The following is a 72,089-nucleotide window of genomic DNA, read 5'->3' on the forward strand; positions in this document are numbered from 1 at the left end:
GTTGGCAAAAACATAAGTCTCTTATGGGCATTTTGCCCAAAAGATGATTTCTCCAAAACAAAACATCCACTATTCATCATGGAACCATTAATTCTATTCTTGTTATAAAAATTACATGACTTGCAAAACCAAATTGAAAACTAAAGGCCTAAATAATATCACAAAGCAAAAGCACATAATAATGAGAGGACAGCACAAAAATATATTTTGAAGTAATATTTTACATTTTTGAAAAGTCTACTCAATATTTTAAATATGATTTCACACTTAGTTTCTAAAGTACTCAAGGGCTAGAAAACAAAGAATAAAGGGCTTTGCAGGAGGATTAACAGGATTTGAGGGAAGTCAATGGCAAATATTGAAAATATTGATTAAATTGTATGGTTTACTGGGCAATAAATTATTTTTCACCTTATTTCCTCTTAATGAAGATAAATTAGGGAGGTAGGTGATTGTAGGCTGAAGGAAGACATCCAAACAACTACCCAAATGGTGTCTTATTTGTTGCTACTTCTCTTTCAGTTGGGAGAAGCTTGGTCCACCTCAGCCTTGGGCCCATGCTTTTATATCTAGTGTTAACATTCATTCTGGATGGGTAGAAGGTTCTGCCCTCTTTCAGACAACAGTTACTGCTATGGTTTGAATGTATGTGTCCCTCCAAGATCCGCATGTTGGAATTTAAACCCCAAAGTGATGCTATTAAGAGGTGGAGCCTTTTGGAAAGTGATTACATCACGATGGCTCTGCCCTCAAGACTACATTAGTGCTCTTATAACAGAAGTTGAAGGAACCCTCCTAGTGCCTTTTGCCTTCTCCATTCCACCATGTGTGGACATAACATTCTGCCATGTGAGAATTTAGCAAAAAGACACCATCTTGAAGAAAAGAGACAGCCTTCACCAGACACTAAATCTGCTGGTACTGTGCTCTTGGACTTCCTTATCAATTAATGATTCTATGGTATTTTGTTATAGCAGTGGGAACAGACTAAGACAGTTACAGAGACACACACTTGCATTGAGTGTAAAAGGAGTGAAACTCACAGTCCTTTTAAGCAGAAACCAAGCAAGTTGCTAGACAGCTGGCTGGTACACCTGGAAGATGAGGGGGTTGGTGTACGTGACAGTTGCAAAGGAAAAACCAGCAACAGCGGGACTTCTAAAGTCCATTATGCCAACCTTTGATCCATTTGAAGATGGCAGTGAACCACCTCAGAACTTTGTTTTGTTTTCTTTACAACTGGTCATACCTGCTTTCAAAAAGCTTTGGCCCTCTCAGGGAGATTTCCCTGAGACAATTTCCCATGGGAAACCAAAAATGGGCCTTGACTAACATTCAGGGTCTTATTGTTTAGACTGAGTTTACAAAGCTGAAGAAGTTGATGCCCTGAAGTGTGAGAAACTGACCCCTCAAAATCAAAATAAATTCTTGCAAGCAGCTGCCACATTGCTCAAAATTGAAATGTGGTTTGCTTACCGCATAGTGCCACTGTCCTTCTCCATGGAGAGCCCTTTGATCCATCCCTCCTCCTCTCACTGCCTTAAGTGGCATGAGGATAATTTGAGATAGGACAACATCTCCCTGCTCCCAAGTGGGATTAAAAGCCATACATCTATTGAATATTTTGAAGAATATAGGGTAGGGAAAGGATTCCAACTTTTGTGGCTCTGTTGGATTCCAGCATGTGAGTTATCATCCTACTGGGTCCCTTAGGGTGGGGATATGTCCAAATGTGAGTTGGGGTAGAGATCATGGTGGGGAAGGGAAGTTACCATAACCTGAGGGTTGAGTCCTCTGTTGTTTTAACATATTGTTGTTTTGGCTTCCACTGCTGAAAGTATAAGTGGTGTTGATGTTTTACATGCCTATACTGTGAATGCTTGCAAGTACCAAAAGGGATTTTAGTGACTGGAAACAGCCAGATGTAGAGAGGTGCTAATACTTCTGCAGTCCCACATCTTCAATGATTCCTTTGAATTACACATTTCCGTGACTCTAATGTTGCCAATGGGAGCCTCTGGCAAAATAAGGTGGCCTCCACTTGGAGGTGCCCCTTAGAATTTGGGCTTTGCCTCCTTACCACAGCTACCAGCAGATAGGCCTCTTTTGAAAAGCAGCTATTAGTTTACTATTGGGTGGGTTCTTGTTGAAACTGAGCACCTGACCCCCGGGGGAACTGCAACTCTTTGGTTGATATTTCAGTTTTGGCAAGATCAACTCAGACTCCATGACTAATAAAGTGAAAAGGCTCCAAAAGCTCACTTGTCAAATAGAAATGATAAATCAAGAACACAGCCAGCCTGGCCTTGGTGACATCTAGGTGCTACATGAAAAGATGCAGCTTTTCTATTCCATCACCTATAGCAAGATGCTGGCTCAATGGAGCCCCTGATTCATAGAGGTTCCCCATAATCACTTCGCCTGCTTCACCAATGGTTCAGCTAAGCTGAAATCTGCTGGTGTCCACTGGGTGGCTTCAACTGCTCAGTCTCAGGCAGGGCCAACTATTCAGAACTGAAAATAGGTACAGTCATCATTGCACTTAGTGGGCAGAACTCAAGGCTGTTCTCATAGCTCTGGCAAATAATACCCTTGATGAACCTTATTATATTTTTACTGACTCTTGAGTTGTTGCCATGGCCTGATATATTTTGGACTGTCACTAGGAAAACTACAGATTGGCAGATTTTAAAACAGTCCTCTTTGGCTCTACAAACTAATAAAACAAATAGTGGCTGCTGATTGAATCATCTGGGTCACTCATGGACATGGATGGACCCCATTCTGTGTTGAAACTGTCTGTAGTCAAGTTATCAATTGGGCCTGAACTGCCTAGATTGCTACCTTTGCTTACCTAAACCACCATCATAGCAGATACGGCAATATATCAACCATCACATTGGGCAAAAAGTAAAAAGTCCTGTGTTTTTGATGCATAGGCTACAATTGCATGCCAGAATTTTGATTCCTGCTAAAAGTTGACCTGGTTGTCTTACAGTGAGGGCAGCCACACAGCATGGGTCACTGACATTGACCATATCTGTTTCTGACACATTAATCACATCTGCTCTGTGACCTCTCCTAGGGGTTGTAAATGCTGCCTTACTGCAATTAACACTTTTTCAGGTTGTGTGTTGGTGTTCCAGTCTCGTAAGTTTACTCCGAGCACAACATTGTGGCCCATGAAACGAATCTGTTGTATTTCTGACTTTATGGGCCACTTGGTATCTGACAACAGTGTGCCTTTTATTGCAAAACAATTCAACAATCGGCTAGTAGTCAGATTTGATGGACCTTTTATACTTACTATAATTCTCAAGGACTAGAATTGTTGAACATTGGGGCGTTCTCCTCAAAAATTGACTCAAGAAATGTCACGTCTGGCTGTACCTCCCACTTTCTTCTGATTCACATGTCTTAGTAAGGCAGTTTGGTCAGTACATGCAGGTGTTCCCAGAAAGAGATCATCTCCTTTCAATGATATCCCAGATAAGGGTCAGAAGGAAAGTGCTGGGAGCTACTCTGAAAATCTGAGATTCCACCTGATCATTACTGGGCATGATGATGCTTTTTTACCTAATGGGTAGCCCTAGGGAAAAGTCCTTCTTTTCCCTAATAGTAGCTGGTACTAGTAGATGGGGCTGGCCTGGTTGATGTACCTTCTGGGAGGCTGCTTAGTAAAAAAGAGGCAGTATATTTAAACTTAATTCTGGTTAACAGATACGGATTTACTTGTTGCACTGACAAGATCTTAGATAAAAAAGCTAATGGCTAATTGGTTGAGTACATTACTCGTCAAGTGCCCCTACGTGGTCCATGTGGGCCAAAGTAGGGTGGCATAATGGGTCTCTTGTATATTTTTTAAATGCTTTAGTCCCTTTTGTATCTAGTCCTTCTGGAGGAAAGTTTTGAATTAGCAATGATTGGAAAAAAGATGAAGTTATAGCTTCTGAAATGGGACACAAAATTACAATTGTAGGGAAAGCAACAATTCTAGGACCTGAGAACACTCTAGTAGCTACACAGAAGGGAGGAACTTTAATGATGGCTATCTTCCAAAACAACCCCTGGAGCTTTCCTTGCAAAGGAAAACAACATGATGTTGTTCTCCCAAACTGTTGCCAGCACCTTAAATTTAAATTAAAGTTGAAATTAAATTTGACTGCTAGGCCTGCCATACCTCAACAGAGGAATCACTAGTTAATCACTATTCTTCTTTACCTTACTGAGAAGTTTATGGAAACAGCAAGAGAGCCCCAGCTCCTATACCACAGCTGGGTGTGTGTGTTTGTGTGAGTGTACACAGACACAGACATGCACACACACAAACATGAACCCACCTACCAATACCCCCAGGTATCTTCCCCATTTCTCATAGAATGAATAGTTGTCACTGCTCATTCTGTAGTATGGACAGATGGCACCCAGCTGGTGGTACAAACAGCACAGGAGTGCCCCTGGACTTCCCCTGCATAAACCAAGAACTAGACTTAATTGTTTTAACTGAACTGGGAACTCAGGCTTCCCAGATGGCCAGAAGACCACACTGAGGACAAGGTCACCTGTTCCTGTGACTGATGTTGGTCCTGTTTGAGGTGTCCTAATAAGTGTTAACTTGTCTCTAGAAAACATGGTGACTTTGACCTTTTGTAAGAGACTTTGGCATTTAAGGAAATACCACAAATCACTCTTGTAGACTTCAGGTGACTGCAGGGATCTCTCCAAAATGAGGCTTACCTTGGTTATTCAGGAAAACTTTCTGGAGAGAAAACTGATTTTTTATTTAAATACAGTCTGAGGGCCCATGATCCCTACATTGGGAATAACTATGAGAATAATTAGAAAAGTTGATACGAAGTTTGTGCTAGTCTTTAGCTAAAATGATTAATGATACCATCTTGGCCCTGGAAGCATTCGGGTCCACCTCAATTCACTGGCTATGGATGCTGTGAATGGCAACATTGTCCTAGACTTCCTCCTTGCAGGCCAAAGTGGAATCTGTGTACTTGCTCATACATCCTACAATGCTGGGACTAATGCTTTGGACAAAGCAGGAGGGTCAATACAGAGACTTAAGGAGGAGGACAGCTGGTCTCCTAATGCACACCTTTAATCATGGGATTTGTTTGGCTGGATGGGGCCAGGACCCTGGGAGGCACAGTTGAGGTTAGGACTTCAGCTTGGCCTCATTTTAGTACTTGCATTCTTATTCATGGTTGTCTTAATTCAATGCTACATGAAACAAATTGATTTCATTACAGCTAAATGGCAGAATTGAACAAATGTGAAAAAGAACACATGCATGAGTCTGTATCCTACCTTCAGTATAGGAATATGCTTAGTCTTCCCTTTCCAGAAACTTCTTAAGGGAAACAGAATTATAATATACCAAACGGCCTATTTGTTCTAAGTACAGTTCTAGCTCTTCATGTGTTAAAATTACTCAAAGGCTGGTGAATCGTCTGTCTTGAGTGATCATGGAATCTGAATTTTCTTGAAATGTTTACATCAAATGTGTCCAATTTTGTGGTTTCCCTGGGCCACATTGGAAGAAGAATTGGCTTGAGTCACACAAAAAATACTAACACTAACAATAGCTGATGACCTAAAAAAAAAAAAAAAAAAAGGCAAAAACAGTCTCGATGTTTTAAGAAAGTTTATGAATCTGTGTTCATTCAAAGCTGTCATGGCCCACATGTGACCTGTGGGCTGCAGGGTGGACAATCTTGGTTTACATGCTTTTGGTATTTTCTTGAAATATTTGGTAATTTGTAATTACATGGCTTTGCTAATTCTGTGCTCTTGTCATATGTCAAGAAATTTTTTTCATCTAATCAACACAGTGTTTAAATATGTTCTTGGTAATAATATCTGAACATTTTATTTTACATACCAAAGTACCACACATGCTCAATTATAACCAGTCTGCCTCCTATTTTGTTCTCAGTTCATTTCATTATACTTCAATTGAACTATCCAATTTCCTATAAACAATGTATTTAATTTCCTTACTACTGATGGTCGTTGCCTGTTCAGTTTTCAGCTGAGAAAAAATCCTATCAATAAACATTTTACTTCTCTTTAAGGATTATAAAGTAATAAAGCCTGTTATAAAACTTCAAGCAGAAGAACTATATAATAAGAAATCAAAGCCCCCTTCACTCACATCCGAATCTTTCTCCTCCTTTGCAAAATTCTACTTCCCCCAACACATAAATGTAATTTATTGTGATACCGATTTATGCTTTCTTCTTGCTGCAATTTCTCCTCATTTATGTAAGAAAGTATCAAGGCTACTTCAACTTCCTGGCCTTAGGAAATGTTTATATGTGCAAAGCAACAGAAAATTCTGGGGTGGGGGGCATGCAGAGAATGGTCGAGTGGTTTCTTAGGAGAATAAAATCTTAAACTCCAGGGTCCCCAGCCTTAGCAATGATTTGTCAGGCTCAAATACTTGGCTTTAAGAGACCACACATGTGGGCAATCACCATCTCACGGTGAATGAGGAGTAGATAATTGAAGGTCTTCTCTGAATATATTGCTCCTGTGCAAGGGGCCCAAACCTTGCATGATTTAGAATGGAGAGTTCATAACTAAGACTAAATATCCTATCAGCTGATTAGATGGAGAACCAGGATTGAAGATGATAGAAAATATTTTGATATAACTTCCACATAACTCAGTCTGTGAAGATTTACAACCATCAGACACACACACACACACCCCAACCCTGGCAAAACATTACTAACAATACTTGTATCTAAGTTTTCATTTTGTTAAAGACTTACAGAACAAGCATTCATTAAAAAATCTGGATTTATTTCCTTTAAATTAGACTATATTTGGTATATACACTGAATATATGTCACAGGCATGGTATTCATGACACGTGCATAAAACATGTATGCTACTCTTAAGGCAAAATGCATCCGTGAGGATTTTAAACATGAGTGGCATAGAATATGGTCAACATAAAACATTCAATATTTCAAGGTGAAGGTCATTAAAAGTTTTAGAAAATTAAAGCGCTGCATGAGTTGAGTCTTCTCTGAAGGGATTTTATTAAATTCTCAGTCTCAGAGGAATGAAGAGACTTCTACTTTTGACCGGTATGATCAAGACGGAATAATGGGTTCCAAATTAATTCTACCTCAAACAACTAGAAAGCTGTACTACACATATGTTTTTACATATTGTACTCTGGCAGCACAGGACAGTCATTCCTTAAGATGGGAAGACGAATGAGGTGAGCTTTAAGGAATGCCCCAGCTTACTGTCTGAATCAGAGTTTCCAGATTGCAGCCTGGGGAGGGAGATCTAGCTGGGGCCATGAGGATACTGAGCTGGGAGTCCACTGAGGTCAAGAGCTTAGCGTTCACAGAGTACAGTACTGCACCCAGAGTGCCAGGTATCCGCAGAGGCACCCCCGCAATTCTTCAGTAGAGTACTAGTCATCAGATATGTGTGAGGAAACCATGAACCTCCTGAAAGAGGAGCAATAGGTGGGGCTCACATGAGGATGAGAAGTTTGTGTTCCCACTAGCTGTAGTGTAAAAACCTCACAATCCAGACAGTGTCATATAGAGTATGTCAAAATGTATTGCTTGAGTAGTGTGGCAACATTAGTCCTGGATAAACACTGCTCTGCTACCACTAGGAAGTGACAAAAGAAAACCTGAAAGGATAAAACTGTTTTTAATACTTTTCAATAATTGTATTCCATGACAAAACTTGTGAATATTTACAGAAATGCAAAAATACCAAGTACTTAACAAGACAGAGCTCACATGTCTAGAATCCAATCAAAAGGGACCATTATTATAAAGAGACCAACAAAATACTACCCTTAATGAGAATAAAAATATACAAACTCAAAAATGACACTCAGAAAATATTAAAAATTGCTACAATTATATGCCATATATTAAAAAAAGGCAGAGATTAAGCCTATTATATAGAAAAATGTAAGAAATAAAAAAACTAGAGATGAACACTATCTGATATGAAAAATAAAGTGCATTTTAGGATAAAAGATCAATGAACTTCATGAAGTATTTCAGGCAGAAGGAAAATGACACCATATGGAAATTTAAAGCTGTATCACAGAATGAAGAGCATTAGAAAAGGAAAATGTAAGGGTAATATAAACAATTTTTAAATCTTTTTAAAGGATCATTTAGCTTCCAGCTGTGATGTAGTAACAGGGACTCTTCTTCTTTCACCTGGAACAAATAAACAAACACACACATAGCAAAATAATGGAAAAAAATGTCTTTTCAAAAGCAGTGGACATCGAGTAGTAAAGGACAGTGAACCCTCAGAGATGGGAAACAAACAGAGTGAGCTTTATGACTACTCTGGCTTACTGACTTAAGTGAGTTCCCAGTCCACAGTACAGGGAGGGAAAAGTCATGCAAAGCTTGCAACCCCCTGAGGTGAGGTGCAGTTATGAATCTGAGTAGATCAAGCTGGCTACAGTTGATACGGCACGGTATCAGAGACAAGTGAACTGCACAGAGAGAGAAGTCCTGAGATCCAGAGACATCTATCTTGAGTATTAAGCAGACTACTGATCACCATGGGTGTGAGTACACACCCTCAGGCCGGGGAAAGAACCACTCACAAAAATCAGAGGGCACTCCAAGCAAACGACATGTGAAAAATTATACCAAGACACGCAATAATCAAGTTGGTCAAAATCAGTGATCAACAGAGACTACTAAAAACAGCAAGACTAAAAAGATACAACAGATACAGAAGAACATTCTACATTCAGTGAAAACACCTTTCAAAAACAAATGTAAAATACAGACTTCATCAGACACAAAAGCTGAAATTTATCACCAGATTTGCACTCCAAGAAATATTAAAGAATGTACTTCAGTCACAATGAAAATACCAGAAAAAAGGCTGGGCGCGGTGGCTCAAGCCTGTAACCCCAGCACTTTGGGAGGCCGAGACGGGTGGATCACGAGGTCAGGAGATCGAGACCATCCTGGCTAACCCGGTGAAACCCCGCCTCTACTAAAAAAAATACAAAAAACTAGCCTGGCGAGGTGGCGGGCGCCTGTAGTCCCAGCTACTCGGGAGGCTGAGGCAGGAGAATGGCGTAAACCTGGGAGGCGGAGCTTGCAGTGAGCTGACCACTGCACTCCAGTCTGGGTGATAGAGCGAGATTCCGTCTCAAAGAAAAAAAAAACAGAAAAAAATACAGGTCTATACAAAAAATTGAGGAGCACCAGAAATGGTATCTCCCTGGGTAGATAGGTAAGATTTTCTCTCATTATGTAATTCACTTTAAAGAAAAATTGCCTGGGCGACATGCAGTGGCTTAGGCCTGTAATCCAAGCACTTTGGGAGGCCAAGGTGGGCAGATCACTTGAGGTCAGGAGTTTGAGACCAGCCTGGCCAACATGGTGAAAACCTGTCTCTATTAAAAATACAAAAACTAGCTGGGTGTATTGGCAGGTGCATGTAATCCCAGATACTCGGGAGGCTGAGGTATGAAAAAAATCTCTTGAACCCAGGAGGTGGAGTTGTAGTGAGCAGAGATCGCGCCACTGTACTCCAGCAGCCTAGGTAACAAAGCAAGACTCCATCTCAAAAAAAAAGAAAAGAAAGAAAAATTACTGGTTTAAATAAAGTAATATGAGGTTGATGGTACATGCAACTTATATTTATAAGCAAAATAAAAATAGCATACAGGCTGGGAAGGGAAATATGAAAAGTTATTATAATAAACGTGAAGTGGTATAATATTGCTGTAAGAAGATAAAAAGTTATAGTATATACAAATCTCTGGGCCCAGATGATTTCACGAAAGAAATCTACTACACAGTTAAGGAAAAGTTAATAGCAATACTATATAATTTCTCTCAGAAAACAGAAGAGGAGAAAATACTACCCAATTTATTTTATGAAGCTAATATTGTCCTGATATCAAAATCAGACAAAGATAGTACAAAACAAGCAAAAACTACAGACCAAAATCTTTCATGAACATAGACACAAACATCCTTAACAAAGTATTAGTGAATACAATTCAGCAATATATAAAAAGAATTATACAATATAACCAAGGGAGTTTATTTCAGGAATGCAAAGCTGACTCAATATACCAAAATTAAGCACGACAGTAACAGACTGAAGAAGAAAAATCACAAATACATTAATTGTTAAAAAAAAATCATTTGACAAAATTCAACAGCCATTCATCGTAACAACTCTCAGAAAAGCAGGAACAGAGAGGAACATCATCAATTTGATAATGGACATCTATTAAAACACTACAGCTAACATATTTAATGATGTAAGACTGAATTCTTTCTCTTAAGGCTGGGAACAAGACGAGGATGTCTGCTTTCAACACTCTTGTTCAGCATAGTACTAGAAGTTCTAGCCAGTGTAATAAGCAAATGAAAGAAAAGAAAAGGCATATATTTGGAAAGACAGAAATAACAGTTTCAGTTTGTAGATGACATAACACTCTTTGCAGACACTCCTAAAAATCTACAGAAAAACTCCTAAATTTAACAAATGAGCTCTATAAGATCAAGACCAACATATAAAAATTGTGATTCAACATGCTAGCAAAGGGCACTTGGAAACTGAAAATAACACAAACCACTTATAATCAATCAAAAAATAAAACATGCGTATAAATCTAACAAAATAGGTATAGAACTTGTATGGAGAAAGCCTCAAAAACGCTGATAAAAGATATCAAGTATCTAAATAAGTGGAGTAACATATCATGTTTGTGGATTGGAAGATTCAACATAGTAAGGATGCAAATTCTCCCCAAATTGATATACAAGTTTAAAATAATTCCTATCAAAACCTCAGCAAGAATTTTTTTTTTTTTTTTTTTTTTTTTTTTTGCAGATACAGACAAGGTTGTTTTAAAATTTATGTGGAAAGGAAAGGAAAATAGTCAAAAGCAATCTTGGAAAAAAAAAAAAAAACTGAGAGGACTTACTCTACCTGATTTCAAGACATATAGTAATTAAGACTATGTGATGCTGGTTGAAGGATGGATACATAAATTAATGGAATGGAAGACAGAACCCAGAAACAGATCCACAAAGGCAAGATCTAGCTGAATTTTGACAAAGGTGCAAAAATATTTCCATGGATGATAGCTGTTTCACCAAACAGTGCTGAGACACTGTTAATCAGTATATAAAAATTAACATATTCATTTAGAAAATGTAAATTAAGCCACAATATATTACTACCATATACTTACTGAATGGATAAAATTAAAGGAGTCATAATGAGTGTTGGCAAGGATCTGGGGCAATAATACTCTCATACACTGCTGCTAGAATGTAAAATGGCACAACTATTTTCTCAAAGAGTTAGCTATTTCTTGGAAGGTTATATGTATGCCTGAAATATAACCCAGCCATTCTACTCCTACTTATTTACCAAAGAAAAATAACATAGGTCAATGCAGAGACTTTTACACAAATATTCATAGCAGCTTTATTTATAACAGCCTCACACTGGAAGCAATTTAAGTATCTGTCAGTGGTGAATGTACAAACAAATAGTGATACATCCACACAATGGAATATTACTGGGCAATAAAATAGATGAACTATTGATGTACACAACATGGAAAAATCTCAGGATAATTTTGTTGAATGAAAACAGGCAGGTATTGTATGATTCTATTTATAAAATAGGGATAATGTATATTTTATTAAACTTACAGTTGTGAGGCTCAAATAAGATTATGTATGCATGAGAACCAACTAACATATGAAAATGTTATTATTTATAGTATTTTCATTGAAGTAATACAATTTCATTTTTCAGTCATCTAACAATGTATTCCTGGAACCAGATCATGACTCTCCTTATGGTTAATTTTTATTGTGTTTATTATGTATTTGCTATTTATTTAAATCTCAACAAAAATCCAATGGGATAAGTACTATTAGTATCATTTTACAGACGAAATTGAGAGCTAAAGCAGAGCAGCAATTTGGGTTAACAGAAATAGAGCTCCACTGAGAATTAGGAGACCTGAATTTCTTGTCTTGACCCGAAGGCTGTGGGAAAGTCTTTAACCCCTCTATTGCTATTACTAAACACCAGTAACAAGTTCTCAGCTTACTTCACAAAGCTCTTGTGATGATCAAATAAGATAATGTGAAACCGGTTTATAAACATAGAGTATTAATGTTATTCTGTGGAAAATTACATAAACACAAATATCTTTGGAAAGGTAATTTAAATAAAGTTGGAGAAAAGAAAAAATAACACTATGCTAAGCCCTTTCATGTTTTTTCATTGTCCTTATTTATATTAGTTTAGAATACTTTATTTCAAAAATTTAAAGGTTTAAATACTTAAAAGGTTTCCAAATATTTACAGAATTGTGTCTGAAAAATTATGCACAGATGTTTGTCTACTGTTTTTCATTAGTAAGATTAGCTACTCTCTACAGTGATAAGCATTTTAATAATAATAAGTCAGGAAATTGTTATTCTTAATATTTTAATTATCATTATAATTTGGCAGTAAAAATCACTTTTCACAAAGACATTACATGTATATTAACAAAACACTCTTGATTCATTCATTGTTGTTTTTCCATTTCTCTTGGCAGTTTTGTAAGAATCCATAATTTCAATTTGTCTAACTCAGGTTTGCTTAGCTCATGGTAAACATCTGGAAAACTATAAAACTTCGTGGTCACTCCTAGAGATTTTAACACTGCGTTTGTCTCTTCTGCCCAAGAATGAAGAACTAACTCATCTGCAGTACCATGACACTGAAATAATTCAGGAAGTACACCATTACTCTTCTGAAGAGCCTAGAGAAGAAGATATAAAGACAGAAAAGTTTAAGAAATTCCATTTAAGATCATTCTTAGAAATCAGAGAGAGCAGGAAAATTCCACTTTTACCAAGGCTTCAATAACTAATGGAAAAAAAAAAGACAGAGGGAGTGCTGTCTGAGGTATACATTGGTGGGCAAGGCCTGGGGACTCAGCTGGTTCCTGACACCATTCAATTTGTAACTGTGTGTCACTTACATTTACTCTATAGAGGACATCTCAAAAATGGCCAAAGCATTTCCTGAAGAAACTGAGTGACTTGGGCAGACAGACTTCTTCACAGTGTGGAAGGAGGGAGGAGTACAGAGCTAAGGTACAACTAAGGGGACAATTACATTTCAGTTCTCTATTCTGTATCTGCTTTATCATTTCCACTTCTGGTACTGAAGCTGTAATATTATAATTGAAGCTACATCAAATTCACAGATGAGGATATTGCTGCATAATAAGTATGAGCTATGTAATTGATTTTTGTTTTGATTATGTTCATGATGCAATAAGCAAACCCAGCTATAACCATCATGCAGTTTTAATATGTATAAAATTTACATATATGCTCCCCCACAACCACAGCCATAATTATCCTTTCCTCCTTGACACTTTGCTTAACAATATTTCTTGTACAGGGGATTTCCAAAACATTAATGATCAGCTGGAATTTAATCACTATGACTCATTTGGCCACGAATTCCAGGAATGCTCAATTTATATCAACTGTGTGTGTGTTTTACAGTTTTATTACCGATTTTGATTTAGTTTCAACATGTATATATTTCATTTTTTTAAAAAAAATCTAGAACTTACCTGGTAAACAGCAGATGCTTTATTCAGAAAACTAGAAAGAGCAAATACTCCTGCAACATCTTGATGATTTCTATATGCTAAATGCATTGCCATGCATCCTCCCATAGAGAATCCTCCTAAAAGCAAAAACACACTTACAGAAAAAGGAGAATACATAAAATAATGATTTAGGATATGATATATAACAATTTTTCATATTTTTAAAATATTTGGAGACCTTGAAAGAGAATGCTAAAAACAAACTTTGCCTACTGTAAGTTTCATAGACAAAAGCCTGAGATGCGTAAATAACCCTGTTCCCTCTATGTCACCACCGGTATCACTACCGGTAAAGAGAGCTGTGCTCTACAAGGAGCTAGGATTACACAAAAATATATCATGTTCACCAAGTAAAATATCTATCGTAATTCAAAATGAGTCATATTACAAGCATTACTTAAATTCTCAATATCTACTTATATCTTGTTTATACCTACAGAAACCCTCACACTGAAACTACAATTAATAATTTGCACCTTTCTGTCTTACTTGCTAAGCTATGAGCTCCATGAGGTGTTATATTTCTGGTGTCTGCTATATAACAGATGCTTAGAGAATTCTGAATTAAGAAGAATGATAAAAAAAAATTTGAGGAGCTAGTTAACACATTTTTGGATTACAATATTATTTTGGAAACTAACTTACGGTGGTATAATAAAAATGAAACATGTATGCCTATATGTAGTTTTTAAAACCAAAGTTTGAAAAAAAACATTAGTCAAACTGTTATTGTCTCTTTAATGTACCAACTCTATGCCAGTCACTGGACATATGTAGATTAAAATACACAGACCTTCCTGTTCAGGGGAACTTTGATGAGGAAACACATCCAACACAGAATATGGAGATAGGTGTATGAGGTGACGGCAGCAGAGAGAATGGTGATTCCAGGCCTGACAAGTCAGTGACTCAGTGTAACATTCCTAGGCTTGAGAGAAAGCTAAATGACATCTCATTATGTTCCATGAGAAAATATAGAATGTTAATCATGTAGCCACACACTCATAGAAACACAAAAATATACTTTGATGTAGAATTCAAATCTCCTAATTTCGAGTCTGCTGCTTTATTTCACTTAACAAACTGTAAAGCTGAGCTCTTAAGAGATCATAAATTTGACTTTACTATAATAACCTTTTATTTATGGAGGGAACTGAGGCCCAAGATTAGGTACACATTATTTTGGATATAAAGCTATTAATAGTAATTTCAGAATTCAGATCTTTTGCAACAGAGTTTAATATACTTTCTACCATCCCTTGATATTTGTTAAAATAGGACTACTTTATCTGGAATAGGCAGGTAATATTATTTTGGACTCGGAACACAAATACCGGAGAGAGGATTACCAGTCTGGCAAAGTTTAGATTTTTTAAAAAGGCACACTAAGTAAATAATGAATAAAAGTTATCTGCGGTTTTCAACATACCAGCAAGAAATAATAAGGTCTCATTGTAGCAGTAGCTCACCATGGACAAGAGCCACCTGAATGGCTCTTTCAAAATACCCCCAATAACTCCAGATGCAGATACATCTAATTAGAAGTTCATAAATGAGCTTGGTGGGGGAGAAAAAAGCGTAAGCATCTTAACACTATATGTGAAATTTGCAAATGTACATTAGATTCTCCAAAAGGTTAAAAGCCACTGGGCATTATCCATGAATTTGTGCATTAAATCTTTGACATGTCCCATTTAGATATGAACAGCTTATGTAAATACACAAAATTAGCATTTCTGGTAAACATTTATTCTAAGTACACAGAAAGAATTCTCAACTCTTACTGGTTTTTGCCACAATTCTAGTTATAGATTTCTCTCTGCTTATGAAGTTTTCTCTGTAATAACATCATGAGGGTTGTAAAGCCAAGACATTTTGAAATAGAATTCTTATCGATCTAATTTATTGGGTATAAATTATTTAGATTTTGAAACCCTTAAGAGTAACAAACAGCTTTTCTTCAATAATCAAATTTTCATTGAGTGCTTATGATTAGTTGAACAAAGTGTCTCTGTGGTGCACACATACTAATGAGTCAGTTTCAACTTTACATGCCCAGTGGTGAGTATAGTGCTTTGCACATAGCAGTAACTCAATAAAAATTTAACTGAATTTTTAGAAACCATGTTATGGGTTTCTAATGAAAGCAGTAAAAAACTTACAAATATCTCTTAAGCTTATCAGAGAGACAACATTAAGGAAACTTTAGTTCTAGTCCTGCCTGTGATACTCCCTAGCTGAATATCTTTGTGTAAATTATTTAAAATGCTGGATTTCATTTATAATAAAACAAGACAGATGGACTAATCTTTAGAGTTTCCATCAACCTTTTAAATACAAATACTTAATCAGTTATAAAAACTAAAATTGTGAGCTTTAAAAATGTACAGTTACTGTAAATACAGGAATCTACATTCAGCTTAAGAATCCCTATCTGTCAAAACACAATTATAGCTTTCCTAAAAGTTCACAGAATAAATCTTAGCAAACACTCACTTCCTTCATCTCTTCCAATCTCCCCTTCTGTTCTTTATAGCCCATTTACTTACAAAGGAATTTCGGGTTGCTTAAAATCAAATACACTGTTAACAATAAAACTACATCTCTAAAATAGAAGAGAATGTGAGAGAGGAAGAGATGGGATTTGAGCAAAGAGTGAGACACAGAGAACAAAAAAAGAGACTTATAGACCATGATGTTAGGGTGGGGGCAGTAATTACCTGTGCAACTGGGCATTTAACAGTTTCTCTGTAGCAAGGCAATATTCTTTAACAGAAGGAATCATAACAAGTCACACTAGAAATTTTTCTTAGCATTGAATTCCTCAATGGAATTTATTAAATGGATCTTTATTAAACATAAAAATTCAAACTCAGACATTCTACATACAGCCGCTTCTGTTGCTGATTCTTTTCATAAAATTCTGGGACATAAAGACTTAACTTTCACTAGAATTTAAAGATTATGGGAGCCGGGATTTTTGTGTTTTATTCACTAATGTATCCCTCTATGCTTACAACAGTGTCTGGCACACAGAAAGTGCTTATACTTATTAAACAAATGAACTTAATGTAACTGTAAGTCAATAACAATATCTCTGCAAGGAGACAAATTTATCATCAGAAAATGTAAGTTTTTGGTAATTTAATTTGATATAAAAGTAAAGCTTAAGAAATCCTAGGAAATCTAGGAATGAATGATTAGTGTGCTCCAGGCCCATCATTCCTAATCTGACCTCTTAAAAATAAAGATTTTAGACCCAATCCCAGACCCACTAACAAAATCTCACTGCATATGTCTAATTTTTAAAATCTCTTATGCCATAAATCAGATGTCTGATAATCACAGCTGTGTGGCAAATAATTCAAAATTAAATATAATGGGTAAAAACAAAAAGTTAAAATACGGTCACTACTTACAGAAAAATCTACACGCAATAGATACCAAGGCTGCAAGAGCAAATTTATCATTTTTTCTGAGAAATTCAAGAGCTTGAATTATGTGTCTGCCAAATATAACTAATATTTGAAATATGCTAGTGTGACCAAGGAACCAAATTCTATATTTTATTTAATTTTTACTAAAGAGCCACATGTAGCTAGTGGCTACCATAGTTCTAGATCATCTAAGCTGTACAAATGATTGAAAAAAGCTTCAAAATTTACAAATGAAGCAAAAATAAAATTAGTATTTCACAGATAATTTTGAGGCTAAGATAAAAAGATAAAATGTAAATAAAAGATTAGTAGGCAAAAACTTACATTAAAAAGAGATTTTAAAAGCATACCTATCAAGAAAATTTTACATATGAAGTGACAAACACTTCATTTTTGTTGACTAGGGAATGTAATCACTTTATGTAGTTTCAGAGCCCTTTGAGGGTAACAACTTAAACAAAACAAAACAAAACAAAAAAAAAAAAAGAGAAAGAAAACATTTACCCACACATAAAATGTCATTATGAATACACATAAATGCATCCTGATTTAACTTCATGTTCAATTCTCATAAGTTACAATGAAGAAAAATATACTCATTGAAATATTAGTATTTTAAAATTTAATCTAAGTCCCTTTCCCATTTATGATTTTGTGAGGTAATCTGTAACTCCTCACTAGTCATCTTTGACAATACAATGACCTTTAGCATAGGACACTACTGTGAAAAGGGACTTTGTGTATTTTTTCCTAATAGAAAAAAATTTAACACAAAGAACTAGTTATTTGAATTCAATTTTCTACCTAAGAGTCTAAAAAATGATATAAAATCTACTGTTCAATAAGTAAATACCAAAATAGTAAATCCATTGTAGGTAATGGTTATAACGGGTATTTACGGTTGCTGGCAAAGTATTTAAAATGTCAAGAGTTAACATTTCAACATACACTTAAGATTAACAAGCTGAATAAAACATGTTAAAAAATAATAAACCTGGCTTTATGAACTCTTTATATAAAATAAAACAGAAACAATCTATAAAAAGACTATATTGGGAACATTAAGATAATCAATCTGAAAGTAAAATCCTTTAAAAAATCCACTTACAATTAAAGTGTGCTATCAACTAAAAAGAGCTTTAAACATGCAATAAAGTCCATTACCATTCTAAATTTCAACAGTTCTTCCATTTAATTGGTGTACTATTATAATTATTCTTCAGATTTAGGAATACAGATATTATGACTAATATATTTATTTGTATATCTCCTCTCATACAAAATTTGTGGGATAAACAAAGTATTTTCCTTTACGGAAAACTGTTAGAACAACAGTCCAGAGCCTTTAAAGTCCTACTAGTTGTTGAAGAAACATAAAATGTTTAATTAAAATACATATATGCTCAAAGAAAATAGAAGAATGCTATCATTCTGAAGTTTTAGCTCCCAGCTGGGCTATAGAGAAAACGTGTACAAGTTCAGAAAAAGGCAGGCTGGAAATTTTGATGCTAGACCTCATCTTGGGAATTCTAACTATTGCTTCATTTATTTTTATTTTTAATCTTACTGCAAAATTAATGTACATCCATTGTACAAAATGTTTCTTGTAAAAAATAATTTTGACATGTTCTCTTAAATTTCATTTTAACAGTTTACATGTTCAATTTTATCTTATTTTTTCATGTAATACTAATTTGAAATTCTACAGAATTACAAAATTTTATAATTTTTAATTGAACACATACTTACTGAGTGCCTTTTATGTGTATATACATATAGTACTTAATGGTTACATAATACTCAATTCTATTAATGGGCCATCATTCCCTTAACCATTCCCATCATGATGGATATTTAGATCATCCACGTAAATTACTCAAGTGTAGTTCCAGAAGCACTTGATTCTCTCTGCTTCAAAATTCTGATAATATGCTCATATTATCACATTTTGGATAAATCTGTTCATATCATTTGTCAGGTTCTATACTTCCTAGATCTAAGTTAAGCTTAAATTATATCAGTATTTTCTCTTAACAACAAATTATCACCACCTAGTGGCCAATAAAGGAAGGTATTATGGGGACCTGGGTTCTAGTCCCAACTCTATATTAGCCAGGAATCACTTTGAATTTTAGTTTCTTCACCTCTGAAACGAAAATAATTATATCCTATTTTACCTACTGCAAGGTCCAAGAGATCTAATGTATATAAAAACAACTTCAGAACTTAAAACATTACCTAAATATAAAACACTGACATACAATGGCAATTTTAAAACTATCTAGTGCAATATAGATGCCAATTAATTTAAGGTTATCTCTACCATATGTACTTTCTAAGGACAACAGTACACAAGGGAAAAATGATATATCTTTCTCCAGTTTCCTGTCTTATACAGAAACAAACTAGAAGGAAATGAAGCATTCAAGACAGGCTTTAATAGTGATGGAGAATGTACTGACAATAAAATGCTTATATTCTGCACACTGGACACTTTTAATATGTTAATAAAGCCAGAAGAAGGCAGGATAATCTATTATTAATTATTTTCTCAGAATACAGAATTTGAATCCTGGTTCTGTCAATGACTATATTGCCAACTTTCAAAAAGTAATTTAAAAGTCAATATTTTATTGCCTGTTTTCCCATGTTTGATCTTAATGTCTGGTAGAATCATATGAAGCATAAATACACAAAAATAAATTTAAAGAAAATCAACATTTTTCTTATATTCCTAATGTACAGAGTGAAGATCCATGAATGTCTCCAAGGAACCCCCTTTAATTGAACATCCCCTGTAATGAACCTTTTGCTGAGTTCTTCCTATCTTAACAAAGTTTATTATTTTTTTCTATTAAGAAAGCAGTGCATATCCAATGCAGAAAACTTAGAAAACAAAAACTTTTTATAGCTAAACCCCACAGATGATTAAAATTTTAAATGCAGTTTTACTCATTAAAATAGTGTGTTGGTTTAGCATTTCATCATTCTACTAGATCTACTGAATTTCCTTTCTTGCTGTTTTTCTGACCTTCACACTGACTAGTCAGCCCTCCAGAGTTGTCAGCATAATCTTTCTAAAATGCCCATTTGATCACATCATTCACTCCATGTATATAATTTAATGATACTAGGATTTGGGATGTACACCAAACCATTTCCCGGAAGGATTTAACGTGTCCTTTGCTTTCTTTCCTGAACGTGTCTGTCTCTTTGTTTACCAGTCACATTCTCAATTATTCTTTAAGACTCAGTTGCCACTTCAACAAAGCAGTTCCCAACTCCCAGAAAGATTTACTTTTCTCCTTGCTGCTTACACTATACCTTCGACATTGTTCTTCAATAATACCTGTACGGTATTAGAATACTTTCAGTTCCATATCTGCATATCTGTCTTACTAGACTGTAAATTTCTGTTTCTTTTATACTCCAGCACTTAAAATGTTACTGACAATTTGAAAATATAATGTGAGAAGTATCATTTTTGACCAGTCCAAGCTAGACACAATACCTAGAAAAGGTGGAAGATCATATACTGTTTAAAAAAAAAAAAAAAAAAATTGTTTCTAAAACTGAGTTCAACATAACAAAATACCACTAATCAAATAAAACCACAAAGAAAGAATGGGCTGCTATCGACATCAGATACGGAGAGTAGTTCTGTTTATAAAGTTACACAAATACAACTACACTCTCAGAGATTGGGTCCCATTAGGACGTACTGTCTTATATTAAATCAGAAATCTGAACAGATTATTAAACAAAATGAATAAGGGTAACAACTTTTGAACCTATTACCTTCATATTTCTTTTCCAATCTAACATTTTGCTAGTTCTTCCCATTATAATTATTTTTTAAAAGAAACCTAGCCTGGGCCAGGCATGGTAGCTCACAGGTGTAATACCAACACTCTGGGAGACTGAAGCAGATCATCACTTGAGATCAGGAGTTTGAAACCAGCCTGGGCAACATGGAGAGACCCCATCTCTACAAAAAACAAACAAATAAAAAAAACAGCCAGATATGGTGGCATGTGCCTATTGTCCCAGCAACTCGAGAAGCTGATGCAGGAGGATTGCTGAGTCCAGGAGTTTAGGTTTCAATGAGCTATGACCACACCATTGCACTTCAGCCTGGGCAACACAGCAAGACCTTGTTTCAAAAAAAAAATTACCTAACTTTATTCCTGTGGGTTGTGTGTGCTTAATAAAAATTGTTTGGAATCTCAAATGCATTTTTTATTTTATTTCCCATGGAATCCCTCCTTCATTAAAATGTTATGAATAGCACTTAAATCTGATTTAACAACTTAAATGCATCCTAATAGACACTGCACAAAAGTATAAACGCTAGTAGAAAAATACCAAACAGTAACTCTTGTTTAAATAATCTAGGAGCAATGAAAAAGAAAGAGGGAAGCACAGCTCATATACCACTGAGGAAAAAGCAAGCAGCTGGTAGGGAAGAAACAACTGAGCTATCTGTAAGTCTCCAAGTAGTATCACTGTTCCAGTGTGGCCTTTTGCTATCTAGGTGCCCATAGGATGGGTGGTATGAAGTATATAATAATGGCAAGAAAACTTTTTCAACATCACATGTCAGACACACTTGTATTTCACACGAACTGACTAGTTCAACTTTCACAACTCTAAAAGGTAGGTATTATTACTACCATCCAAGACGCAGAGAATAACGAGACTGGACACCTACAAACTGGGGAATATAGGACTAGAACTCAGCACTCTGAGTCTAGAGCCCAAGTTCTTAACTACGTTATATGTTGTCACCTTAAGGGCATTTGTAATTATGATGTTTCTAACTCAGGGAATACATATATGAGAAGTTCAGCTGGATCACTAAGATAAACAACAACCGCAACAAAAAACTGCAACAAAAGACTTGAATACTATTTGCTCTATGAATCAATAACTCATGTATATGAAGAATCCCGCATATGAAAAGTGGGGTAACAGGACTAATGTTTTGTCACAGTATAAGAGTTCAAGAAACGTGTGTTTTGTGGCATGTGTATAATTCCATAAAACTTAGTGAAGATTTATTTTCACTGGCTGGTTAAAGAATTATACAGTTAACAAAAGCAAACATGACTGCATTTGCACTTCTGTGGTCTCTTTCTGTATCTCAATGTAGAAAAAAGACGCTTTATAGACATTAATTAGCTTATCTCACAAAATATGTTTTTACCCCCACTTTAATTTGGTATATTATATATTACAATATGAAATTAATAAATCTTAGATTTTATAATTTCATAATAGTCAACATATCTTCCAAAAAGAAATTTTATTCTCATAAATTCAAAAAAGGCTTAACAAAATACTGACCATATAACTGCTGCTTTAGAATTATAAGTAAGACTGTATTTTAACAAGGTTCTCTTGGTACTTCAGAAAACAGTCTTTCATTATATGCTAGAAACAAAAATAAACTCCAGATGAGTCAAATAATTCAGTAAAAAAAAAAAAAAAAGCAACACTAGAAAAACCAGTAGAAAATTTATTTTATATTCACTCACATTCTAATGAGAAAACTTACTTAAACTCAGAAATTATTTCAAAGAAATTATAAAATGTCTTTTTTTAAAGTCTTTTATGTCAAACTATAATGGAATTGAAAACAACAAACTAAGCACAAATTAAAATTAGTTACCACTTCCTGTGTACTTGAGAAAAAATTTTTTTTTTTTTTTTGAGACGGAGTCTTACTCTGTCCCCCAGGCTGGAGTGCAGTGGCACAATCTCAGCTCACTGCAACCTCTGCCCCCTGGGTTCACGCAATTCTTCTGCCTCCTGCCTGGGACTATAGGCGCTCGCCACTACACCCAGCTAATTTTCTGTATTCTTTAGTAGAGATAAGGTTTTACCGTGTTAGCCAGGATGGTCTCGATCTCCTGACCTCATAATCTGCCCGCCTCGGCCTCCTGAAGTGCTGGGATTACAGGCATGAGCCACTGTGCCCAGCCTGAGAAAAATTTTTTCAAGACCATATTATTCAATGTAATAAGGTTCTAATTCTACTAAAGGCAGTGGAAGTATCAACTGGTACAATTTTTTGTGAAAGGAATTTGATAATACGTATTAAGAATCTTAAAAATGTTCAGCTAAATGTAAGAATCGTTGGCTTTAAAGTGAAATAAACTTACAAAATTCATATTGGCTCCCAGACCTTAAGAAAATCCAGAGATTCAAGGTTAGTGGACTGCCTCCTTGTGCCAGGAGGCAACTCCAGGGAGACAGAAGCTCTTGTCTTCAGGACCGTTCCAGACCTTGCCATATACATCTCTTCATCTGGCTGTTCCTCTATTCTTTATAATATCTTCCATAATCAAGTGATAAACTTTATACTCAAGAGGAAATAATCCAGGCAAGGAAGAGCTAGCAGATCAAGATGTGTAGCTCTTTTGGCTGCCGAGTTGTGGTTTTTGACAGATCATGGCATCAGGAACACTACCCCCAAAAGAGATCTTGTGAGCACTGAAGGCCAAATGCTGTGAGAAGACTTTAGGGCTGTGGTGATGCATGAGGTGGTGTCAACAATCCAGCAAGGAAACTAGGTCTATGGATCAACTGCTTACCCCACGTGGTGGCAGTGAGAGTACCAACCCCTTGGGTGATATCAATGTTTCGCACCATCTAGAGAAGGTGGAATGCCAGTTGATGAACTGATCTCAAGCCATCCTGAAATGTGCTAATAAGTTGTGGGCATTTCAAGAGTTGGCTGGCCATGGTGTTCCTCTGTCAGACACTTTTTCTTATGATGGCTATAAAAATTTTGCTAAAATGATTGATGAAGCAGAAGTACTGGAGTTACCAATGGTAGTGAAGAATACACGGGGTCACAGAGGTAAAGCTGTTTTCTTGGCTTGAGATAAGCACCATTTATTTGGCTGATCTAAGCCATCTTAATCATCATGACGCTCTGTACCCATTCCAGAAGCTAGAAGAGTTTCATGGACAGGATATATGTTCCATTGTCATGGGAGGCTGTATGGTTGGCATAGATGTTCAATAGATGGAAGGATGCAAAGCAACTGCTCACTAGGTGGTGTGGGGATAATGTGCTCACTGAGTGAACAAAGGAAGCAGCTAGCTGTCCAGGTGTTTAATATCCTTGGGATGGATGTGTGTGGCACTGACCTCATGACAAAAGATGATGGCTCCTTCTCTGTCTGTGAGGCCAGTGAAATTTGCTATTTTCCTTCAGATGGACCTTATATTCGAGACCAGCCTGGGCAACATGGTGAAACCCCATCTCCACAAAAATACAAAAAATTAGCCGGGCATGGTGGCGGGTGCCTGTAGTCCCAGCTATTCGTGAGGCCAAGGCAGGAGAATGGCGTGAACCTGGGAGACGGAACTTGCAGTGAGCGGAGATCGCACCACTGCACACCAGCCTGGGAGACAGAGTGAGACTCCATCTCAAAAAAAAATTAGCCGGGCGTAGTGTTGTGCGCCTGTAGTCCCAGGTACTCGGGAGGCTGTGACAGGAGAATTGCTTGAACCCAGGAGGCGGAGGTTGCAGTGAGCAGAGATCTTGCCACTGCACTCCACCTTGGGCAGGCAACAGAGCAAGACTCCGTCTCCAAAAAAGAAAAAAAAAGATCAGTATTAACCAGTTTTAAGAGAGGTTTGATCATACTTACTTGCACAATCTTTCCCCATTTTAAAAAGAAGCGTTATAAAATTTTTTTCCATAGACTAAAATATTAAAATTGAGTGAAAGTTTGATTATTCATGAACATAATAATACTTCTTGTCTGTACAGTATCTCATTTCACCTCATAAAAAAGATACGAAAGAGGAGTTTCTAACTTAGGATACCCTAATCATACCTAAAAGAATTTATCTTGCACAGGGTGATTGAGGGACTCACACATATATTAGTACCTCCGACTCATTAGCAAAAGAAATACTAAATACTTTTTTTCACTGAATGACTATACTTTGGAGTACGCATACTACTTGGTATCGAGAAATAAATGGGGAAGAGAACTGCTTAATTAAATCATCATTCATGTGTTCACGTACAGACCTTCTGTTGCCACATATATTATGATATATATACTTTGAACAGTTATATATCATGTGTAAGTAGACAAATGCATTTAAAAACACAAACAGAATAACCTCTGTATCTGATGAAAAGCTCAAGTTTGTGTTGGTGGGGTATGGGAACCAGGAAAAATGTATGTATGTAGTTTTTTTTCAACTTCACTAACTATATCACAGGAAATGTTTGAAATTACTTCACTTCTAATTTTACTTACCATCTTTTGTGCATTCATGTAATATTAAAACATAGCTTTAGCAACCTATTTCTGGGCTGTAAACTCACACATTAGAATGAAAAGGGGAGAAATGGTCAACTTAGATTTTATAAACATGGATATCTTCTTGAATTCCCTTAAAAATCAAGGTAAAGAATAACAAAAAAATCATTCTGGAAGACCCAAAAGAAAGAACAACAGGTATTTAAGTGAATGTTAAATTTATTTTCATAATTGTTTAATAACTTTTATGTAATTTCATTTCCATTATGAGAAAAAATATATCAAATGTGTAGTTATGACAAAATTTTAATTACTGTAAAGTTTTTATATGTTAAAAATCGTAATTCTAAACTATAAAAACTATTTCTGATAGTTTTTATATCACCCATGAAAACTGGATTATATATAACATACATAATAAGTACACATATGCATATATTACAAGTATAAGCTATTCTACTTAAAATTTTTAATAATAGCTTTTTTTTTTTTTCTTTTTTGGTGCCTATTATTGACTCGTCATTTCTGCTGGCTTTTCTACAATGAACTTTGAAATATTTCTGTATATACTGTCAATCAGAAAACTACCCTGGAGCATTAGAAAAATTCAACAAGAGACTTGATTTAATCAATCACATTGTCAGACTTTGAAAAGATATCAAAGGCACTGATTTTCAAAATACATCTTTTTCTCAAGAAGAAAACAATGGAAAAACAAATTCTCTTCATTCAGTGAGCTCCAAGTTTGGGGTTTAGGGGACTTACAGACATTGCAAAATCAAGTTTGTGTTATATTTTTCTCCCAGGTGACTTTTTTTGAGGTTTATGAGCGATCTGGCTGTTAAGACATGATTCCCTCTAAGGAAATATAGGTGCTCAAACAGGTAACCTCTCCTACTACTGTTTTTATGTGTGTGTTTAACTTCATTTAAGATTTGTTTCTGCTTTGAGAAGTGTCTGCTCATGTACTTTGCTCACTTTTTAATGTTTTTTTTTTTTTTTTCTTGTAAATTTGTTTAAGTTCCTTGTAGATTCTGGATATTAGACCTTTGTCAGATGGATAGATTACAAAAATGTTCTCCCATTCTGTAGGTTGTCTGTTCACTCTGATGATAGTTTCTTTTGCTGTGCAGAAGCTCTTTAGTTTAGACAGACACCATTTGTCAACTTCTGCTTTTGTTGTGATTCCTTTTGACGGTTTCGTCATAAAATCTTTGCACTTGTCTATGTTGTGGATGGTACTGCCTAGATTTACTTCTAGCATTTTCATAATTTTGGGTTTTAGATTTCAATCTTTATTCCATCTTGAGTTAGTTTTTGTATAAGGTGTAAGGAAGCGGTCCAGTTTCTATTTTCTGCATATGGCTAGCCAGTTTACCCAGCCCCATTTATTAAACAGGGAATCCTTTCCCCACTGCTTGTTTTTGTCAGGTTTGTTGAAGATCAGATGGTTGTAGATGTGCAGTCTTATTTCTGAGATCTCTATTCTGGTCCATTGGTCTATGTGTCTGTTTTTGTACCAGTACCATGCTGATTTGGTTACTGTGGCCTTGTAGTATAGTTTGAAGTTGGGTAGCATGATGCCTCCACCTTTGTCCTTTTTGCTTAGGACTATCTTGGCTATATGGGCTCTTTTTTGGTTCCAATTTTAAAGCAGTTTTTTTCTAATTCTGTGAAGAATGTCATTGGTAGTTTAATGGGCACAGCATTGAATCTATAAATTACTATGAGCTGTATGGCCATTTCACAATATTGATTCTTCCTATCCATGAAGCGTAGAATGTTTTTTCCCATTTGTTTATGTCCTCTCTTATTTCCTTGAGCAGTGGTTTGTAGCTCTCCTTGTGGAGGTCCTTTGTATTCCTAATTTTATTCTCTTTGTAGCAATTGTGCATGAGAGTTCATTCATGATTTAGCTCTCTGCTTGCCTGTTGTTAGTGTATAGGAATGCTTGTGATTTTTGCACATTCATTTTGTATCCTGAGACTTTGCTAAAGTTGCTTATCCACTTAACAAGCTTTGGGGCTGAAACGGTGGAGTTTTCTAGATATTGGATCATGTCATTTGCAAATAGATACAGTTTGACTTCTTCTCTTCCTATTTGAATACACTTTCTTTTTCTTGCCTGACTGCCCCAGCCAGAACTTCCAATACTATGTTGAATAGAAGTGGTGAGAGACAGCATCCTTGTCTTGTGCTGGATTTCAAGGGGAATGCTTCCAGCTTTTGTCCATTCAGTATGATACTGGCTGTGGGTTTGTCATAAATGACTCTTTAGACATTTCTCAAAAGCAGACACTTATGCAGCCAAAAAACATGAAAAAAAGCTGAACATCACTTATCACTAGAGAGATGCAAATCAAAATCACAATGAGATGGCATCTCACACCAGTCAGAGTGGCAATTAATAAAAATTCAAGAATTTTTGTATTTTGAATTTTTAAGATGCAAGGCTGTGGAGAAACAGGAACACTTTTATAGTGCTGATGAAAATGTAAATTAGTTCAACCGTTGTGGAAGACAGTGTGGCAATTCCTCAAATACCTAGAATCGGAAATACCATTTGACCCAGGAATTTCATTACTGGGTATATACCCAAAGGAATATAAATCATTGTATTATAAAGGTATATGCACACATAAATCCATTGCAGCACTATTCACAATAGTAGACATGGAATCAATCCAAAAGCCCATCAATGATAGACTGGGTTAAGAAAATGTGGTACATATACTCCATAGAAAACTATGCAGACATAAAAAGGAACAAGATCATGTCCTTTGCAGGGACAAAGATGGAGCTGGAAGCCATTATCCTCAGCAAACTAACACAGGAACAGAAAACCAAACACTTACTGTTGGAAGCTGTACCATGAGAACACATGGTCACAGAGAGGCAAACACCACACACTGGGGACTGTCAGGGAGGTGGTGAGAGGGAGAGCATCAGGATAAACAGCTAATGAATACAGGGCTTAATACCTAGGTGATGGGTTGACAGGTACAGCAAACCACCATGACACGTTTACCTATGTAACAAACCTGCACGTCCTGCACATGTATCCTGGAACTTAAAATAAAATTAAATTAAAATTTTAAAAAGATTTGATATTGTTGTACTAGGATTTTTAAAAATGTAATATACTGCAGAATACCCACAGTATCTCTAGTACTCAAAGATGAACTAGATAAAGTAATAGATCTAGGAAAGGAAGAGAGAGGATGGGGCAAGAGACAAATGGACAGCAGTTACCATTCACTGTGATAAACTCTTCAATACACACTCATTAAGAGTACTACTCAGAGTATTTTCTCCTTTTATCTATTTTTTTTTTTTTTGCTTATGAAGACTAATTTTATTTTTTTAAGCAATTTCTTATCCTAATCTTTTATTTTCCTATTGACACCACACCACCTCAGACTTTCATTATATTATACTCGTTTCTCCATGTCAGACTTCTCATTCTTTTACGCCCTTCTACCAAATTAGTTTTTCAAAGTATAATTCTAATTAACTATGACTTGAAGACATTATTTAATGATCCTTTACCAATTATTACATGTTATTATACCTACAACATAAAGGATAAAAACTGAACAGAGCATTTACTGAGAGACTAGAATAAACCAAATATTTCATTCATCTCTCAGTAAACAGATATTATTATTTCCACTTTACTGATTAGGTAGCAAAAATTAAGTGTAGGTAATAAGTGGTGAGCCAACTAGGAAGTGGTGGACTGCAGATTTGAACTCATTTTTGTCACCATTATTTCATCATGTTCTAGTCTCTTACTGTGGCTATCTGAGTCAACAGGTACTTTCTAGTCAGACGCAAACTTTGTTACTGCCAACTAATGTCCAGGCAGACAAAAACAAAAAGCATTACTTTGTCTACTTCTATTTTAGTGTACATTCCCTATACCTAGACTTCTGCACTATAATAGTTAAAATTTTAATAATCTGTGCATCTTAAATGCCACTGCCATCTTTCTATTAAATCTTCCTCTTAAAGCCCCAAATGCATATGACTACTACTTCCTCTGAATTCCTATGGTACTAATCGACAATTTACTGATTGGGTAATGCTATTCATTATAGATTTCCTGAGTATTTGCTCTGTGCCAGGCATTGTGATAGGTCCTGGGAAATAAAAAGAAACATACACTATCATTTGCTTTGAAAAGCTATTAGTTATACCACATTAGAGCACTCATCACAGCCTGGCTGGCATTACAGTTACCACTTTAAGAATCTTATTGGCCATTTCAGGCTGTAAGAAATATGTAAGGCAGATAGATCCTGTTTTATTTATCTGCATGTCCCTGTGAACATCTATAATACTGTGTGGCACATAGTGGGGACTTAAAAAATACTTCATAATCCCCTAGACTAAGTTGGGCATCCCTTCCCTATGCTCTTCCTAGTCCTCCCATAGTGCTCCACGTTTCTCTCTATTAGAGTTACACATCAACGTTAAGCATAGAAACATAGAAATACAGAGTTAAACATAATGAGGAAACTAAGGACCAGAAAAGTGATATTACTGGTGCTAGAGGCCTTGCTGCTTTCAACAAAGTGGAAACTAACACCAACACGGAATAGAATAGATTTTATCCATTATATCAAGTTGCCTCTCCTGACTCAACAGATAGTTCAGTACTTCAATAAACACAAAGAAAGTTTATTAGTTTACTCAAATTCCATCTATAAAGAATTTCAATGTGCATTTTAAAGTTATTTAGAACATAATGGAGATACTTAATTTGCTTTTTAATTTCATCATTAAATATAACCCATTATAAGTTAAATAGTTACAGATGGAAATAAAATCCTTTCACCAAAATATGTTGTGTACTACTCATATTCTACACGCCCCATCTCACTTTTGTGTGTGTTAGAGAAACAGAGATTTTAATAATTTATGCATATGCTAAGTACAGAAACAGAAAAAGGTATTAAGCAGAATAAAGAGCTTATATAAAGCTACTTATATTCCCTTAGGAACAGGGCTTGCTAAAGACAAGTCTAACAAAAATTTATAAATACTTTATTCTTGTGAGATTAACTCTGAAGATTATAATTTTCATAAATTTAATGGTATATTCTGACTGTATATGTTAATAATGGCAATAGTTGTTTAAATATATTCACAAGACTTAAGGTAACTGAAGTAAAATGTTTTAAAAATTGAAATGAATAATCTCTTAACTGAAAATTAAACTAGAAGAAAAATTTTAACTGCCACAAGATTCTCAAAATCTGTTATTATTCAAAAAGAAAATCAATTAAAGTTTCATGTGCTGTTGTTTATAATTCTAATATCTTTGAAATCCTCAATATGTAAAGTTTATCTGAAACTATGAATGCATTAAATGATATGTAAGTGCTTCTAAATAATGCTCCAAGTAAGATTTGATGTATAGAATTAGACAAAAGTGAACAGCTATAAATTACCAACATTTAAAGGTCTTACCTATTAATATCCTGTTCTTCTTGATGCCACTTTTTACTTCTTCATCAATCAAATCAGTAAGCACTTGACACATGACATCAATTGATTCAAGGTGTTCCGGGCAGTCATTGCTTATTTTAAATCTGTCAAACCATACATTTGAGAGTCCTCCTTTCATAGGAGTATATGATCTGTTTAACAACCACCCCCAAAAAAAGAAAAAAAAAGGAAAAGGGAATATGAAAATTGATGCTTTAATTCTCAAAATATTAGTGTTTTGAATAAATGATTTCAATTTCCTCTAAGTTTTATAAGTTAAACACATATTAAAAGTACTCCCATGTATATTGTATTAATTATCCTATACTTACATTTAATCCATTAAAATTTACTAATGCCAGTTCATATCATCTTTACCTACTCCCTCCATCTTTTAAGAGGTAGAACAGTTACAGTACCAGTGAATCTTAATCCATTCATTGTATATTCATACTCTGGGATACTATGTTGGTTAAAAAAAAATACACACACATATGTGCACAGGCACACACACCATCAAGATATTCCAAACTGTAACGGAGTAAAGGGGATCCTGTATTCAAGTACTATGTTGGTAGATGTAAATGAAAGGGGAACAAGAAAAAATCTTAGAGATTTCTGTGGGCAAACACAGAGAGGCACGGGGGATATATAAGATAAACACAGAGAACAAATGTTTTCCAAATATGAAAAACAAAAGAGTTGCACAGAAGATAATGCTTATCCCTTGGCATGCCCTGCTTTCTCCTCATGTAATGATGAAAAAACAGAGTGCCAAAGAAAACACCTCCAGTGACAAAAGTGCCTATAGTAAGTTGAAAGAACTCTAAACCAATGACAATATTTCCCTTTGATGAACCCGACACATGATTCTTCCCAAACCAATACCTCCGCCACTTTGCCATCTCAAATTTAGCTATATACTGTCACCTACCAAAGTTAGTAAAGTAAAAGCACGAAATGTGCAGCTAAATTGAAAAACAAAAATAGATGGTTAAAAGACAACAGGTGAGACCTGAACGTGCTTTTGTACTTCTTCTCTAGTGAAAAACCCAAGTAGAACCTCAACATATCCAAGGAGCTAGAAATATTCAATTGTCATTGGCCTTGGGATGCATACAATCTTTAGGACTAGTGGGTGGTGCTGGAAGGGAACAGAATTACACCATTTTTCAATATTGATCATATCACCCCAAAATAGACATCCACTTAAGGAGCTTGGGCATCAAGAAGGTTATATTTGGAATGTTTCTCAGAGAAACTGAAAAAAACCTGGAAACAAGAAAGTTGCGCTGACTAAAATTTAACAAAAATTCATATACAGGGGATCTTTTATTTACTCAAATAGAATCATACAAACATTACTTCGTAACACGGTTTCTAAAATTTAAATGGATACGATGAATACCTCTGAAAGTCAGTACATAAAAAGTTAAATGTTTCCCTAAGTTTATGCAGACACATAAAATTTTTAAAATATGAAATTATATATACATACACACATTGTTTAGATGTTTTTAATGTAAATCTCATTCATTTTTTACTCATCTCTCCATTCCTCCTCTTCTCTCCAACTCCCTCACACATCTTGTCCTTTACATTCAGGAAACTGCGTAAATGATCTGAAATATATCCTTCAATGTTATTCTTATACATAAAAACACGATATTTACAGGCTATTTCTTGGAGCACTATTAGCTTTTCAAAAATAAAAATAAAGTAGTCTATCTGATTCTATTATGTGCATCATTCTTTTTTCCTTCAACAATAGCTCATGGAAATCCTTTCATCAGATATAGTTCTAACTTACCCTTTTAATGGCTATATTCTATCCTATGATAAGGATATTCTACAATTTAATCAGCCATTCCTCTAATAATGGGAATTAATTTGGCACCCAGTTTTTAGTCACTAAGAACAATGCTTCATTAAACATATGCATACATGTTTTTATCTCTAGAACTTTTATTCCTATGGAAAACAGTGAAGAAACAGGTTGGATTAAAAGGTACAATTTTTGTCTTAATAGATGTCTCAAAGTTGCTTCCATAAAAGTTGTAAAAATTCACCTTCCTACAGGAAAGGTACAAAAATGTCCTTTTGCCCACAGCACTAATAGCAGTAGGTGCTAACATACATTAAAATGTTACCATTTAAGAGTATCAATTGAAGTTTTAAAACCAACTTTATTGAGGTATAATTTACATATATAAACTATATTGAACTACACACATTTTAGGTGTACAGTTCAATTACCTTTTACAAGGCAGCCACCATCTCCACAGTGATATATAGAACATTCTATTTCCTTGGAAAATTCCATCATGCCCCTTCACAAGCAACTCCCGTAAACTTCCCAGGCAACTACTGAGTGAGTCTATCAATATTGATTTCTTTTGCCTGTTCTATAACTCCACATAAGTGGAATTGCTGACTGATACCATTTGCTATATTTTTTCCTATTGTGGTTTCAATTTTTTTCTTGTTTAAAAGAGTACCTTGTGTATTATTGACAAATATTTGTTACATTTATTTCAGGTATTTTCTTCCAAGTCTATTTTGAATATTGATATTACGTTATTATGTATTTAAGGTTTTTTTTTAAAAAACTGGATAAAATACTCCACATTTGATATAATGTCTTTTTAAAAAAAAATTAAATTTCTGGGTCTCCAGATTTGCTTAAGAAGCTCCTGCCAATCCATACGTTTTTTTTGAGACGGATTCTCGCCCTGTTACACAGGTTGGAATGCAGTGGAGCGATCTCGGCTCACTGCAAGCTCCGCCTCCCAGATTCGCGCCATTCTCCTGACTCAGCCTCTTGAGTAGCTGATACTACGTAGGCGCCCGCCACCACGCCCGGCTAAGTTTTTGTATTTTTAGTAGAGACTTGGTTTCACCGTGTTAGCCAGGATGGTCTTGATATCCTGACCTTGTGATCCGCCCGCCTCAGCCTCCCAAACTGCTGGGATTACAGGTGTCAGCCACCGTGCCTGGCCCCATACTTTTTTAATATGTAAAAGCCCAGATTTTCTTTTAAGATTTTTGTTTTCATTTTTATATCTAAGCCTTGAATTTTGGGGGAATTTCATACATGGAGTAACCTAAAGATTCAAATTCATTTTATTCCATGGGATAGCCAATTGTGCTTGTGCTATTAAAAGAGAGAGAAAGGGAGGGAAGGGGAAGACACCCTTCTCAGCAAACAGTGAAATTTTATCTTTGCCACATATTTTATAGTTACATTATCTAGTCTCTCTAAACCTGATTTCTGTGAGAGAATTAAGCCCTAAGACATATGTTGTATATAATGAACTGACTTCCCTCCAACACATATAGAATGCTGCTAGTTTTATATCATACATGCGGTGGGCAGGGGAACAGTCACTCAAATAATTTTCTATGTCTTGTGATTCAGCTGAAGAGCTTTAGTTGAGAAAGGCTCTATTTTGTTCCACTAATCTATTTATCTATTAAGTTAGTATCACATTAATCACATTATGGTGGTTTTAGAGCATATTCTGAAGTTGTGTAAGGTAAGTTCTCCTCTCCTTACCATCATTACTACTAGTCTGTGTTTTCATACTTGTCCTAGCTATTCTCAGGCATCTATTGGTCTTGATTATCCAATAAATTTATCAAAAAATTTAGTAAACTTTAAACTACTTTCAAATAATTATCCTTAAAAATATTTTTGGAATTCTAATTAATATTGCATTATTGTCTGAGAATTATATTTTATGACATAAACCTGTGAGGAGGGCAGATTTTTGCAGACTGAGCTTTTCCTTCATTGCTCTTTATCCAGGCTCTCCTACTATAAAATCTTGCAACAACTCTATAGTAGGACTCCTACAGAGCACAAATTATCCCACAACCCCATATGCCTTCTGACCCCAGAAGCTGTGTGGCTCTAGAAAGGTAGATAAATTGGAATTAGAAGGGGAGAGAAGGCAGAAAGCATTCAAACCTTCCTCCTCCCAGAATCCCTGAAAATGAGAGATGTTTTCCAAATAGTCATTGTCAGACAAAATGAAACCCCAAATTGTAGTCAAACTGTCACTAAAATCACGGTGAAGTTCTAAATCAAAATATCAAAAATACAACACTCACTTTAAAATTCAAATGAGCCTGTTACCCTTTTGGATTGTTTCTACTTCCCTTTTCATTTGACGCTGCTATTTCTGTGCTATTTGTCTGTCTAAATACTTAAATAAGGATGATATCATAGGCTAAAATGTGAATCATTCTGGGAACTCAGCCATTAATGGAAAAAAGTGACATTCACTTAACTTTTCTTTTTTTGACAATACCTTAATTAGAGATAGATGCTCAGTAGAGGTAAAATCCCAATGTAAGTATTTTACTAATGTGGTAGCTAAGAAAATTAAAATTCTCTTCAAACGGAGTAATTGAGAAAAGTTAACGAGACAAAAATAATTTAGAACTTTCTTGCTAAGAAAGCATAACCAAGAATGTATAAATCTCCTAAAATGTTAGAATAACATTTAAATAAAATATAAAAGTTTGTTTTTTAAACAGCTAAATACTGTCGCATATGTTATACTCATTCACCTTCTTCCTCAAATAAATCACTTTATTAGCTGGTATAAAACTCCTCAGACATTACCACAATAAATAAATATGTTTGGCAAAGAACATCTGTGTGGTTCCTAAGTTAATCAATCAATCAACCCATTACACATTGGTAAAATACTAAGCTAGAATAAAATGTCTAAGGTTTAAAAAAAAGAGTTGACATTCAGCTTCATACCAAGTTGTTTTTGATCTGTATTGCCTTAAAGTCATAAAATCCAAAGGTCATTCATAACCTTTAAATTAACAAACTGGCACCAGTCTTCTTCTTTATCCTCATTTCATACCACTTCTCCCACCATTCACTAGGTTCCAGTCACATCTGTCACTTCCTTTTCTTTAAATAGGACAAGCTCATTATTAGTTGAGTGACTTTGTATCTGATATCCCCACTACTTAGAGGGCTCTTTGCAACATTTCTGCATGGTGGGCTCCGACTGTTCATTTAGGTCTCAGCTCAAGTGTCACCTTCTCAGGGGAGCTTCTTTGACTCTCCAACTGAAAATATACCTCCCTTTTACCCCACAACACACACATATACTCTCTATCCCATTATTCTATTTAACAGTCTTAATACCATTTATCACTATTTGAAATTATTACATTTAATTTCCCTTTATTTTCTGTCTCTACATGAGCTCACTGAGAGCAGGGACTTTATCCTTTCCACAGACATAGCCCAGGTGCTAAAAACAAAGCCTGACATAGAATAGATGCTAAATATCTGCTGAATAAATTTCAGAAATCATTTGTGTCACTTGGGAATAATTTGTGTCAGCTAGAAATAACCATGTCTAAAATTATTTTATTTTTGCTTCGAACATATTTTGACTTTAACTCTTGTAAAATCTACACTGTGATTTGTAGAAAACAGTCCATTTTTGTTCCTTTTTTAAAAACCATATCTAGGAAAACTTTTTCATACTAGTGCATATTTAAACATACCTAATACTTACCAAAGAAGTACATTATTTCTTCAAAGTGGCTGTTTTTAGTAGGGTTCCTTACTAGCATACTTGTAGTACAGATTTACCGTTATCAGGAGAGGGCTCTCCTACTATCATGCTTCAGATAGGAATCCTAAGTGATGGAGTACAGAGGAATTCAATTGTTTACGATGCCTAAATAAAAACTGCCTAGTTTATTTTAGAATAGATATTTACTGAAAAATATAAACATGGACTTTATGTGGAAAAACAGTGAATCCAAAAGTATAGGCACTATGCAAATCTTATTACTTTTATAATTTTTTAAAACACCGAAAGAAACTATATTATCATATAAATCATAAGTGGCTTGTTAAAAAGTATTTTTAAATGGAAATTCTGATAATAAACACAAACTAAGAAAATCTCTAATTGTAAATATAGTTAAAGCATGTCACAGAAATAAAAATCTTTATTGGGCACTTGAATTAAAGAGTCCAAATTACCACAGTGGGGAAAAAAAAAAAAAAGCAGTATTTTCCATCTAAATCAACACAGCAAACTAATTGCTGAGTTTTACTGAATATGCCCCTACCTTAGGTGATTTAAAACATCTATTAAATATAGTTGAGGAAAATGGATACCTTATAATCAAAATGGTAATTCACAATTTAATCAAAACATGCTTATATGCTATAATAGATCACAACTGAGTAAATACAATAAACTATTGTTCTCCTCTTAAGCGCTTTACAATATGGTTGACTGTTGAAAACAAAAATTATAACCTTGTTTGGTACAGTTTTCAATATATGCAGACAAAATACATATGAAAACTATAACATACACAAGATGAGGATAAAGGGAGCTATATAGTTACAAAGAAAAAAAAAAACAACAAAGAACTCTAAGTAGGTAAAAAATCTGTGTTATGTACATCATAATCCCTATGGCAATCAGAAAAAAATAAAGCAAAATGGTGTATTAAAAAATGAATAATTCAGTAGAAAGTATAAAAGGGAAACAGAGGAATGAAAAGCAGTAGACCTAAATTCAAGATGTAAATTGCTTAAACAAATCACTTGGAAGACAAATTATCAGCTTGGTTAAAGATGAAAACAAAGCCCAACTACGTGTTGTCTATAAAAAATCCACTTTAAATATAATGATATAGGTAGGTTAAAAGCAAAAGAATGGAAAAAGACATACTGTACAGCTCTAATCAAAAGGTAAAAGGATGAAAAGTGTCATGTAAACAGTAAGCGTAGGGAAGTTGAGGTATATTATATTTTTATTAAACACAGCACAACACAGTATTACCACAAATTAAAAAGGAACATTTTATAGATAAAAGTAGCCATAAAAAGACAATATACTACATGAATATGCACCTAATAATATAGCCCAAAAATACATAAAGAGAAAACTGACAGAACTAAAGGGAGAAACAGACCAATCTACAATCATAGAGATTTTAATACCCATCCCTTGGTAACTAACAGAACAACTTAGAAAAGTAATCACTAAGCACATACAGAATTAGCGTGATGCTTTCAAACACTGTGAACCATTAACATTTATAGAACATGACACACAGAAATGCACAGTAACAGTCACCAAGACAGACCATATGCAAAGCCATAAAAAGGTCCCAATGAGTATCAAAAAGAAGAAAATCATACAGGCTATTTTCTCTAACAATAATGAAATGAAACTAGATATCAGCAGTAATAAGAATATCTAGAAGAGCTCCAAATATCTGGAAAGAACATATTTCTAAATAACTCCTGGGTTAATGAGGACCCAGAACTTAAGGGTTATTTGGGTCCCATGGGTTATATAGGTCCCGGAACTGTATTTTCCGTAACTGGCCAGAGTAATACCTTCCATCCCACAAACCCTTCTTACAGTGTAACTCTGTCTGACACTTCATCAAGAAACAGAAGTCTATGTTTTCTCCGCTTGATTCTACGGAGTCTTTTAACTAATGAGGGAAGAGAACTATGTTACTGCTAACACTAGGTCTATAGGTCTGGTTCTCTTTAGACACTTGCTCTTGGAATCCAGCCTCCATGCTGCCAGGAAGCCCAAGATACTACATGGGGAGGTCTCACATAGGTGTTACAGTAATAAGACCAAAGGAAGGTCCCAGTTAATATCCAGCATTATGCCATATATGTGAGTGAGCCTTCAGATGATTCCAGTTCCTAGCAATCACATGACGAGTCATCACCAGTCTTCAAGTTTCGCCATAGGAGAGGCCCCAGATCGAGTCATAACCACTGACCCCCTTCTGAATTCTTAGCCCACAAAATTTGTGAACGTAACAAAACTATTATTATTTGGGGTGGTCTGTTATACAAGTACAGCAACGGGACCATGAAGATTTGAAAACATTTCAATACAAATAAAAAGAGAGAGAAAAAATTAGTGGAACTTAGCTAAAGTAATATTAGTGAGAAATGTATAGATTTAATGTAAATAGAAGAAAATAAGAAATATAAGAATAGATATAAATGAAATAGAAAGCAATTAAGAGAGAAAATAAGAAAGCCAAAGTTGGTTCTATAAAAGCTTAATAAAATTGGTAACCTCTTGGTAAGATGAACCATGAAAAAAAAAGAGAAAATATACAAATTATTACCAGTAATGAAATAAAAGGTATCAACAACAAATCATAAAAGCATTAAGGGAAATATCATGAACATCTTTGTGTCAATAAATTTGACAAATCAGAAAAAAGATATAAACTTCATAAGAAACACAAATTATCAAAACTGGCATAAAAATAAATATAAAATCTGAATATCTTGGTTTCATGAAAGAAAATGAATTCATTACCAAAACCTTCATACAAGGAAATCTCAAGTTGAGGTAATTTCACTAGTGAATTTTATCAAATATTTAAGGAAGAATAACATAAACTCAGACACAGAGAAGGGAATCCTTCCCAATGCTTTTAAGAGACTAGCATAACCCTGATAATCAAGTTTTTCAAAGGCATTAAAGAAAATCACAGAACAATATTCCTCAGGAACACAGGCATAAAATTCTTTACCAAAGTATTAGCAAAACGAATTTAGATACATATAAAAAGGATAATACATTACAAAAGGGTTTATTTCAGGAATGTAAGGCTGGTTTAAGACTTGGAAATCCATTAATGTAATTCATTGTGTTAACAAAATGAAAGATAAAAACCATGACTATTTCAAAGGACACAGAAAAGCATTTGATAAATTCACAAAGAAACCTCTCAGCTAATTAGGCAAAGAAATGTCCTCGATATTAAAAAAAAAGGCATATATACAAAAAAAACCCTAGGACTAACATCATACTTAATGGTGAAATACTGAACACTTCCCCTCTAAGATTACACAGGAAGGAAGTACTCATTTCTATTTAACATGGTACTGGAAGTTCAAACAAGTTCAAAAAAGCAAGACAATGAAATAAAATGCATACACCAAATTCATAAGGAATATACTAAATAAGTACTAGAAATAAGTGAATTTAGAAAGATAGCAGGACACAGGACAAAATAAAAGAGTAAATTTATTTCTCTGTACTAGCAACAATTTAAAAATTAAATTTTTTAAAATTCCATTTACAATAACATGAGGAAACAAAATACTTGTAAACAAATTTAGCAAAAGACTGCTACACTAAAAACTCCAAATCACTTCTGAGAGAAATTAATAAAGACCTAAATAAATGGTGAGACATACCATGTGTATGTATTAGAAGGCATCTATTTTCTCTAAATCAAACTAGATTCCATGCAATTTCAATCAAAATCCAAACAGGTGTTTTGTAAAACTGAAGAGTGGGTTCTAAAATTTACACGTACATGCAAGTAACATAGAATGGGCAAAACTTACACCACTTGGTTTCAAAATTTTCTATACAGCTGTGATAATTAAAACAATTTTATACTACTATAAGATTAGACCAACAGACCAATGGAATAGAGTCTAGATAAGAATTCAAATTATGCTCACAAAAAGACTTGTAACAAGAATATTTACGGTAGCATTATTTATTAGCTCTCCAAACGTGCAACAACAGTAGATAAATAAACAAATTGTGGTATATTTATACAATACCTACTTAGAAGTTTTAAAATTGAACTATTGATACACACATCACACATATAGATGAACCCCAAAAATACCAAGTTGAATAAAAGAAGCCAGACACAAGATTACATTAAATCATTTCACTAAATGACTCAATTTAACTGAAATTCAAGAACAAGCCAAACTATATTATAGTAATAGATATCCAAACAATAATACATGAGATGGGAATTAACTTGAAAGAAGCACGAGGAAACTTTCTGCAGTGATGAGAATATTCTCCAACTTAATTGAGGTAAATAGGTGCATAAAGTTTACCAAAATTCTCTGTACTATAATTTATCAAAATTAACTATGCACATACAATTTTTGTATTTCACTGTAATTTTAAAGAAACATGTTAGAACTTATGTCCACAAGATGTCATTAAGAATGTGAAAATGCAAACCACAAAGAGAAGGTATTTGTATTCATATATCCAACAACAATAATAAACTGTAGCCAAAAAACTATAGAGCTCCAACAAATCAATAGAAAAAGATGAACAAATAAAAAGAATGGGCAAATAATCTGAGTGGCCATTTCTTTTGAGGATATTTAAATGCTCAATAAGCATATGAAACAGTGTGGAACATCATTAGCATTAAAGAAATATTAATTAAAAGCACAATAAGATACCATTACACATCTACTGGTTTGGCTAAAATTAAAAAGACAATGGAAAGTGTTCAGGAAGATGTGAGATAAATGGGAATATTGAATACTGCTGGTGAGGCTGTCAACTGTTACATTCTCTCTGGAAATAGGTTTGGCATTGTGTACCAAAGTTAATAAAGCTTAACCTGCTTTTATACGTTTCATTGTCACTCATTTCTATAAATACTGGCTTGGGTAAAGCCACATAATAGTAAGCATCATTTCCATGTAACGGGAGACTAGATACATTCTAGGACAAAACTGGCCAACTAACAGGCAGGTAAACCCTGAATATCATTTACATGCCATCAATTGAATGATTTTACAAGCCAAGTAATATCTTCAGTATGCCCTATAGGAATAACATAATCCATGAAATATCTGTAGTAGAGAAAAACTTACGGGTATACAAGTGGTAAAAGAAAAAAAACAGGAGAGAGAATAAATACCAGAAATGTGGACAATATTGGAAAGATGTAGCAAAATGTTAAAGCATGAAATCTTGATAAATTTTTGAAAAGGTTGTAAAAATTCATTTTTATCCTGAACCAATCACATTAAAAAGAATGAGTTAAGGAAGGCACGTATCTATCACATGCCTCCTTTAGATGTCACCGGAAAGGCAGCAAGCAAGGTAGATGACACCAGAGTCTCTCTTATTAGCAGCACAAGAAAAACTGCCATAATAGATGGAAGGTAGCAACTATCCTTACAACCCCAAATGAAGCCATATTATGCTACAAAAGCAAGGACAATAAATCTATGCCCAAACTGCTTGCCTAAACAGGGTCATGTGTTAGGAACATCAGTCAGAAGTCTTAAAACAGCAAAGTACACCATGAATGCCAGAGCATTCTAATAAAATACTATCAAACAGCATTCTGAAGTGTGGAAACCAATTAAAAGCTGTAGACTTAATGACACCACAGCGCTCCTCAATTTGAGACTCATTAGTTAAAAGTGGCCCATAATCTTGTGCTCACTCAATTAATCTATTACTGGGTCATGCCCTAGGACAAGTAACTGCAACCCCTTATGAACAACAATTCTTAGATTATTTACCACAACAAAATATGCTTTTTAAAACCTCACATAGGCATAAACTATTATACAATTAAAATATTAGTATTATATATAAATACCTGCAATTATTCATTCTTATTACACTATTTTAAATTATAACAAGCAAATATTATAAGATATTTATTTGATATTCACTAAACATCTATTTGTCAGGTTCTATGCTAAGTGCTTAGAGATACTGTATCCTTTAGTGTCTGTAGGAATACAGAAGTAAGTATCATATAAACTGCTCTAGAAAATTAGTCTAGCACAAGGTAGGAAAAAATCAGCCAATTGTAATATACTAAGTATGATATTATCTCTCTTAACTGACCTCCATTGAACTGCCTTACAGTATTAACCAAATCCATGTGTTCCTATAGCTAATGCTCATGGAAGACCAAATGGTCCAGATCAAGAGGCTCCATTCTTGCACACCCTCACACTTTCACTCCCACAAATTGAGCCTTATGCTTTTTATGCTTACCAAGAGTCAACTATGTTTGTTCTGAAATTTCTTTATGCCAGCTTCATTTTCTATTGCAATTAAATAATTTAATATTTAAAGTAATGTGTTGGAAATCTTCTATGTTTCGCTACTAATAACTGAAAACTTGAGCAAACCAATAAGTATTGTATGCATAAGTAAAAGTGATGACTTAATCTAGAACAGTGGCTCCGAATATATTGTATATGGGAACTCCTCTTTAAGGTCTAAAACTAAGCTGTAGAAAACAGCAGACCCCACCACATAAGGTTATGAAGCACGTAAATGTAGCCAGTGCAACTTGAGGAACTTAATTTTTTACTATTATTTAACTTAAGTGTAATTAGCTAGCATCAGAAGTAAGATACGTAGTACATGTAAAACACATGTCACTTTTTGAAAATTTAGTGTGAAAATATAAAATATCACTTTAACAATTTTATACCAATTACATGTTGAATATTTTGAATATACTGGGTTAAATAAAATATATTATTAAAATTTTACATATTTCTTCCTTTTTATAATGTGGTATCAAGAAAATTTTAATTTATTTGTAGCTCATATTACACTTCCGTTGGTGAATATGGTCTAAAATGTTTGATGATCTGTCCAAATAGCTACTGATTATAAAACTGTATCACAAAAAGTTACTATGAAGCTGGCTAGTCCAATGATTTCATATTTTACTAAATCACAACAGCAACCACAAATAATGCTTAGTGCACATGGAGATTTCTGGATTTTCTGAAATATCTCTGGCCTAAAGTTTGAGAAATACTGTCTAGAATTCCTATCACAATTGGTAATGACATGAAATTCTTAAGATAAAAAACATTAATTCCTAGAATAAGGTTTTCAATGGTCTTATGATTAATCAGACAATTGTATTTATATTTAGGCAGACATGAACTTCTTTCCTCCCTGCAGAAATACCACTATGTTTCTTCCTTCCAACTCAACTACCCTAAAAATCAGTAACAACAAGCTCTTTTGACATTTTCAAAGACATGCAATTTAGAGCACAAAAATAACCACTGGTGACTGGGTCTTTCAACTACACTACCAAACTTTTGAATTCTACTAAAATTACATTTAAATAATAACTCCTTTGAGTCTTCAGTCTTACATTATCATTTTGTTCTCCCTTTTTCAATTCTATCAATTAAAGTAAGTAAATTCTTATTAGTACATATAAAAATGTCCTTGAAGTTCTGGTTTTATTTCTCTTTAATACTAAGTTAACGGAAATATAAAGCAAGGCATTTGCATAGTATGCCTGATAAGAAAAAATCAAGAACAGGCTGGGCGCAGTGGCTCATGCCTGTTATACCAGCACTTTTTGGGAGGCTGAGGTGAGTGGATCACCTCAGGTCAAGAGTTCCAGACCAGCCTAGCCAATATGGCAAAACCTTGTCTTTAAAATTAGCTGGGCGTGGTGTCACACGCCTGTATTCTCAGCTACTCGGGAGGCTGAGGCAGGAGAATCCTTTGAATTCGAGAGGCAAAGGCTGCAGTGGGCCAAGACTGTACCACTGCACTCCAGCCTGGGCAACAGAGCGAGACTCTGTCTCAGAAAAAAAAAAAAAAGAAAAAAAAAATCAAGAACAGATTATGAGAAATCAGATTGGGGTGTAGCTCCACACATCATTTCACTTAACCAAAAAAAATCCCCAATACTTGATTTACAGAATGTGTTCCGAATAAAAGACTATGCAGATGTTAATTTAATGTTTACAAAGAGCAGTTTGACCTCAAAACTATAGCAGTTTTATTACTGTGAATTTTGTTGCACACACCTACAGGTTATATAACCTAAATATTTATTAAGTAGTCAATTCCATCTTCCTATTCTGGTTTACTGATTAAAAAAGCATAACATTGTTTCTTAATAATCCTTTTAAATGTGGAAAGAATGCCATAAAACCCTTTTCCAGAGATTATGAACTCTGGCTTAACTAAATTATTAGAAAGATTATACTTGTTGGAGTTATTAAGTTTCCTTTTGGGGTGAATGTAGGGAAGAAGAAAGTATGAAAGTTGAGCAATCTGCAGGGCAAGAGGAAGCAGAGTTACATAAGCCATGCTTGGGACACAGTTTAAATTCAGAGCTTTAGGGAATGCTTTACAGAGAGGGAATAAATTACTCACCTGACAAAACTTGGTCCAACAGTGTCACTGCAATAAAGGATACATTCTGGGGACAAAGTACTCTAATTTAAAGTATCTTAAATACAAAATCAAGCTTAAAGAACTCCTAGCTGGCACATCTCTTTACATATATTTTATGCCACAGAGTTATATTGACAAGTGAGATAAATTACTACATACCTGGGAGGAGCTGTTGGATAAATAATTTTTATGTGTTGGAATGTTAAATCTTGATTTAAAACCTGCTTGATCCACATTCTTAATCTTGGTCCAGAATCACCTGATGAATCACAAAATCAAGATTAAAATAAATATTTTAGTAATACAATGCATTTCAAAGCAGTCTAAAACTTTTATGTCACACAGAGCATGGAATAAGGGATTTAAAAAACCTATATACATAATAATAACTGTATCGAAACTGACTTATTAATATGAATTAACTAACCAGGTCTCAGTAACTAGCAATAATTTTGATTATTTTACTCCTGGCTTCACCATTGATTACTCTGAAGATCTTGTTTAAGCTTAAGTTTTAAGTTTCCTAATTGTTTAGTGGGTATTACAGGAATAAATAAATTGATTTTTCTAAAAAAAAATTATTTCTGTATTTATATGTGATTTTTAAGTCATTTATCTTATTCTTAATAGTAATAAATTCCTAAAGTGATTGTTAAACTTCTGTAGTTAGAAGAACCTAATATAATTTTCTTGGTTAAAAAAAAGTCCAAAAGGTATACTCAATGTAATTTTAACTTGAAGAAATCATAATTTAATTTTGACAACATGTTTACATGATCCAAAAGAATGATTATCTACTCCAAAGCTGAGAAGTAATAAAAAATCATACAAATATTAATATGTATGTATTTACACAAAAAATGGAAGGAAATAGAAGTCCATCTTATGGAGTCCTGAGGAGGAAATTAAGAGGTCACAACTTTAATTTTTTCATCAATTAACTCATTAAGGTGTCAGTTCAAAAACTGTCTATTGAATCCCTATTAATATGTCAAACACTGTGTTCACCGCTAGAGAGGCAATGATGGCGGGGTAAGGGAGTAATAGAGTCCATATTCTTATGGAGTCTGTAGCATATTGTGAAAAACAGAAATTAAGTCAAAAAATCACACAAATAAATGTGAAAGGCAAATGTAATTGCTTCAAAGATGAGACACTTGCTGCTGCAAGGATTTATTATATTCAGAATTGACTGGCTTATGGAGTTCAAGAATAAATGCACTAGCCTATAAACTATGCAAGACAAAGTTTATTATGTATTTTATCTGAGTTATTTGTTCACATAGTGCCTAGAACAGGACTGACAAAAACTGGGTATCCAAAGATAGTTGCTGAATGGTTTGAACTAAAGTCTACAAGACGGTGAGAAGTGCAGGGCAGAAGCAAAAAGTATCCCAGGCCAAGGAAAGGGCAGGTGCCAAGATTCTGGACAAGAGGGAGCAGTAAGACATGTAAGAACTGAAAAGCAGAGAATGAAAAGAAGAGCAGTGTCTATAAAATGAGACCAGAGAAACTGTAGGAACCTGTTCATGGAGAAGCCACGAATATTTCTGACAGAAAGGTTGGCATGATTCTAAAGGATCAATCTGGAAAATGTGTCAAGACAGAATTGAAAGAGAGCAAAAGTAGATGTACAGAGATCAGTTAGGAAACTATTGTTCATGCTTAGACTAGGGTGATGATATAGATAGAAACAGATATTAAAGAAATTTAGGTGGTAAAATTAATAGAGATTGGCAATGGATTTGTTATGAAGGGTCAATAGTGAAAGATTTCATGGATGACTAACAGGCTTTTGACCAGAGTAACTGGGTGAACAACAATGCTAGACACCTGCCTAGGCAGGAAACATAAGCAACAGGCATACACAGGTTGAGTGTGAGGTGCCTCTTTGTAATGCATACAAGGTCTAATACCATGGGTTGATTGAGCAACTATGGACAGGTAAAGGGGAGGACAAAATCCAACCTAGGGTCCTTAAGGAGGATAAGCTAAGAATGAGTTTCACATTATTAAAAAGTCCTTTCTTAAAGAGAAGGGAAAAATATGGGGAAGAGACCTTACATGGCCCACAAAAGCTAAAATGCTTACCTGACTTTTTACTGAAAGTTTGCCAACCCCTGCCCTATACTACCTGGATGCCAGTACCCTCTTGGATATCCCTTCCTATTCTTCTCACTCCAGGCACACTAGCCTTACTGCTGTTCCTTGAACATGTCAAGGAACCTACCCTGCGACCTCCAACTTGGCTTTTCCTTTGTCTAAACAGTCTAACCCAATCTACATTATTCTCATCACCTAAGTCTAGCTGTAAAGTTTTATCTTCTGTCATCTTTGCAGTGAGGCATATCCTGACTACTTTATTTAAAATTGTAACACTGTTCCAACTCCTCATCTAAGGAAGCATTCCCTTATCCTGCTTTCTTTGCTTCCATAAAACTGACTACCTTCTACTATAGTATTTATTTATTTCATTAGAACATAAGCTCCATGAGAGCAGTGATTTGTTTTGTTCATTGCTATATGATCAGAGCACAGAACAGTGCCTTACTCATGGAGGCTGTGATACATTTCTTGAATGAATGGATTCATGAATGAATGTATCAGACAGTTAGATAAACTTGTCTAGAGCTCAAAAATAGAATCTATGAATCTCCATAGAAATTCAAACATTCTGTTGTTACCTATACACCGGCGACACAAATGGGTATCTCTAGGAGACTTCTGTGATTAGCCTAGGGAGAAAAATGTAGAGTGAAAAGACCTTGAACCAAATTTAGAGAAACCCCATTATTAATGGTCAGGTAGAGGAGGATGAGTCTACAAAAGAAACCAGAAGGAGCAAATCAAGATAGAAAAAGAACCAGGAGAGTTTTTTGAGAAGAAAGCTGAATGTGGATGACAGTTCACATAAGAGGAAGACTGAAAATGTCCATTACATTGAGCGACACAGAGCTTGAGCTTACTGGTGACTTTACCAAGAAGCTACTTAGTCAACTTGCTGTGCCTTACTACACAAGAAGAAAGCCATAAACAAGACACATGGTTTGGGCTTTGTGGACCTAATAGGTTAGTGTGGAATACAGACATTACGTTACATAATTACAAGTATGATGACTACTACTGAAAGAAGAACCAGTGTCCTATGGGAGCAAATAAGAGTGAATTAATCTGATCTGAGAGACTGAACAAAACTAATTAACCTATCATTTATTTTTATCATCTTAAAAGAAGGTCCGTCTTTAGTACTTTATTAATAGAAAAGGTTCAAATTAAGTTGGCTATATGTAATTTACACTCCCATATGTTCTTCTATGGCTGCTATCTCCTAGAAGAAAATCTCAAGCTTTTAAGGTTTTTTATTTGAAAAAACAAAATACGTCTTTAATAACATTTTTTCAGCCTTGAAGAGTAAGAATGAAGCTGCAAAACAACATCTATGCATTCATAATGTCCACTTTTTAAAAAGCTAGTACCTTATTCCATAGTAAAACTGTTAAAACTGGTTAACAGTATGGTAAAACTGAGTGTGATTAAACTGTTAGAATTGCTTTGCCCATATTCTAATTAAGCAGAAACCAAACATCTCCTATAACATAACTGCATATATTAAAGTTTAATGTAAAATCACTAGCTGCTAAAGACCTACTGGACGATAAAGACCTACTCCTAATGATAAAGATGATAAAGACCTACTCCCAATAAGGTTTTATTTACTTCATTGGATATTTAAACATATAGGAATCACATTATACTCGCATACTTGGCAGAATTCTTTGCATAAATTCTTGGTTCAAAGTGCAAAGGAAAAAATACATACATACATGACTCTGAATTTTAGAGACATATCATTACAGGTTATAAAAATGTAATCTGAAATTTTAAAAAAAGGATAGTTACTTTTAGCAAAGAGGTCCAGGGGAAAAAAGAACATAGTCTAGGAGTTCTTCCTAAATATAATGAGAATTGATTATGAGAAAGGGTACAGTGTTGGGGAATTTCTGGGTACTTATAAATGAACACTCTTGGAGCCCTGAATAGTACCACCAGTCTCCTAGTTATTAAGTACCGCTGTCATCTTGCACACTTCACCTTCTAAATATATGTCAAGTCTTTCCCTTTAAACACTAATGGCCCTCTTCTTCCCTATCTCCAAAACAATACATCCTAGTTCAAGCTTTTTCACCTTACCCCACCAAAGCCCTGAGTTTGAGGTCGGAGAGCTTTGGGTTCTAATCCCAAATCCGCCACTACTCACAGTAACAGCTAAGAGACCTTGGCCAAGCTGCTGAACCTGTCTGGCCTCATTTTCAAAATAAAGAGAATACGTCCCACAATTGCCCTTTTCCAGGTCTCTGCCCAGTACCTTTCCAATTCCCTTTCAATCACAGTCCCTTTTAAGCCTATCCGTCTCGGCTCAAAGACCACTTTCTTCGAAAAGTCTGACAAGCTTTTCATCTTCCAAATGCCTTAATAATGCCTAACCACATTTTTTTCTCTTACAATTCACTTGGCAGGAAACCACGCACCGTCTTGTGATCTTCCATGCACTGCTGACTCAAACTAATTGGATTGTTTTTGTTTTTAACTTTAGGTAGGCCCCCTGAGGACACCGGCTGCATCTCATTTCTTTAAAAAACATTTCCTGCGAGCTTACCCTGGGCCAAGCACTGGGGGTGCAAAGATTGACACAAGGGCCCTTACTCTCACAATCCAGTGAAGACTGACAAAAGTGATTACAGATGAGTGTTAAGAAACGATACAGCATTAAGTACACGTTACTAAGGGTAAGCAGTGGAAGATAACCTGCCCCTGGGGCTCCTACCCCTGTAGTCTATCTTGGAAGTTTAATGACACAGGCGGGAAAGGGGAAGGAAGGAAAGAGAAGCAGGAAAAAGGCAAGGGAGAGAAAACACTCCAACCATGGCACAGTGGGTTACAGAAAAGAGATACTCTGTAAACAGTATCTAAGATTAACTGTGAATCTCAATTGTCTACATTAGTATGGGAGCCTGGAGAAAGCAATGGGCAATTACGACTGAAAAATCTCTAGTAGTTGATCATGAAAAACACTAAATAATTTCCCTCTAACATCAGACTTACCTTACTAACTTGCTCTGTTTAAACCTGGGGCGAGGAATGGGGAGGTGGTAAAGGTTGCACTGGAGAGAATGTTGTGTGGATGGAGAGCCGGCTGAGCGGCGGGACACAAGGCCCCAAAGCGAGGGTGGTGGGCCAGTGACCACCCGATAGAAAGAGGAAGATTAAGGAGAGCGGCTGGGGGCAGGTGGCGCTGCCCGTGCATCCACAGTAGGGGTTGGCGACGGGGGGGCCACCCACTGAGCCCTATTTGGGCCCGGCGACACCTCCACTTGGGCAATACTGGGGTAACCGAGGGGAAGTTGTTTCCCGAGCTATAGAAAACCAGGACGTAAAACTGAATCCACCTGAGCCATGTAGGAAGATCAGAGAGGCGCTATGCCTCCCAGCCGGCGACACGATACAGCGCTGCAGAACTGACCCCGACGCAGCCGCCATAGCTGATACCACTGCCAGTCATACGGCTCCGCCCCAGCGTTGCAGCGCGGGGCCGCGCACGCAAATACGCAGGCACGGGCGGGGGCACGCCGGGAAGTGCGCATGCGCACTGCGGCTGGCCCGCTCTCCGAGGAGCTTTCCATACTTTGGAGTCAAGTTTGAGGCAGTTGTAAGTGTACTGAGTTTAGTTTTGCTAATAATGGTATTCTACGTGTGTCAGCCTCGTATGGACTTCTGTAATGACTAATGGATATGTTTATGCCCTGAGCATTTGCTCTAGGACTTTTAAATGCAATCCCAAAACTCAAGATTACCTTATTTGGAGAAATTATTAGTGTTATTATGTTTAAAATGTAATAGAGCGATATTTTACCTTTCACTTTGGGACTCGCACAGGATGTTTGCAGCTTTTGATACACAGGGTAAGGGAAGCATATAATAATAACTTCTCTTCGTGTGTCTTATTTTTAATAAATAGTTTACAAAGCAAATCTGATGAGATTCTACCTTATATACCCATTAGAATGGCTCTGTTTTTTTGATGTAAAAAAACAGAAAATAAGTATTGGTGAAGATGTGTAGAAATTAGAAACCTTGTGCATAGCTGATGGGAATGTAAAATGATGTTGCAGCAATAGAAATAATTTGGTGGTTCCTCAACAAGTTAAACATTGACTTAATATATGATCCAGCAGTTGCACTCCTAGGTTTATGCCCAAAAGAGATGAAAGCAGGAACTCAAACAAATACTTGTACTTCAGTGTTCTATAGCAGCATTATTCACAAGTACCAAAAGGTGGAAACAACTCAAATGTTCATCTACAGATGGAGAGATAAAGAAAATGTGCTATGTACATATTGGAATGGAATATTATTCAACCTGTAAAAGGAATGCGATTCGGATACATGCCACAACATGGATGAACTTTGAAAACATTATGCCAAGTGAAATAAGCCAGACACAAAAGGACAAATAATTGTATGATTTCACTTACATGAGATATCTAGAATTGGCAAATGCATAGAGACAGAGTAGAGTAGAGATTACCAGGGGCTAAGGGAAGAAGGGGGTTGGGAGGTTGTTGTTTAATGAGTACAGAGTTTCTGCTTAGATAGTGAAATATTTTTAGAAATGGACAGTGATGATGGTTGTACAACATTGTTAATAAGTGCCAGTGAACTGTACACTTAGTAAATTTTATATGCATTTTACCACAATTTAAAAAATACTAAAAAATGGAATTATTTCCTCTATGAAAGCCAAAACATAGATATCTTTTAATACTGAAGACAGTGGTCCCAGCAGGTTGCTCTTTCCTCATGTAAAATTCAACAAAATAACCCAGTAGAAGCTTAAGTGCCGTTAAACACTGGCCTTCCATTCATTGTAGTCTGCATCACGTTTAAGCAACTACGACTAATCTTTTATTTGCTCCAGGTAATGTAATCACCCTACTTCCAGGTAACTAAACTGTTTACTATCAAACGTCAGTTGCCAAAATCAGCTCTAAGCTGTCATGGTGTTGTATTAATACCAGTGCGGTCAACCAGAATGGTCCTACATGCCATTAGTTAACCAGATCGAAAAGAAATTCTGAGTCATTTCTCCAAAGCCCGTAGATCTGCAGCTGAGAGTTGTATAAGTGAAATCCCTAAGGAGGACAAATGAGGGTAGGCTGAGCTCTGATAGTCAATTCTTAAAAAATGCCTCTGTCTTTTGACCTGCCTTCCCCATGTAAGTTCTAGATAACCTTCCCTAGCCAGGTGAGAAGAGGGCAGTGTTACTAGGAAAGACCACTTGGAGATATGCCAGGGAAGGCTTTGAGTTCTACTCTTAGAACTCCATTTACTACCAGAAAATCTTACTGTACACCACCCCATGCTTTTGAGACAGCAAAAAATCAGAATATAATTATTTAAGAGTAATGATTAATAATAATAAGCAACTAATATTCATGGGATTCAGTAGGTGCCAAAAACTGTCATAAATTAATTCCAATAAAACTCAATACTATCACTATCTGCTTTTGTCGACGAGGCTCAAAGAGGTAAGAAACCTGGCTAAAAGTCATAGTGCCAGTCAATTGTAGAACCTGGATTCACATGCTGGACTTGCCTCCAGAGCATAGGTTCTTAACTATTACCCACATTTACACATGAGTGCACAGAAATAAAGCAAGGGCATGTCCCAACTCTTATTTCAAAAACAAAAGTCTGGAATTTGTACTGTGGGCCTTTAGAATCTCTATTAGGTGTTCCTGTTTTTCTTTAGTTTTCCGCAAGTCTCCTGCTATTAGTTCCTGATTTGTTCTTCCAACTATTCTACCAGTTTAAACAGGTAGATATCAGAAGCAACCTTCTGTATTCTGAATTTCACTGAGAACTCCAGCCTTCCCAGATTCATTATTAGAATGAGCCAGATTCTTCCAAACTTAACTCAAGTGCTATTTTATTTCAAGTGATTCAAATGCTTAGCTATTGTTGCTATTCCTTTCATCTTTATTTGTGTATAGGACAAGCGAAGGTTTTAGATTACTATATTTAGAGATCCCATCTGGTAGGCAAACTGTTGAACAAAAATGTTTTGTTCCTTTCATGTTACTATACTACTTTGAAATGTAATTAAGTTTCAGGATGACTATTCGCTTCTTTTGTGGTGGATCTTTTGCCCTATTGAAGGTGGGGTATATTGTCACTGGAAGATTCCTATTCATGCATTCTTTTACTCTTTGTATAGCTCCTAATTATTTTTTGTTGCTACTCATTTGCTTTCTGCCAACCTATATGCCCCTCCTTTTGGTAATTTCAGTTCTAAACTTAAAAAAGCAAGTAGGCTGGGGCGCGGTGGCTCACGCCTATAATCCCAACACTTTGGGAGGCCGAGGCGAGCAGATCACGAGGTCAGGAGATCGAGACCATCCTGGCTAACATGGTGAAACCCCGTCTCCACTAAAAAAATACAAAAAAATAAGCCGGGCATGGTGGCAGGTGCCTGTAGTCCCAGCTACTCAGGAGACTGAGGCAGGAGAATGGTGTGAACCCAGGAAGCGGAGCTTGCAGTGAGCCAAGATCGCGCCACTGCACTCTAGCCTAAGTGACAGAGCAATACTCTTGTCTCAAAAAAAAAAAAAAAAAAAAGCAAGAAATAGAAAAAAGTCTCCTATTTTGCAGGGTTTCAATATCTATTAGGATCTAACGATATAAATGGCAAAGTTGGAGTTTAGTTTACTGTTCTTCAGTGTTTTGAGAAATGCTTTGGGCCACAATTGGTTTTCAAAACAGAGAAACAATTGAAAGTTCAGCCGTTAAGACTGGTATATTTTGCCTGGATGCAGTGACTCACTGTAATCCCAGCACTTTGGGAGGCCAAGGCAGGCGGTTCACTTCAGGCCAGGAGTTTGAGACCAGCCTGGCCAACATGGCGAAAACCCGTCTATACTAAAAATACAAAAAAAAGTAGCCAGACATTGTGGCGCATGCCTGTAATCCCAGCTACTCGGGCGGCTGAGACACAAAAATTGATTGAACCCTGAGGCAGAGGTTGCCGTGAGCCAAGATCTCACCACTGAACTCCAGCCTGGGTGACAGAGCAAGACTCTGTCTCAAAAAAGAACAAAAACAATGAACAAGATTAGTATACTTGGGGTTTTCAAATGATAACAGTTAAATGAAGTTGCATTAGTCATGCAGACAGTATACAGTTACCCATTTGTTGTTTGGCTCATTCTTAAGCATCAAGCCATATCCTCTCTATTGGTTAGTTTTCATCTGTTGCATCATTCAGAGACAGAGAGATAAACACATATATATATAAACAATATATGCACATTGCACAAAATGCTTCAGCTTTAGGTAATTTAACATTTTTTCATAGATTAACAAAACGATTTCTTTTATACATTCCCCCTGTCCATTCATGAAAGAAAAACTAGAAAAAAACTTAAAGGTCTTGAATTCTTACAAAACAGCAAAACTATACTTTTTAAAAATGAGATTATAAATTTTAGTATAACCATTGCTTCAGTTCTGAGGGCCTTAATCTTTTTCAGTCCAGTCTTTCTAGATACAGATGTGGGTCGTTCCTCTACTTCACCTTACTACTAGATGTGCATGGTCTCATTCTGTTTTTAGAGCAGATGGGTCACCTGGGGCATTGTGAGATGGACTGAGATGGCATTGGCATCAGGGGTAGGGGAATACATGAGCTCCTCAAACACAGACCAAATGCAGCCTTGGAGAATGGATAGTGATTACTCTGCTGGATTATTAACAGTCAACATGATACACACCAAAGCAGTGTGTAGGCCCTAGAGGAGGACAGTGAACTCTCCTCCCTTGGGTTCAGGCTACAGGGTCGGTGTTTATGCTTGGACACCAGAACAATGTTCTTTGTGTTGCCATTTGTCTCCTCTTTTCTGGAAAATGGGTTGTCTTCCATTTGAGCACCTCTCATGACCAGTTCTCAAATTCCTAAGTTACCCTCTGGAAACACTTCTTATTCAACTTCCACTCAGTGCCTATGAGTCTCAGGAATTCCTCCTGCAATCTTCATATTTGTCTCCGTACTCTAGAACCTATTAATTTTTTCTTCTGTAACAAATTTTGAGACTTTTAAAATCCAAGGCAAGAATCAACAGCAACTCCTAATCAGGTTTTGGGCCCTTGAGGGCAGGGAAGTTCAAATCCTCCCATGAGATGAGGGGAAGGCGTTGCATTGCATAAGTCTATTACAAAGAAAAGAAATAAAAGCCGAAAGAGTAATTTCCCTATGAAAACAGTCTGAATATCTACTGTATATTGCTACATTCTTTTAACAGAAGGTAAGATAGGTAGTTATAAAAAATATTGAAGTAATGAAATGATAGGAGTTCCTGTTCCAGCTTTGGGGATGACAAGCTATGTAACATTAGACAGGCCATTTAGTCTCATTGGACATGTTTCTCCAATTGTGAAATAAGGGAGCAGGACTTGATGGAGAAGGCCCAGGTTCTATGATTCTGAGATCCTGAAAGAATTTAAATATGTGACATGTGCCACTCATTTATGAACTTACCTCTGATATTTAACTCTGCTTATAAAATAATGGTTCAAAACTCTTAATTGCACTATATAAACTTTTAGTTAGTAGTATGAGAAAGATCAGCACATGTGCTTCTCCTTCCTCCTTGTATGGCTGAGTTTAGCAGACTTAATCTTGTACTACTCTTTCTGTGATTACTTTTAAAAGCCAGGAATCAAAGTTTAAAAAGACCTTTAAAAAAGGTATTTAGAAAATATGAAGTCAATTTTTGCAATTTGAAAAGTGGAAGTACACTTTGTTCTGAAGTAGACTATTTTCAGGATGTGTCTGTGTATGTGCATATTTCTCTGTGTATATGTATTTATGAATATTTTCTATATGTGTATAATTGGCATCAAGGTATGACAATGGATTTTCTTTTGTCATAACTATTATATGAAGAAAATCAAGAAGCTTTGAAAAATTTACCTTAGTTTATATTTGAAAGGCAAATTAATACATTTATTTTGTCTTATCGTATTTCCAAATAATTTACTTTCTTATAGATTGATGGCAAAATGTCAGTCTTCGGGAGCAGATATTCTTTGTGTAGGTTAAAAATGGATGCAAGTGTATATACCCAAAAGTATTGAAAGCAGGGGCTCAAAGATATATTTGTACACTCATGCTCATAGCTGTGCTATTCACATTAACAAAGAGGTGGAAGCAACCCAAATGTCCATCAACAGATAAATGGGTAAATAAAATATTGTATATACATGTAATGGAATATTGTTCGGCCTTAAAAAGGAAAAACATCCTGTCACATGCTACAACATGGATGAATCTTGAGGACATTATGTTAAGTTGAATAAAGCAGTCACAAAAAGACAAATACTGTATGCTTTCCCTTATATGAAATATCTGAAGTGGTCAAATTCATAGAAAAAAAAACGTATAATGGTGGTTACCAGGAGCTGGAGAGAGGAGGAAAAGGGGATTAGTACTTTAATGGATATAAATTTTCAGATTTGCAAGATGACAAAGTTCAGGAGATTTGTTTCATAACAATGTGAATATACTTAACACTACTGAACTGTACACTTAAAAATGGTAAGATCATTTTACATTATGTGCTTTTTATCACAATAGTAAAAGGATGCAAGTGACAAGAGAAGTTTGAAGCAATGATTATTCAAAATATTAGTTTGTCATTCATTATATATTTTCATTCATATGCATTTATTTAGTTTTCCTTCACAGGGGTTAACAGAATAAAATAATATAAGTGAAAACAAATATCTTTATTAGATACTCTTGCAAACCTGAAAACCCATACACAATTTCAAAATAATCGTAAGCAAAATCGTCATTGAGCTGTGGTAGAAGGTGCGATGGATTTGAGGTAGGAGAACCTAGGATTGAGTACTTTTCCTGCATGGCTAGCCCTGCGAACTACTAAATTTTAGTTGCTTAATAGCAAGAAATGTTTTTCTCTTTGTATCCTCCCTAAATGCCTAGCACAGTGTCTTAGGTGTTACTTGTTGGAGTTAAATTATGCTTTTAATTGAGTTATATTTTGAATAGGAAGGATGAACAAAGAGGGAAGTGCTACACTCCTCTGGCATCTACTTGTTACTCTGGCATGTAAGCAGAAACCAGAGGTACACAGGTGACAGGCCACCTCTTGGAGAAAACCAGCCAAGGCCAGGGTCAGGATCACAATATTAGGACTGGTTTTCAGCTCAGTGTGGGAAGCAAAATTTTTGAAAATTGCAAAGCCCAATATCAAATCTTGTAGTGAGAACCAAGCAAAGCTAGAATATGACCCTGAGCAAGAAATAACCAGATCATAAAAGACAAAGAAACAAAAGAACCATACTATAGGAAGGCTGGTAGCTTAAAGTGTGGCATATGTGATTGGAGTACCGAGGTCAGTCAGCCAATGAAGAAGAGACTCTGTACCATGGCAAGGCAATTAAATTGATGATGACAATGGTAGGGAATATTTATAGTCTCATTTAAGATTTAGCTTAAAGTTACAGACCCTCTCAAGTGAAAGGGAAATCAGTATACAACGGGCGCGCACGCGCACACACACACACACACACACACACACACACACACACACAGAGTGCTCTGAATGCCCGTTAAAGGGTTTGTGAACCCACCAAAGCTAATGAGTGGACCCTTGAAATCGGTGGATCTCAGAGTGTGACTCACCTACCTCGTACTTTTATACTTTTGAGGGCAGAAACACATAAAATTAATGGCCACAGGTCCGTTCCAATTCCCAACAAGGCAAAGCTTATGAGAGGTCCTGTGCTTTATGTCCTCAACTAAATCAAAGCAGTACTGTTTACCTGGTGCTAGCTACAACTGTCCAGTTTAGTTGGTATAGTAAAAATAATTAATTTTTATGGTGGTTGTCTCAGAAATTTGTCTATTATATGTACCTATCAGTAAAAAGTTTTTAGAGCATCTCTTATAAATGTGTATTTTTAAATTTATAAATTACATGAATGCACTACTATAGTAATGCATTATGTGCATACTGAACATAGAAAAAAGTAGAAATGTAAAACAGGGAAGAAAAGTAAAATATAAACAAATTCTAATATTGTCTTTCTACATGCCCAAAGAACTGTCTTGTACACCCTTAAGGTGTAGTAATCTTATTTAGAAAATACTATTCTTTAGGTTAATTATGCATATCAAAGTATGGAAATAAAAGCAAGTAAGGTCATTTTGATAGGAATGCCTCATTTTAAGAAAGTATAATTTATATCTCAAAGTCTAAATTTACAAGATAGAGTACATATAACTTATATCTCAATGAGTGTCTGTTTCTGTGACCTTGCAGTCAAACCAGATATTTTTTTCATTTTCATTTCTCAGTGTCTACAATAGCATTCTTCACAGAGTTGTCTTTTTAAAAAGATGCTTTTACAGTGCATCTAATATAAGGATTGATACCCGTTTTCCTAAAACTCTTTAGGAATACACCTCTACTTATGTTCCCAGTTTTATATCTGGTGACATCCGGTCTTATATTCTACTCTTTTTACCATGTTGAATACCAACAGTGTTAAAAATGTGCTATGCCACCTCCTGTCCCTTCACCTTTGCCCATTCTAATCTCAGCCAGGCGTGTAGCCCTCCTCTATTTACTTCTTCAACTGCCTACTCATTCTTCAGAACTAAGGTCTGCTGTTTCTTCCTTTGATCAGTCCTCTTCTACTGGCTCTTAGCAAGCTCAGCTACCACTAACATAGCCATTTGCACATTTGACTGTTTACTTTTCTGCCTTTCCCTCTTTATACCAACATTGTGGGCCTGAGAAACAATAATGTAAACAAAAATAAAGAGATTCTCTTTAGTGTTGGCTCTGTGCTAAGTCCTTAATCATTGTCTCACTTAAAAATAGGATGCAGGTATGTGTGTGTGTATGTGTATTTGTAGAAATAATTTTTGCTTATTTTTTCTCATATTGCTTATTAATTTATGCTCACATGGTCATTATAGAATGCATAATACACAAAAGACATTCACAAATTATATTAACCACATCTGTCTCAATAAGAAAAGTATAAAAGACAAGCAATTTACTCAATAATTTAGATTGAAAAAAACACACTACACATCAGTGTTTGGAACCTTAACTGACAATCTCAGCCGTTGCTTTAATATGTACAAATGACAGAATTTGAAGAACTGTTTATCCAGGTATTTTGTTTCTCTTTTCTAACAATTTGTATATTCTTCTTGCTAGCATTAAAATCAAAATAGAAAAACATTAATAATATTTTATTTATGAAGACAAGTGAGTTGACTTTAATAACAATATTGATTCATGTCTTGCTTTTCAGTAAGAAATACCACCCATGAAGTCTGCTGGCACTTGCTGCTAGTAATAATATAATTTCAAGAAAGCCAGAAAAAGTGCATACCTTCCCTTGAAAAAGTGTGAATTCTTTATTTTTCTTAATAGAAAATGTAAAAGTGCATCAGTGTTTGGCTGATAACAATTTAACAGCATATTTTTACCTAGAAAATGGAAAACATCAAAAGGGCTTGTCATAAATTAATATAAACCATAATAATTTATCTCCCTTTCTATAGAGAATAGGCATATAATTTAAAATCTTAAAACAATTAAAGGATTAGATAATAAATTACATTCAGCTTTCATTAATATGAAATAATAAGAAAGCTATTCTTTCTTTTTTTAAAGAGAAACTTCACCTATGCTATACAGATTTCAGTCTTCCTCTTCTCCACAAAAAAGTATCCTATTTATGTAGGATTTTTACATCATGCAGATGGCAGTGATAGACAAAAAAATGTATTTTTCATGATTATTGAAATCATCATATATACTAACAATTTCCCTCTCTTGCCACTCTTGTTAGAGAATAGTTGAGTTCGGTCACATGGCATGGTTAACACCTGGAAGTCACTCAAGGTAATAACTACCACGGATTTGTTGCTTATTCAGAGGAAACATATCAGAATGGAAGTAAAGAAGGCAAATTTTATGTTTCTTTTGACACACAAGGACTCAAATCTCATCATTGTCTTTACGTCATCCATTATACCAGTAAAAAGATCGAACTGTCAATAAATATGTTCTTTGTCTTAAAAGAAACTTCCAGAAAACATAAAAATGCACTGCAAATGAAATATCTTGATTATTTCAGTTCAAACAGTACATGATTTTCATTTTGACCCATGGCCCTGGCCATAAACACAAGGTGCATGCATTTTTTTCTACAATTTGTGCTTTGTGTAGAGCACCAAGTTTCTCTCATAACATTATTCACCACACTTGTTCATTTCTGAGTATGAAAAAAAAAAATACAGAGTGTAATATAAAAAGTTTAGCCATACTCTTTATACTGAATAGCAATCATTTAACTGTGTTCCACAGATCTCCAAGGCATTTTCAATAGTATCGATCTAAGAAGCTTCTCTAGGAATTTCTGTAAATCTGGTTTAATAATGACGACATTTTCATTTTGTCCCTATGACTATTCCTATAGATTCTATGGCATTTAAAAGGTACATATGAGCTCAAAAAAAAAAGATACAAATCTTGTAAAGATCAATTTTTTTTTTCATTTAAATAGTGGCCTATGTTACAAGTTAGAAAAAAAGTAAAGGTTTTTCTTTACATACAAAGCTTATGCTAATGATGGCAATTATTTTGGGATCTGTAACTTAAAATGAAGCCCTTTGAAGGCAGAACTTTAATTTGTAGCTATGGTTCTTGTTCTCAGAAACTGTATGTGTTTTTAATTATTGTCTTTATTGACCAGTGATTGGCTAAATCCTTTTCTCAAGAGACATCACCACATTCCACATTACTATGTTCCTAGCTGTTCTGCTGATGTTTCTTGCCAGCCTCCCACGTTGTTTGAAGAAGTACTTGCTGCATCTGTAAGAGTGTCTGTCAGGATCTTGCTATTTGCAGTTCATTCACTTAAACTCATTAAAGCCTTTAGGGTATTTTGTGCCTAGACTAGTGACGATGTATTGTGATCAACATAATCTGAATTCAAGTGGATTAAAATCTCATTGTAAGGGATACAAAATCAGCAATAACTCACATGCCCAGATGTCTCTTTCTAATGCAGAATTGTCCAGTATTCACCACTTGCCAATGTGAGCAGGAGAGGCCTAAAAAGTGTTTAATAATCTTTCCTTCCAGAGTAAAATCAGGAATCAGTTTCCCAGAGATTATGTGGAAATGAGGCAAACTTATCTTCACAGTGTCAGTCATCCTCAAAGTTCAACTAGATACCAAAAATTTAGTATCTATTACCTAATGATGGATAATTACCTGAGGATTAGTAATAGAAACTTTTCATCAAACTTAATCAAGTTCATTAAAATGTTACTAGCACTAGTAGATTGCCTGCTACCTTGAGCACTGTTACAGAAGGTAATTGATAAGTCTGTAATCTTGAAAAACGTGTTAGAAACTACTACAACTAACTAAAATCGTTCCTGTTTTTCCATTTCCATGATAGATATTTAACATTAGTAACAATAACAGTAGAGATAGGCTGGGTGCAGTGGCTCATGCCTGTAATCCTAGCACTTTGGGAGGCCGAGGTCGGTGGATCACCTGAGGTCAGGGGTTCAAGACCAGCCTGGCCAACATGGTGAAACCCCATCTCTATCAAAAATATACATATATATATATAAAAATTAGCTGAGCATGGTGGCGGGTGCCTCTAATCCCAGCTGCTGGGGAGGCTGAGACAGGAGAACCGCTTGAACCCGGGAGGTGGAGGTTGCAGTGAGCTGAGGTTGTGCCATTGCATTCCAGCCTGGGGAAAAAGAGCGAAATCCATAACACACACACAGACACACACACACACACACACAGAGGGAGAGAGAGAGAGAGAGAAAAAAGAGTAGTAACAATAACGAGAATGAATTTGTTCCTGGAAATCAGTTGCTATTTGCAGAATCTGCATTTGTTTGTGAGGGAAAATACTGCAGTGATACATTTTTTTGAATTATGGAACATAAAAATGATAATATCACACAGCTTATGTAACTGCAGTCTTGTATTGTGGCCTTTAAAATACACTCAATATGCTCAGATACTTTTTGGGAATTTGAAAAAGGTCACTTTTCAGTGGCTTCTTCGTGTGATTCCACATTTTAAAAGGTGCAACCAGAATTTCCTTATTTGGTTCCATTATTTACTAATCTGCACATGATTTAGACTACCAAAATGGTACTTCTCTTAAATGTTAGTTATGCTTTTTGGGCTTCTACACTAGTATTTGTATTTTTTGTCATTATGTATTACTACAATGTGTTATTCAGATGCTATGAGTACTTTGACTATATATTGGTTGAATTCATTGAAAATTTTATCCAATGAAATAGTATAGAAAGTTCATAATTATAATGTATTATGCAAAATGAGAGATAAATCAGACTTTAGTTCTACCTTTAAGGAGTTTACATTTAGTAAGGCGATATGAGATGTACACCTATAATATAAGGTAATTAACAATAACTGATATAGTAAGACCATAGCAATTTTTTTACAAGTTCAGAGGAGAGACTGTATTTCTAGCTGTGTAAATTCAGGGAAGGCATCTATAGAACAGATAATCACAGCTCTCTAAATACGGTAATCAGAAATTCCCAGCCACTTGAGTCAACAACACCTAGGAGCCTTCCGGCAGGGCTTAGAGCTGCTCTGTGTCCTCTCGTTTTACCGAAGTTTAGTATTTCCCTATGGGAAAGGAATGTACCCTACCAATGCACCCTTATGCCTCTCTACCTTGTTCTGGCTGCAGCTCATTTATTTCAAGCCCTGTGTAAAGGGATTTTTTTTTCTTTTTTTCTTTCTACGATTGATTTGGGATCTTTTGCTATAACAGCACGTTCTCTGTGATTTATTAGGCCTGTGTGACTTGGGTATAGTAAACTCGCAATAGACATGTACTGATTGAATGTTGAATGAGTGACTAGTGAGTGATTGAGTGAGAGAGTGAATGAGTGGGTGAGTGACCATCAGCTGGGAAACAAACCAGCCCAAGAAAAACAGCTGGGCTCTGACTATATTATGTCATGTAAATTTCACAAGAACTCTTAGCATCATTCTTTGAACTCTATTGTAGTTATTCGATAAATATTTGTTGGACATGATGTTCCTCAAAAACCTCAAGTTGTACACTCATATTACAGTATTTACATTGTTAGGGAAAGCTATCTCCTTGTAAAAGGGATAATCCTATTTCACTACTGCATCAATAGATCATTATGTAGTGTTTCCAACCGCTTTCCTAGAAATAACCCCTTCGAGGTTCAAAAAGGAACCAAAAGTGATTAGATTTTACAAATGTTATGCCACTTCTTACTACATATAGTATTCAACAAAAAGAAAATCCCGGAAGACAATTCTGTTTGCCCTATGGGCCTACTATGATAAAGTCTCATTGTTACAGCATCTACATTCTGGCATTTGTCAAAAATGGAGTGGAGGTAAAAGTATTCTTTTTGTCAGTTTATGTGATGCCATAAAGCAGCATTTTTCATTTTTCAACACTTATTAGTTCAGCTCCCCAGCTGTGTAGCACCACGCCCTGGTGTGAAATTGAGAGAGAGAACTCTGAAAAGTTTATATTGGCTTAAATTTATAGTTTTCTTTTGGGTGGGGGAAGGGATTTTTTAAAAGGACATTGTAATTTTGTGATGTTGTATTACAAAACCTCTATAATATGAAATAATATCTATGGGAATAATTATCAGTATATCGTGTTTGACTCCCCTAAAGCAATATTAATGGCTCCGTATTTAGAAGAGTGAAGTAAGAAGTTTTTAATTAATTGTAAGTTAGTTGATTGACCCATTTAAGCACTTTTATATCCTGCAACATGTACAGCTGAGTGTCCTGCATAAAAAATATGTTCAAATATGTGAGCTGTAGACAAAAATACAAGCTCAAACTCCACTTAAACAGTGGGATTTTGACATAATTATTTGTATAATTGCTTTAAAACTTTATATCTCTTGTTTTCTGGAGAGCAATTTCAAAAAGACAAAATTAAATTGATTTCACTGAAGGTTTGGTATGGTCACCAGAAAATGGGTTAAAACAATTATTGTAGCATGATGTAGCACATTAAAATGAAATGATTGACTACAAGCTAAAAGTTTTAAGACAAACTTAATCCTTGGCTGCTTCTTTCCTGCTCTCACACAGACCCTAACATGTGACAAACAAGGCAGAGATTTTTAAAACATTTTAAAAACTACATCTTGAGTGAGACAGTACAAGTAAACTCAGATCAAACTCCTTATATTTATGTTGTGTGAAAGGCTTAACTATCAACACAAAATCAGGTTTTTAGCTTTCTTCTAAGTAATACTTTATATTGGAAGTAGAGTGGATGAAGAAAGAGCCTTTACACATCCTAAACAAGCTTGAAAGAGATGCACAGATATCTTTCCAGCCAGGGTGGGAGGGAAGACCCGCGAGTCAAGACTTGCATGCTGCCCAGGCTGGCACTGACAGTACATAAACACCTTCCTGTACATACTATCAGAATGAACTGAAAGCAGCCTTAATTGGCTTGATGACTTTGCACAGGTAAAATGCAAAGTAGCAGTTGCATATCTTCTAAAATAATCTTGAAATTCCAGGGCTATCTTCAATTCAGTGAGCTCTTTTAATCTCTCTAATCATAATCTTATTCCAGATAGAAGACCAGGACATTGGACATTTCAGCAGGCATTTTAAAAAGTGACAACACTAATTTTTATGCCAAGTGTAAGGATTATTCTTTAGAAATAAGTGAGACGTCTTAAAGAGAGTTCACTGATGCCCAAATTCTATCTTTTCATCATGGTTGTGAGGTACAAGGAAAGGGCAGCAGCTGGAAAATGAGGCTGGTAGACAGCCATTTACAGAGAAAGACTCATTTTGAGTACAAAGAACTGCATCTGGAAAGAGGATAAAGTGGTTTCACAGACAGCACCTGGTAGTTTGAACAATAGAAGAAAATAGGTACTATCACTCAAATAAAATCCACATGGGCGAAAGTTACACCTTGGACTTCTCGACCAGCGTTAATATGTAGCCCATATTTTTACTTGGGAAGACACAAAAGACAGGCTAGGATTTAGAAATTCATCTCAGATCAGAGGCCTTTTTTCTTTTTTTTTTTTTTTTTAACATAGGAGTGACATGTTCATGTATGTAACAGGCTAGCTCTGGCACATAGAAATAACAATAAGAGTGAATGAGAGGCTATAAGAAGACACTTATTAGTAATCTTTTTCTGTCTTTTTTTTTTTTTCTTTTGAGATGGAGTCTTGCTTTTTTGTCTAGGTTGGATTGCAGTGGCTCTTTGCAACCTCCACCTCCAGGTTCAAGTGATTCTCCTGCCTCAGCCTTCCGAGTAGCTGGGACTACAGGCATGTGCCACCACACCCAGATAATTTTTATATTTTTATTAGAGATGGGGGGTCTAGCCATGTTGGCTAGGCTAGTCTCCAACTCCCGACTTCAGGTGATCAGCCCGCCTCAGCCTCCCAAAGTGCTGGGATGACAAGCGTGAGCTACCGCACCCAGCCCTTCAATAGACTGAGAAGTATGGGAGAGAGGGCAGATTGGAAAGGTTGAATGGTTTAGGACTTGGTTATCCATTTGACTTGGAGATGAGGTATAGGACATAATCTAAAATGGCTATTTTAAAGTGTTCTGGTGAAGATATTAACAAGTATAAAGAATACAGATGAAGAAGCAAGTGTAGAACGAAGATAATTAGTTTAACTTTTAGTGGGTTGTTTGAGGTGTTGATGGGAATTTGGTGACAGCTGTGAATTTTGGTCTAAAGCTCAGATTGGGGATAGAAATAAATTTTGGGAGTCATTAGCATATAGGAATCAGAGAAAACTACAGGAATTGAAAAATCATTTTGGGAGAAAGTTTGTAGGAGAAGAAAAGATAACTTAGAAATCATTTTTTTAAAAACCCACATTTAAAAGCTAGATCAAAGAAGACAAATCAGTGAAAACCTCTCAGGAGGAATTATGCAAGTAGAAGGAAATACGGTGGAATGTCATGAAAGCAATGGAGACAGTTGTTTTGAGATGTAGGTGAAAAACTATGGGGTGCTACAGAAGGATGAAATGAATCCATTGGATTTAGCAGGTAAGGGAGAGGTGACCAGAAAAGTTTCTGAGAGCAGGTTCAGTAGAAATGTGGGACTCGGGGTCAGATTGCAGTGACTCAAGTTGGGAATCTGGAATGAGAAAATGTACACAGCAAGTGTAGTCTATTCCTTTAAATAGTTTACTTGTAAAGCGAAGGAACAGACAGGGCTGGAAAAAAAGGTATTTTAAAATATGGGGATAATGCTAACTTATTATAAACTGACAAAAGAAGCTGAAGGAAAAGAATAAACAGAACAATCACATGCGGGAACTCAAAGATGAAAGGGGAAGGGAGCCGGAGCCTGGAAGCGCAAGGCCATGCTGCTTCTAACACTAGAAAGGGAAGAATGGCTAAAGAAATAGAGGTAAATCTGAATGTGAGAATAGAGTACACCCTGCAATGACCATTTTCTAAGAGTAAAATAGAAGCAGATTAGACGCTTAAAAACATAGAGGTTTAAAGGAAAAGAGAACTGAGTAAGAATAGGGAATAATTGCTAATTCACTATAAATGCAAACAGAATATTTAAAGGAGCTAATCAATATTGTCATTAAATTTGTACCAATAGCTTCTGGAAATAAAAGAAGAATAAACAATGTATTGATTCTGTTTTTGGAAATAGCAAGGCAGGAAGTCAAGGTGAGGTGGAGCTATTAATGAGACCGGCAAGGATGTAGTACTGTATTGGTTAAATAGGAAGAGAATTAAAGCCAGAAAAGGCAAATAGACAGGAAAAATGATGAGGTAAAAAAGCCTGTAGATCTTCAATGGGGTCTCTGAGCCTATTTAGTGGGAATGAAGGAATAAGAGAGATGAAAGGACAAGAAATGACATATTAATACATTGAAAGTTAGTTATTTCAGAGGTAAGATATTATGATACAGAGTATGGTAGTGTGAGAAGGCCCCAGACTGTTAGGGTTTTAAGGGTGGGAAAGAGCAAGTATATTCTGTGTCCAAAGTCAAAGAAATGGGGACAGGCTGGAAGAGCGCTCATGAGGCCCAGAGAAAGAGGAGGTCCAGCTAGAAAGGAAGCAGTGACCTGTCTGGAACAGTAGCTGTGTGCTGAAATTTAAAAGAGAAAGATATCTGTATTTCTTTTTTAAACTGATAGACTGAGCTCATTACAGAAGGATTTGAAAACCTATTGCAGGATGAGAGCTTTTATCTAGTGGACAATTGGAAACCATAACAAAATGTTAAGCAGCAGGATGCCATGAAGAAAGTGATGTTTTTGACACATTTACCTGGATGGAGACTGTGGAGGGGATTTCACAGAAGAGGAGTCTATACCTTCAGAGTGTCATCAAGAGGCTCAGAATACAGGAGATGGGAGGTCTGAGCTTGGGAACAGTGACGTGAATCCAGACAGCCCCAGTTAACAGATGGCAGGATCTCATGACAAATCGTATACAGGGGAGATACAGAAGGAAGAGTTAAAGTGTTTCTAACGTTTCCAGGCTGGGACACCAGAAAACTGTCTTTCTATTAAGAGATGTGGGGAAATTAGAAAGGAGAGGGTGGGGGTGGAGAGAGGGAGCCGGGGAATCAGAAGATCTGCTCCGATGCTGCTTGTTTGTGTTATGAAAAAATAAATTTCTTATGAATCCACAGGATGTCAAAAGCTCATAAACAGAGTTATTATCATGTTGTTTTCCTTTATTAAAACTGATATGTGACAGAGCAGTACACCGCTGAGAGATTGTCAGTAGCAGATATCAACCTGGTGTGAAGAAATCAGAAGTTGGGTGCCTCGTTTGGTCATTTGGAGAAAAGAATTCTGGTGAACAGGCTCTGTTAATGATGTCCGTGTTCCAATTAAAAAACTTTTTTAATGGAGGATAATATGAAAAAGACCATTTAATCACACCTTGATTTTTTTTCAGTCACAGCTGCACATGGGTAGCAGGCACCACGCTGGGAGCACTACCTTTGATTGCAAAGCATAAAATTTTTACAGGCTTTTTCCCCCTAATAAGTTAAAATTCAGGGTCTCCTCTATGTTGCATTTGGGTAGTAATCTGGGACAAAATATTCGAAAGTGTGTAAGTGGGCCTACTTCAAATATTTTTTTAAAATCATCTTTGATGGTTCCTAGTTACTTAGGTTGTGGAAAAAAGTTTTAAATGAACTTTACAGTGTAATAGATTTAAAATTGAGCTAGATAGATCTGTAGTAACTAAGAGTAATGAAAATATTTCTTGAATTGGTTGTTTCATAGCAGAAAAATGACAGCATTTTATTATATTTTTGGAGTTAATTTTTTTCTAAAATATTTCCTTTAACTTTATTTTTATAGAACGAGAACGTGTCTTTTAAGAGCATGCGGTTTTATAATTATGTGGAAGTATGCTACGCAAGGGAAAAAAGGCTCTTGCTGTACGTAAATTTTGCCCTAATTATTGGACCATCAAAAGTGAGAATAAATGTTGCCAGTATTGGCTTGTGTTTTCCTCTTGTGGAGTAAGATCCATAATTTTCCCCACGTAAAGTGTGATTTTCGGAATTTTTACTTTAGTTTTATATTTTGAATCTCTGATTCTTCAGGGATTCGGAGAGTCATTGAAATACCTTTTCTAATTATTTCTAGAGTAAAGAGTAGTAGTAGTGGAGTAGTAATAGTCGATTTGTTTTCTAGGGCTGTATTAAATCACCAAAACTTGGGTAGCTTAAAAAATGAAAAATTTATTCTCTCATAGTTCTGGAGGCTGGAAGTCTGAGAGCAAAATGTCAGCAGGGCCATCCTCCCTCCTAAGGCTCCAGGGAAGAATTCTTCCTTGCTTCTTCCAGCTTCTGGTGGCTCCTGGCAATCCCTTGTGTTCTTTGGTCTGTGGTAATATCACTCCAGTTTCTGCCTCTAGCTTTGCATGGCGTTCTCTGTATCTCCAGTTCTTCTGCATCTGTGTCTCTGTGCCCAAATCTCTCTCTCCTTTCTTCATAAGAACATCAGGCATTGGATTTAGTGCCCACCCTAAATTCAGGGTGATTTACACCTGAAATCCTTAACTAATCACATCTGAAAAGACCCTATTTCCGAACAAAGTGACCTTCTGAAGTTCTGGGCAAACATGAATTTTGGGAGGACAATACTCCACCCATTAAAAGTAGTAGTAATCATGTGTTAGGCTTGTATTATTTTATGGTTTGAAAGTAATCAGCCAGAACAGCTGTAGAGGGGAGGGCCTGCAAGGGTGAGTGGCCAAAAATGTGGAGGCTTCAGGATATAACACAGGAAGTGGTCTGGCAATAGAGCTGTCCCTCAGGCCTTGCATTTTCCGTAGAGTATTCACCAGATGGACCCGCAGCAAGATCCTTGGCCTTGCATATGTCTTCCAAGATCCCCTGACATTTCTATATGTGGAAATATAGTCAGCAAGTTCTACCCTGATATCTAAACTGAGTTCACCACATACTAGACTAGACCAAAAAAGGGATAAAATGAATGTAGAGCTTAGAAGCACACCAGTTTAGCCACTCATTCAAGTGTCATTGTTTTTCTTAACAAATATGCTAATAGCACCTAACACTTGTGTAGTATATGTTTACTCATCGAGCGTCACATGTATAAGCAAGGTGGAAAGGTGAACTGGGATTCAGAGATTTGTGAAAGAACATGGGGCTCATCAATGAGTCCAGTGTTTCCTCAGCATCTGCTTGGTTCTAGGCTATGGCCAGGAGGTCCGTGAGCCAGAAACAGATTAAAGGTTGACTGATTACTGATCCAGTGGCCATTCATTATATCATATGTCTTACGCAGTAGTGGCCATGAAGCGGGGCTCTGGGGTTGGAATCTCAGTTGTTCTATTTGCCTCTCTGAACCTCGGATGTTTCATATGTAGATTGGGAATGATAATAGTAACTACTTCATAGGCTTGTGGTAAAGATTAAAACAGTTTATGTAAGTACAGCATTTAGAACGGTGCCTGATACATAGCAAGTATTCAACAATATTCAGTTATTATTACTGCTCTACACAAGGAAGTTTAGTTGAACAAGAATGTGTGTATCTTCCTTAATCTCAAAAAGGCGATTATTATCAATACTAACATATTTGCATAGTGCTTGCAATTTGCAGTTATTTTCATATAATCCTTTTAAAAACCATTTGATTTAATCAATACAGTTATAGGTTAAAAAAACTGTACTTCACAGAAGTCAAGTGACTTGCTTAGGTACACTGAGTTAGTAATAGTTCTGGACTGAAATCTATGTTGTCAGTCCTATAAGCCACTCCTTATATATTAGGAGAGAGGGAAAAAAGTTGGTGAATATACAGTAACTCTATCCTAAGCTCAGTGATATGGAAATTGAACTGAGAAGCATCTTATGACATGGAAGATGAACTGATTTCAAAGTCAGAAAACTTGCATTTTGGCTTCTTCTCTGACATTTGAGCTGGAAAATGATGTCTGTGCTTTTGCAAAGTCAACTGACTATTAATGAGATGAATCCTCACTCCTCAGGTCCATGTGATATGTTTCAAATGGTAGAGCTCTGAGCTATTAACATGCAAATCCTTCATTCACTTGCTAAGTTTGTATTTTCTGGAAAACGGCAGAGTCTGGCTTGTGGAGCAAACATATTTGTATAATGTGCTGGTTGCCATGTGTTTGGGAGAGGTTCCCATGCATTGCTGTTGATGCAACAAGGATGGAGCTTTTAACTGTTGATACTATGAAAATGTAATGTGATTGGACTTGGACAAGTGCCTGAACAGACCACCCATCATATTATTTTGCTGCCAAGCAAATTCAATTGAAGGGCTTTGAAGTTTCTTGATAGCGAATAATTCACCTTTCATTTTAAATGCATGTTGAGTTGTACTGAAATATTCATGCTGAAAAGTACTTTTTGTTGCATATTTTTTCGAAGAACTTTCCCTTTTTTCACTTTTATTTTTAGGATTTACTTTGAAAAAAAAAATCCTACCTTGTTGAGGGAAAGAGAATACTTGGTTTTAGGTGTACCATGAGATTTAATCAGTGTTTGAAGGTGATCTCTCAGAAGAATGACCTACTTTGTGACGTTTCCTGTGTGTGTTCACCAGATCTAGCGACTGGAATTTGCCTTATTCCATTACTTCTTGCCCTGCTAGATACTCTTCCGTATTCAGAGGAAATTCTCCCGCTGGAGACGAGCGTTTTACCTGGCATATAGCAGGCATTTAATACAGCTTGATCATTTGAATTGTATGTCCCATCTCAGTAACACAGGTAGTTCTGGGTCTTAGCTCCCTTCTTAATTTAACTGTGCCCCTGACTACTGAGAACAAAGTTTCTGTTTTGAGAACATCCCCATTACTCTCACACTTTCCTTCCCCCACACTGAGAACCCTGATTTCCTGAGTGACAGCTCATAGTAAGATTTACCAGAGCCACCTGCTCCAAGAAGTACAGTTGTGACTGGAGTGTAGAGGGTGTGAGAGCAACTAAGCAACCGTTATTTGGGAAATACTACGAAATCATATCTTCACAATTGCTTACAGTAACTCAGAGCTAGAGAAGCACATCATTAGTTTCTCAGTTGGAAGTCTTCTCATGGCAGCACATGATCTCTTTCGCCCTTGAACTCCCTAGAGCTTTTTTCTTTACTATCTTTTCTTGTTAGGCAGTTTTTGCATAGTGGTTAAACATGTGGATTTTAGAACCACATTGCCGGGGTTTGAACGGCTTTACCACTTACTGTGTGATCACAGGCAAGTTACTTTCCTTTTTTTCCTGCTTCAATTTTCTTATCATAATTCTTATTATGAACCTAATAACGTTACCTAATAAATAGGACTTAATGTGAGATTAAATAAAGTCCATATTTATATAACTATAAAACAAAATCTAGCATAAGTACTCAATACGTTGTAGCCATTATTAGTCACAACTTCCAAACAGCCCTTAATCTCCCACCACTACAATAAAATCTCTGCTGTTAAATTGC

At 35.7% G+C, this 72,089-nt stretch overlaps 1 protein-coding gene and 1 pseudogene across 3 annotated transcripts; one reads left to right on the plus strand and one right to left on the minus strand.

The window, feature by feature from the left end:
- Nucleotides 1-12,490: 12,490 nt before the first annotated feature.
- LYPLAL1 (lysophospholipase like 1) lies at nt 12,491-50,506 on the minus strand. 3 transcript variants are annotated; one of them, XM_007988415.3, is made up of 5 exons: nt 50,380-50,506; nt 45,092-45,191; nt 30,897-31,018; nt 13,655-13,770; nt 12,491-12,826 (listed from the first exon to the last, which is right to left on the minus strand). In XM_007988415.3, exons 1-5 carry the CDS (start codon nt 50,468-50,470, stop codon nt 12,590-12,592), a joined length of 666 nt encoding a protein of 221 aa, XP_007986606.1. In that variant the 5' UTR covers nt 50,471-50,506; the 3' UTR covers nt 12,491-12,589. The 3 variants fall into 3 exon arrangements, with proteins under 3 accessions (XP_007986606.1, XP_007986604.1, XP_037841486.1); XM_007988413.3 differs by having other exon boundaries at nt 30,897-31,066; XM_037985558.2 differs by having other exon boundaries at nt 30,897-31,066; nt 50,036-50,488.
- LOC119619698 (beta-citrylglutamate synthase B pseudogene) lies at nt 19,887-26,072 on the plus strand (annotated as a pseudogene).
- Nucleotides 50,507-72,089: the final 21,583 nt, after the last annotated feature.

The sequence above is a fragment of the Chlorocebus sabaeus genome, chromosome 25 (assembly GCF_047675955.1).
Source record: "Chlorocebus sabaeus isolate Y175 chromosome 25, mChlSab1.0.hap1, whole genome shotgun sequence".
NCBI lineage: Eukaryota > Metazoa > Chordata > Mammalia > Primates > Cercopithecidae > Chlorocebus > Chlorocebus sabaeus.

What these genes read in the sequence shown, in the direction of transcription:
- LYPLAL1 (XM_007988413.3), bottom strand. Translation starts at nt 50,470, where the DNA reads ATGGCGGCTGCGTCGGGGTCAGTTCTGCAGCGCTGTATCGTGTCGCCG. An exon ending in GAAGAACAGGATATTAATAG is followed by an intron (nt 13,771 to 30,896) that starts GTAAGACCTTTA and finishes TTTTGCTTTTAG; the next exon opens with GAGGATTCTCTATGGGAGGA. An exon ending in AAGCATCTGCTGTTTACCAG is followed by an intron (nt 12,827 to 13,654) that starts GTAAGTTCTAGA and finishes CTTCTTCTCTAG; the next exon opens with GCTCTTCAGAAGAGTAATGG.